This window comes from Globicephala melas, chromosome 2 (genome assembly GCF_963455315.2).
Source record: "Globicephala melas chromosome 2, mGloMel1.2, whole genome shotgun sequence".
Taxonomy (NCBI): Eukaryota; Metazoa; Chordata; class Mammalia; order Artiodactyla; family Delphinidae; genus Globicephala; species Globicephala melas.
Window position 1 is genome coordinate 93,530,136 of NC_083315.2, and position 68,347 is coordinate 93,598,482.

The 68,347-nt window shown below is 49.7% G+C and overlaps 1 protein-coding gene and 1 non-coding gene across 2 annotated transcripts; both read left to right on the forward strand.

Moving 5' to 3' along the window:
- Positions 1–20,770: 20,770 nt before the first annotated feature.
- Positions 20,771–42,021, forward strand: BMF (Bcl2 modifying factor). Its single transcript, XM_030842936.2, has 5 exons — positions 20,771–20,873; positions 21,256–21,383; positions 23,556–23,852; positions 25,386–25,546; positions 38,023–42,021. Exons 3-5 carry the CDS (start codon positions 23,561–23,563, stop codon positions 38,122–38,124), a joined length of 555 nt encoding a protein of 184 aa, XP_030698796.1. The 5' UTR covers positions 20,771–20,873; positions 21,256–21,383; positions 23,556–23,560; the 3' UTR covers positions 38,125–42,021.
- Positions 42,022–64,182: 22,161 nt separating this feature from the next.
- Positions 64,183–64,308, forward strand: LOC115845313 (U6atac minor spliceosomal RNA). Its single transcript, XR_004036402.2, has one exon. It is a non-coding gene; the product is annotated as a U6atac minor spliceosomal RNA (small nuclear RNA).
- Positions 64,309–68,347: the final 4,039 nt, after the last annotated feature.

The following is a 68,347-nucleotide window of genomic DNA, read 5'->3' on the forward strand; positions in this document are numbered from 1 at the left end:
TATTTTTCTTGTGCTTCTAAAAGTGAAAAAGAAATAATTCTAGATTTTCTATGTTTCTTTCCTTATATGTCATTCCACTGGCTCTTGGCTTGCATTATTTCTAAAGAGAAGTTAGTCATCATTCTTATCATTATAATATTCCTTTTTTTCTCTAGCTGGTTTTTATCTTTGGTTTTCAACAATTTGACTATGACGTTCTTATGTGTATTTTATCCTACTTGGGATTTGATGAGATTTTTGAATCTGTAGGTTGCTGCTTTTCATCAAATTTGTAATTTTGGGGCTACTATTTCTTTTTCTTTTTTTAAAAAAATAAAGTTATTTATTTATTTTTTCTGTGTTGGGTCTTTGTTGCTGTGTGGGCTTTCTCTAGTTGCAGCAAGTGGGGGCTACTCTTCGTTGCAGTGCGCAGGCTTCTCATTGTGGTGGCTTCTCTTATTGAGGAACACAGGCTCTAGGCACACGGACTTCAGTAGTTGTGGCACGTAGGCTCAGTAGATGTGGCTTGTGGGCTCTAGAGTGCAGGCTCAGTAGTTGTGGCACACAGGCTTAGTTGCTCTGCGGCATGTGGGATCTTCCTGGACCAGGGCTTGAACCCATGTCCCCTGCATTGGCAGGCGGATTCTTAACCACTGTGCCACCAGGGAAGTCCCTGGCTATTATTTCTTCAGAAATATTGTTGAAACTATTTATCCTCCTCTCTTCTCTGGGATACCAATTACAGATGTTAGACTACTAGATATTATCCTATAGGTCATTGATACTCTGTTCACTAATTTTTTCTCCCTTTGTTTCAATTTAGATTAATTTTGATAATTTAATCTTCAGGTTTGTTGATATTTTGTTCTCTAGTGTCCGATATGCTATTAAGCTAATCCAATGAATGTTTTATAATTAATTAATTTTTATTTTTGGCTGCATGGGGTCTTTGTTGCTGTGTGCGGGCTTTCTCTGGCTGTGGCGAGAGGGGGCTACTCTTTGTTGTGGTGTGCGGGCTTCTCATTGCAGTGGCTTCTCTTGTTGCGGAGCACGGGCTCTAGGCGTGCAGGCTTCAGTAGTTGTGGCACGTGAGCTCTAGAGCTCAGGCTCAGTAGTTGTAGCACACAGAGCTTAGTTGCCCTGCGGCATGTGGGATCTTCCCAGACCAGGGATTGAACTCATGTCCCCTGCATTGTCAGGCAGATTCTTAACCACTGTGCCACCAGGGAAGCCCCCAATCCAATGAATTTTTGATATCATATATCATATTTTTCAGTTCTAGAACTTCCGTTTTTTTTTTTTTGAGTTTACATTTCTCTCTTGAAATAACCCTTCTATCCACCCATTATAGTCATCTTTTCCTGTGAACACTTTCACATATTTATAATAATTGTTTTAAAGCTCTTATCTGCTAACTCCAATAACTGGATCATCTGTGGATCTGCCTTTCTTGATTATGTGTCACATGTTTCTGCTTCTTTAATCACTTCATGTTTTTTTAAAAGATAGTATTCCAGAAATTTTGTATAAAAGAACACTACAGGCTAATATATATGTGTGTGTGTGTGTGTGTGTGTGTGTGTGTGTGTGTGTGTATTTCTCAGAAAGTGCAATACTTTTCTTCTGTCTAGTGTTTGGGCTGAGAAGCAGACCATTCAGATTTCTTCTAGGGTAGAATTGAGCTGGAGTTGAACTGCTTTTTAATTATATTGCATTCTAATTAGTTCTGATTAGCCTAGCCCCCAAACTTCTGCCTCATTTTTATGTGTTAGTAGTTGAGGTGAGAGTGGGTAGGCTACGGTTTCAGATATTTTTTTGTTTGTTTGTTTTGGTTTTTTTTTTTTGCGGTACGCGGGCCTCTCACTGCTGTGGCCTCTCCCGTTGTGGAGCACAGGCTACGGACGCGCACACTCAGCGGCCATGGCTCACAGACCCAGACGCTCTGCGGCATGTGGGATCCTCCCGGACCGGGGCACGAACCCATGTCCCCTGCATCGGCAGGTGGAATCTCAACCACTGCGCCACCAGGGAAACCCCAGTTTCAGATATTTTTGAATCATCTTTGGACTCAACTCTGGCAGGACCCTGGAATCTAAGCACCGTGAAAATGTGCAGGGCTATGCTATTCTCTCCAGTGCCTCATCCGCTGCCACTTTTGTGGCAAAATTCAGGAGGGGTGTGTGTGTGTGGGGGGGTGTTTGTGGAGAATTACTAGGCCAAATGATCTGTTTTTACATTGGGGCTCTTCCAGATTCCAATATGTCATGCCAGCCCACGATACAGCTCAGCTGATTTCCTCTCATCCCTACAGAGTCTCTGTCTATGGTTTGCTCCTCCACGTGATGGTACCCAGCCAAACTGGGTACACCCCCAGGTAAGTAAGCTATTGTGACTTTCTGCACATTTGGGAAAGACTTGTTTCTTCCTGGGGTTCAATTCATCGAGGCTTCCATGCATCCACTGCTCTTTACTAGCTCAGTAGAAAAGTATGATTTTAATTTTGTCTGTTTTTTCTTGTTGGGACCGTGGTGAGCAAAAGCTTTCCATATCTTTCTACATCTTAACTGGAAGTGGAACTCTCCTAGATGTTAGAGGAACAGCAAGAAGATCAACATGACTGAAACAGAATGAATGAGTAGAGGAAGAGGAAAGGAAGTCTGAGAGGCAACCAGGAGTCAGTCTGTGCTCAACTTTGTAGGCCATTGGAAAGACTGGCTTTTACTCTGAGTGAGATGGGAAGCAACTGGATGGTTTTGAGCAGAGCATGACACAATCTGGTATGGGTTTTAACAGGATCCACTCTGGATGCTGGGATGAGAATAGACTATAAGGGGCAAGAGAAGCACTAGGGAGGCTAGTTATTGCAACAGTCCACACAAAGGATAATGGTGGCTTGGAATAGTGGTAAGATGGTGAGAAGCGTTAAAATCTGAATACATTTTGAAGGCAGAGCCAACAGGGTATACTGACAGATTACATGTGAAGTAAAAGGAACTGATGACTCCAAAGTGTTAGCCTGAGTGACCAGAAGGATGAAGTTGCTGGTTGCCATGGGGAAGTTTGAAGAAGAGCAAGTTTGTTGGAAGTACCCTTTAGCCATCTAAGTACAGATGTTGAGGAGGCCCTTGATCTGCAGTTCAGGGAAGAGAAAAGGACTGGGTTTGTACACTTTTTTTTGTTTTCATAAATGAGTGTGTGAATGCAATAAATCCCATCAGTCTGGTTTAACATACTAGTAGCTAACATTTATTGTTTACTCTGCCAGGCATTGTACTGTGTTCTTACAAATGTTAACTTATTCAGTCCTCACAACAACCCTAAGAGTTAGGTTCTATTATTAGTATCCACGAAAGGGAGGTATGTTAGTTTGCTAGGGCTGCCATAACAAAATGCCAGAGACTGAGTGGCTTAAACAACAGAAGTTTATTTTCTCCCAGTTTTGGAGGCTGTAAGTCCACGATTAAGTAAGTAAGTCCAGTTTGGTTTCTACTGAGGTCTCTCTCCTTGGTTTGCACATGGCCTTTCCTCTATAGGCATGCTTCCCCAGGGTCTTCTGTGTATCCTACTCTCCTCTTTTTATAAGGATGCCAGTCAGATTGGATTAGGGTCCACTCATATGACCTTATTTTAACTTAATTACCTTCTTCCAAATACAGTCCCATTCTGAGGCGCTGGGAGTAAGAGCTTCAACATATGAATTTTGGGGTAGAAACAATTCAATCCATAAAGGAGGTATAGAGAGATCACACAAAGTTTACAAGGTCACACAGCTAGTGAATGGTAAAATTAGGATTTGAATTCAGCAGGTCTCAGTCACAGCCTACTTTCTTAACGTAGTCTATATAGTCTCCTAGTAATTATACATCTTGGTATAGTTTCTTCTCCACCTGTAATAGCTTTTCATACATGTTTACAATCCCTTATCTGAACACTTTGGGGCCAGACAATATGCCATGTGTTTTGTTACCACCTCCAGCAGGGTCTGGGCCAGCACTCCATTAGTAAATGCTTTGCTAATTTGGCAGAAAAAATATAGTATTAATCACCCTAAATGGGATAGGAATTATGAATAGTTTCACACCATTTTAATAGGCTTTGATGCCAAATGATTCTTTGTTTGTTTAAGATTTTGGAGCATTGGGCTTTCAGAATTTTGGATGAGGGATTGTGGACATGCACCTGGCATTCTCCTCACTGTGGCTGTAACTATCCTCCTTAGTAAGTTTTATACCCCACTTGCTGATTCTGCTTAATCGCTTATGAGGCACACCGCACTAAAGCAGTTTGTCCCATGATGACCAACTGAACACGTGAGGTGTGAAGCCCCTGTGGGAGAGGGGAGTGGAGGAAGGTAAAAAGGGAGGTTTTGGCCCATGGCTTTGGTCAAAGGAGGAAAAATCCCTTGGTCCTCGGGAGGAGGTTGTGGCTGAATTTTACCCTAGAGAAGCTACAGCACCTCCTATAGGGGAGGCGACGGCTCCTTTTTCTAAGACTTTCTTCTAGCAACTGCTGCATCTTTTTTTTCTTTTTTTAAGGTAGGAAAAGATATTTTTAATACATTAAGCAGAAATATTCCAATGTTTTAAAATAGACTACAAATATTTATGCAAGGAAAAAGACGGAGAAATACATTATAATGTTAACTGCAACTGCATCTTAACAGGACCTTCTGGATACTCCAAAAGAAGGATTCCAATTGTGGTATCTGCAGGCCTCAGAGAAGGCTGTGGGAACCCAGAGTTTTGGGGACACTTCTCACATCATTCCACATTGACAACTTCCATCTTGGTCTAAGTGTGGACAATCCTGTGAAGAGAGAAGGTAACTTTAGCAATGCCATGTGGGTGGCTCTGGCCTAAGGGTCATGCAGGATCTAGAGACCTTACTCATGGTTGGGTTCTGACCTCAGGAGACCAGGTAACTCAGTGGCTTAAGGGCACAGAGCTCCTTGAGAGTGGAATATGAGGCCAGAGGTCAGACTTCCTCCTAACCCTGAGAGGCTCAGGCCCAGCTGTGGACGCTGCCATACATGCTGTCCCCTCCCACTTCCTCCAGGCACTGCCAGACTTCTAGGGCAGAGTTCTGAGTGACAGCTCATTAGATGCAGAGAGCCAGTGGAAATCCAAACTTCAGAACAATTTGTCTGGCTTTGTCTGGGGCCAGGCTGGTCAGCAATGGCCAGAGAACAAAGGGCTCTGCAGAAGAAAACAGCGTGAAACTTTAATGGTGTACTTTAAAGGCAGGTGTAATGGATCAGGGCCAAACTCCACCCCACCCCCCAAACCCCCGGCTCCTAGGTTTGCTCCTCTGCTTGCCTTCCTGGAGATTTCCTTACAAGGCTCCATGTTGCTGGCATGCTCCTACATGTCTGTCCCACGGTAGGTGCTGTGCATATTCTCTTGGGTGTGTGGGCACTGCCAAAGGGATATGTGCCTGGCAGGTCCCCTGTTCCCAGACTGGGGAGCTCCCTGCAGCCTGAGGATCCGGTGGGGCTCAGGCCTGCCTTAATTCAGTGCTGTCAGGGGAGCCTCCCCTGGATCTGGAAGGAGAAGAGGGGAGGGCAGATGGATCTGGATCTGAAGGGGGAAGAAGAGGGAAGTTAAGACGGTAGCGAGGTCAAGGGAGAACACTAGGTCTCTATGGCACTGGGCTTCTGGCCTCACTTCAGGGAGACCCCAGAGCAGTAGCTACTTCTGGGCTGTAGCACTGTCCTGCTCTGCCCTGTGGTCATGCCACCTGCTTCACAGGCCAGCTTGTAATATTAGGGTTGATTGCAATCACCACTGGGCACCCGAATTAATTCACTGTGCACATTTGCTTAAAAGTGTATGCAAATGTATGCAAATAAGCACAACATCTGTGGCTATCCCAAGAGGCTTGGTGTTATTTTGTTCAGGTTCCCTGGCTGGGAATGGGGGGTTCATGTGGGGTTCATGTGGGCTGGGGGAATTTAAAAGACGGGACCATTTCCTTCTTAAAAAAGCCCATTTTCCCTGTACTTCCTTTTCTTCTTTCTTTTAGAAATTCAGCCCTAGACTCTGTGAGAGAATGGAGAAATGTGAACCCAAACCCAAAATTGAAAGCCTAGAAAAAAGCCCCCAGTCCTCATGGGGATAGGTACAGCTTGTAAGGCACTGTCTCCCATGTGAAGAAATAGGGTCACAAGATTGTCATATTATTTTTTACAATAATCATTTTGGAATTAAAATAAAATTTATGTTCTGAAGTTTGAGTTTCTAAATTATGTACTGAGAATGCAGGTTGTCACTGAAAGTGGATTAAACCACAAGTTTGCTGCAGCCCTGGCTGGAGAATTACCAGAGCGGTATTTAGCACGTAAATCTTACCCTGTGTTTTGTTTGTTTGTTTGTTTTGCGGTACGCAGGCCTTTCACTACTGTGGGCTCTCACGTTGCGGAGCACAGGCTCCAGATGCGCAGGCTCAGCGGCCATGGCTCACGGGTCCAGCCGCTCCGCGGCATGTGGGATCTTCCCGGACTGGGGCACGAACCGGTGTCCCCTGCACCGGCAGGCGGACTCTCAACCACTGCGCCACCAGGGAAGCCCCTCTTACCCTGTTTCTAACGAGTAATATCTCTGAAAGACACAGACACTGAGTTGCAGAGACACTGGTGGCTCTGGGAGGTCACAGAGGAGATTCAGGCAGCTGACCTATCATACCCCTCCTGCTCCTTCCCTTTTCTGGGAAAGGGAAGGGAAACTAACATTTCCTGAGCATCCATGTAATCGGCACCAGGCTAAGGACATGCACGTATGTCATCTCATTTTTAATCCCCAGTTCTTATAAACAGATGAAGAAACTAGGACACAAAAAAGTTAAGTAACTTATAAGGGGCACAGCAGGATTTCTTCGTGTCTGAGATTCCACACCCTTTTTCACTACTAGCTACTTCCCTAAAACGGCCTGTGGCAGAGGAAGCTTCTGCTTTACTGGCAGGAGACTGGTGGCTATTCTCGATAATTGCAGGCAAGGCTAAGGGCAAATATCTGCTGCTTCCAGAGGCCATATCTTGCACAACCACTTACATAGGATGACACATGGGCTCTAGGCTACCCTGGCTTCCATTTCACTTCCACACTCGGCTGAGCTCCACACCAGGTTCTCTTTCTGTCTGAGAAGGAGTCTTGGACTTTGAAGGCACCAAAGGTACACCAGGGCAGGCAGGGTGTGGCCAGCATACATGTGGTGAACAGGCTGCATCTTGGGACAATCTGGATCAGGCTCCTCTGGTGCACGATTGGGGCTGATGAAGGATCTTTCTTGTTTCATGAATAAGTTAAGGATTTGGGTGACATGAGACCCTCTGTGTTCAAGGCAGACCTAGTCCTCCAGAGGGAATTTAACACGAGTGATTAAAAACGAACATCAGGGGACTTCCCTCGTGGTGCAGTGGTTAAGAACCTGCCGCCAATGCAGGGGACGCGGGAAGGTCCCACATGCCGTGGAGCAACTAAGCCCGTGCGCCACAACTACTGAGCCCGTGTGCCACAACTACTGAAGCCTGCACGCCTAGAGCCCGTGCTTCGCAACAAGAGAAGCCACCACAATGAGAAGCCCGCTCGCCGCAACTAGAGAAAGCCCGCACATAGCGACAAAGACCCAACGCAGCCAAAAATAAATAAATAAATATATTTTTTTAAAAAATGAACATCAGGCTTGAGCTTTCAGTGTCTGCTCCCCGGGATGGCAGTCCACCTAAGGGGAGGGGAACAGACTGGATGCATTATTCCACACCCCCTAGCTCAAGCTCAGGTTAGGGAAGAGGCTCTGTTTTCTCTTGTTTTTCTCTTCTTGTAAGGCAGATTTGGGAGAAGGGGGCATAAGACGGAAAAGGGGTATTTTAGGGCCTCTTCCACAACCTGCATTAGTAAGTATTAATTTTAAAGGTTGAATCTTCGTCTCTTCTCCTTTTTAATGCAAGGCTCTATTTAGATGTATAGTCCTAAACTCCAGATGTACATTTGAATAATCTGGGGAACTTTACAAAATTCTAAGGCCTGGATCCCATCCCTAGAGATTCTAATTGGTCTTAAGGGCAGCAACGGGCACTGGGATTTTCTTTAAGCTCCACAGGTAATACTAATGTTGAAAACCACTGCATCCAAATCACCTCGAGGGTTTATTAAACCACAGATTGCTGGGTCTCACCCTCTGAGTTTCTGAGTCAGTACGTCTGGGAAGGAGATCAAGAATTATTAGCATTTCTAACAAGTTCCAGGTGCTGCTGTTGCTGCTGGACCAGAGACCACACTTTGAAAACCACTGTTCTAGACAGACTCTTAAGGTGAAGGCAACTGTTAATAATAATAACTACTACCACTGATTGAGTACTTACTATATGTCACTTAAGACTTTGGTGTTAAGCATTTTACATATTATAGCCTCATTTATTCCTATAGTAGTCACACTCTATATAATAATTTTTTAGGTATCTTATATGCTGTTTTTATAATGCTTCAGTTATTCTGTATGTGCTAGGTTTGACTCCCTAACTGGAACATGCACCTTCTGAAAACAGGGTCAAGGGTTTTTCCATTCTTCTTCTGGATTTTCTTTCCCTAGCCTATGGTTGTCACACAGTGCTGAACACATAGTAATAGCTGATTTGTTGAGCATCTATTATGTACCAAAGCACTATGCTAGGTGTTTTGTAAAATTTATTACAATTTCTACTTCCCAACAACCACCTGAGGAGGAGCTATAATTATCTCCATCTGACAGGTGATGTAACTAAGTTCAGAGAGGTTAATTTACTTGTCCCAAATCACCAGTAGGTGCCTTTGCTGGAATTTGAATGCCTATCTGTCTGACTCCAAAGTTTTCTTCTTACCTTTTGGTTTCTTAACTGAGTCACAGCATTATCTCTGGCCACCTAATTAAATCCCCAAGGAGTCCTAGCTCCCTTTTCAGTGGTCCCTGGGCATGACAGGAGTGGAGAAGTGGTAGGGGTGGGGTCTTGATGACTTCTGGGATGCTGGCTAGAATGGCAGGGAGGGAGCTAACCAAAAGCTCCTTGGCCCCTGCACCTTTTTTTTTTTTTTTTTTTTTTTTGCGGTATGCGGGCCTCTCACTGTTGTGGCCTCTCCCGTTGCGGAGCACAGGCTCCGGACGCGCAGGCACAGTGGCCATGGCCCACGGGCCCTGCCGCTCCGCGGCATGTGGGATCCTCCTGGACCGGGGCACGAACCCGTGTCCCCTGCATCGGCAGGCGGACCCCCAACCACTGAGCCACTAGGGAAGCCCCCCTGCACCTTTTATGCCCTCAAACCATGATACCTGGCACATAGTTGGTACACAATAAATATATATTTACTAGAATAGCACTGATGCTCTCTACCTTATATTATAGTACTTAGTTACATACTGTTTTGTGTTAATGTCTTCTATCCCTTCTTTTGTGTAAATTGTATCTCCTCAAAAGAATATAACAGCAAAAGACTAGCAAACTGGGACTTCCCTGGTGGTGCAGTGGTTAAGCATCTGCCTGCCAATGCAGGGGACACGGGTTCGAGCCCTGGTCTGGGAAGATCCCACATGCCGCGGAGCAACTAAGCCCGTGCACCACAACTACCAAGCTTGTGCTCTAGAGCCCGCGAACCACAACTACTGAGCCCATGTGCCACATCTCCTGAAGCCCGCACACCTAGAGCCCATGCTCCGCAACAAGAGAAGCCACCACAATGAGAAGCCTGCACACAGCAACAAAGAGTAGCTCCCGCTCACCGCAACTAGAGAAAGCCCAAGCGCAGCAATGAAGACCCAACACAGCTAAGAATAAATTAAAAATAAATAAATTTATATTAAAAAAAGACTAGCAAACTGTTATTAGCAACATAGAAATGATTATACATGAAGTGGAATCTGTAAGGTTGCAAGGTTGGTTTAATATATAAAATCAATCAATATAGTACTCAATATCAATAAAATAAAGGACAAAATCACATGAGCATCCCAATAGAAACAAAAAAAGCATTTGACAAAAATCCACCATATTTTCATGATAAAGACCCTCAATAAACTAGTAATAAAGGGAACTTACTCAACCTGATAAAGGGTATCTACAAAAACCCCACAGCTAACATCATACGTAATAGTGAGAGACTAAGAGCTTTTGCCCTAAGATCAGGAACAAGATAAGGATGTTTATTCTTGTCACTTCTGTGCAACATTTTACTGGAGGTTCTAGCCAGGGTAGTTAGGCAAGAAAAAGAAATAATAGACATACAGATTGGAAAGGAAAAAGTAAAACTATCTCTATCCACATATGATCTGATCTTGTACATAGAAAAGCTCAAGGAGTCCTCAAAAAAGAAAAAAACAAACAAAAACTATTGTACTAATAAATGAATTCAGTGAGATTGTAGAATACAAGATCAATATACAAAAATTAATTGTATTTCAATGCTCTAGCAATGAACAATATGAAAATAAAATTAAGAAAATAATTGTATTTATAGAAGCACCAAAAATTAAAATATTATACTTAGGAATAAGTTTTTTTAATGTGTAAAATGTATACACTGAAAACTATAAGACATTGTTGAAAGAAATTAAGATCTAAATGAATGGAAAGATACCCCATGTTCATGAATTGGAATAATTAATATTGTTAAAGTGGCAATATTTCCTAATTAATTTACAGATCAATGCAATCCCTAATCAAAATTCCAGATGGCTCTTTTGTAGAAATTGACAAGCGTATCCTGAAATTCACATGGAAATGCAAGGGACCAAGAATATCCAAAAGATCTTGAAAAACAGGAACAAAGTTGGAGGACTCACACTTCCCAATTTCAAAAGTTACTATACAGCAACAGTAATCAAGATAGTGTGGTACTGGAATAAAGGATAGACATGTAGATGAAAGGAATAGGGCTTCCCTGGTGGCACAGTGGTTAAGAATCTGCCTGCCAAGGCAGGGAACACGGGTTCGAGCCCTGGTATGGGAAGATCCCACATGCTGTGGAGCAACTAAGCCCATGTGCCACAACTACTGAGGCTGCGTGCCACAACTACTGAAGCCCGTGTGCCTACAGCCCATGCTCCGCAACAAGAGAAGCCACAGCAATGAGAAGTGCGCTCGCCACAGCAATGAGAAGTGCGCTCACCACAGCAAAGAGTAGCCCCAGCTCACCACAACTAGAGAAAGCCCACGTGCAGGAATGAAGACCCAACGCAACCAAAAATTTAAAAATAAAATAAAATTAAATAAATAAAAGAAAGGAATAGAATTGATAGTCTAGAAATAAACCCTGGACATTGATTTTCAACACAGCTGCCAAGACCATTCAACAGGGGGAAGAATAGTCTTTTCAGCAAATAGTGTTGGGACCCCTGGATATCCACACATAAAAAACTGAACTTTGTAAACCCCCTTTTTAATAGTCTATACAAAAATTAGCTAAAATGAAAAAAAAAAATTAGCTAAAATGGAGCATAGGCCTAAATGTAAGAGCTAAAACTATAAAATTCCTAGAAGAAAACATATGAGTAAATCATTGTGGCCTTGGATTAGGTAATGGTTTCTTAGATATGACACCAAAAGCATAAGTGACATAAGAAAGAACAGATAAATTGAACTACATCAAAATTTAAAATGAAAAAAAAAAAATTTTAAAATGTTTGTTCTGTAAATGACATCATCAAGGCAAGAAGTAAAAAGATAACTAATAGAACAGGAGAAAACACATGCAAATCTTATATCTGATAAGCGACTTGTATCCAAAATATATAAAGAATTCTTACAACTCAGCAAAAAAAAAAAAAAGACACATAACCTAAATTAAAAATGGGCAAAAGATTTGAATAGACATTACTTTAAGGAAGATATACAAATGGCCAATAAACATATGAAAACTTCCTTAACAGCATTAGTCATTACTTAAATGCAAATCAAACGCACAGCGATCCTCCAAAAGATTAAACATAAAGTTACCACTCAACCCAGCAATTGCACTCCAGATGTGTACTCAAAAGAATGGAAAACATGTATTCAAACAAAAACTTGTACATGAATGTTCATAATATCAAAAGGTGGAAACAACTCAAATGTCCATTAACTGATGAACAAATGAACAAAATGTGATATATCCATGCAAGGGAATATTATTCAGCCATCAAAAGGAATGAAGTACTGATACATGCTACAACATGGATGAATCTTGAAAAGATTATGTTAACTGAAAGAAGCCAGTTACAAAAGACAACACGGGGGCTCCCCTGGCGGCGCAGTGGTTGGGAGTCTGCTTGCCGATGCAGGGGACACGGGTTCGTGCTCCAGTCCGGGAAGATCCTACGTGCCGCGGAGCGGCTGGGCCCATGAGCCATGGCCGCTGGGCCTGCGCGTCCGGAGCCTGTGCTCCGCGGTGGGAGAGGCCACAGCAGTGAGAGGCCCGCGTACCGCAAAAAAAAAAAAAAAAAGGCAACACGGTATATGATTCCATTTATATGAAATGTCCAGAATAGGCAAATCTATAGAGACAGAAAGTGGATTAGTGATTACTTGGTTATTTGGACTGGGTAGTGACTGCTAATGCATATGGGATTTCTTTTGGGGGTGAAGAAAATGTTCTAAAATTGTGACTATTTTAAAAACCATTAGATTGTACACTTTAAATGGATGAGTTTTAGGGTAGGTGGATTATAACTCGATTATATCTCAATAAAGACTATAAGGGCAGGCAATGAGAAGGCAGGCAGGAAATGTGTCTTATACCTCATGGCCTCTCTACACTCCTCAGGTAGTCTGAGGCACATAGTACGTGCTCAATAAATACTCAATGTAAAGGAGATAGTTTCTTTGCAGAGAAGAAGCAATAGTGATTCCAGTTAAACCTATTGGGGATGTGTAGAAATAGGAAGAGACCCTCCCCCCGCAGGCCCCATTGCCAAAGAATCAAAAAAAGATCAAATAAAACAAGGTCCCCAAAACATAAGACTAATTTTTTTTAAAAATCACATCTCAAAGATAATGACACAAACTTTGTTTCAAGTACAAAGAAACGGAATACAGAAGCTCTCTGCCTACAGGGAAAATTTGAACAATAAACATTTAAGCAAAAACTTCCTTCCTGCAGACAAGGAAACTGGTAAACTCCAGGAATGCTTTCGTAGGGACTACATTCTAAACCCAAGATTGTTTTGTTCTCCTCCCCTTTGAGAGCTTACCTAGTCCAAAGTCACAGTGAAGGTCATAGTCCGTGACCCTGTCTTGGAGCTGAAGTAAGCTGGGAAGTAGTTTCTCCCCAAAGTCAGTAAGAATTTATGCCAGGGGCTTTATATAGAGGTCAGTTTTGTTTATTTTATTGTGAGAGGGATCAGGATTGAAAAAATGATTCTACTCTTAAGCATCTGGGAATTTTTCTCCAGTTGTGAAAACCAGGATTGATCCCGATACTTAGCTCCTTCATTACGAGTTACATAGTCTCAGATGATGCTTAGGAGTTTATATGAAACCTGGAATAGGCTCCATAACCTGGTCTGATCTGGGGGAAGAGTTGAGAGTCCTTGGGTTCCCCCTTCATTCCATAGAGGTTATCACATCAAGAACAGGTTTAATGACTCTGAATCCTTAGGAGAGAGTCTGAAATGGTGCTATCATTACCCAATTTCATGTTGCAGTTTGACATTTCTTTAAACAAAGTAAACCAGTATTGGTAATTTAAGGCTGGGCTGGTCCTAAAAGAACAACTTGATATTTATTCAAATCACTGATTTTGGTGTCCTAACCCCTGCCAAGGAGTAAGTCAGGTTTGTGGTACAAAGAGCATCTGAGAGCTGGGAGAGATCCATATAGGGTCACTGGTTTAGCATAGCTATCTCTCTGGGTGAAGAGACAGTAATAACCCCACTCGTAGAGCTGTTTAAAATGTCACTCAGACTCAGGCAAACCACTTTCAAATGGGGATGATAACGTTAAAAGAAGCAGCCTCGTGATTTTTCCATTCCCTCTCTGAGAGGCACCAGTATCTTCGAACTGGAGACATCTCAGTGGTCTACATGAGGACTTTGGATGGATACAGCTTAGATATATGGTGAAGAGTATCTTGAAGTGAATAAACAGATTCATTTTCATTAATTTGTATTTCAACATTGCTGTATTTTCTGCTTGTCTTTAATGACCAGTTATGAACGTAATTAAATAATACATGACTAAAAGTAAAACAACGTAAAGTAAAATAAAAATAAAATTTTAAAAAGCAGCACACAACCTCCACACGGGATGATTTCCACTAAAATGTTGAGCATTTTATGAGCCCATGAAGGGCTGACTGCTCTTGCTGTGGCCCAAGGCAAGGCCAGAGAGAGGTGACAAATGCAGGAGGAAAGCAGGGTAGGAAGAGAGATTAAGGAGACAGATGCTGCACGGGGGAGAGGGAGAAGGAAGTTGGCAGAGAGGGAAAGGAAGTCCAGGATGGGCAGAAGAGGAACTGCAGGGGCAAGGATCTATCCTCAGTTCCAGAAGATTCCATGACAATGTAGGGAGGGCAGCATAGCCCAGTGCAGTGTGTCTGCCTGTCTAATGGGCCTGAGACACCACATCAGAGACATCCTGGCTGTGTTGGCGGGCTCTTCAGCCCCTTCCTCTCGCTGGCCCACCTGACAGCCCACGTGGCCCAGACGTGGGCACTCATCCTTGAAAGGCAGATGCGAGGTAATGGTGGCTTCTGGGACTTGTCTCCTGCATCCAAGAGGACTTTTTCTTTGAGCCCACGGGATCTCTGATTGGTCCTTGGCTGGGAAAGCCCCTTCAGCCTGACCTCCCCTCCCCCATCCAGCAGCATTCAGAAAAAGGATGAGAGGCCCCTGTCGGTCCCGTACAAATCCCATCCAAGCAACAAACCACAGTCCTTTGTCCAGACATGCACGTTAGCTTGAACCCACGGAGCAAGCGCAGGAGTAGAAGATAAGGTAGTGTGCTCAACGTATGCAAGGAGAGAAGCAGGAACTGAAAATGTGCCCCAGAGCAGAGGCTGGGCTGCTGGACCGCTTCCTGCGGGTGATGCAATCGCTTCTGCTGCAGGTGGTGGCAGTGGTGGGAGTGTTTGCAATTAAGAGAGGCTGGAATTCACCTCGCTAGGCTGCCTCAGGCTTGGCCTTCCTGTTCTGGGGGCACTGGGGACAGTGTGTTATTGAGGGGGAAGGGGAGTGAATCCTGCCTGTGGGGAGGGGTTGGGTGTGTCTTTAAGGCCGATAAGGGGGTGTGAGCACTGGCTTCCATGCCAGACAGATGTGACCTTAAATCACATCTGAGGGTTCTGTTGCCTGTCTTTGGAGAAGGGACCTTAGCTTCCTTTAATGTAAAATGGCACTGATGGTGATAGATCCCTCTTGGCATTGTTTAGGATTAAATGAACTGTCTTTTGCCATGTGTCTGGCATTCAGTAGCTGCTCAACAGGTGAGAGTTGTTTTGATTATAGCCCAGGGACCTAAGGCAGGATTGGTTTAAGAGGCTGGTGTTGCCCCTCCTGAGCCAGCGTGTTTACCCAAGTTATGCCACCTCTGAATCTGTAGGGGCAAGGATGGAGATGTGAGTGCTGGAGGGTCACTTGTTGATGGCAGAGCTGGGAACTGAACATCTAGTCTAGAGCTCTTTCTACTCAACCTGATGATAGGTGGGCTTTAGGAACAGGGAAGTGGGGCATCAGGCATTTCCAGGATGCTCTGTGCAAAGAAAGGCAAGGCCACTTCCAGGGATGCTCAGCCTCCCCGGGAAGCATGTTTCCCTTAGCTCGTGCGGTTGCAGCTCTTCCTGCCATACCTTCCTCCTGCCCCCGGTTTCTCTTTGAGCTTGTGTGTAGGTGTGTCGATGAAGGTTCATGTGTGGGAAGAAAGGGTGCAGATATGCTCAAGGATCCCCCCCAGGGATTGTATCTGCACCTTTAGCCCTTGGTGTGGCGCCTAGCACATGACAGGTGCTTGGTAAATGTTTGGTGAACTCACATCTGGGTGAGTGAGCCCCTCGCTCATTGTCAGATAGTGGCCCTCTCCCGCTCCAGGACAGCAGGGGCAGAGGGCTTGGCTGGGAAACAGCTGATCCAACTCACTTCTCAGCCCAGAGCCTCTTGAACACCAGATTCAAAACCTGAGAGGCTCTAAGCCCAGAAAGAACGGGTCCCCAGCTCTTCCGGTGGCAGGTTTCCTTGATAGCAATTGATTGTTCTCTGGCCTCAGCTGGAAATTTCTGAGATGTCCTTGCCAGTCCCAAGGAGAAGTATGTACTAACATACTAATGTAACTTTGCCCAGGAAAGAGGCTGCATCCTGGGGGATGTAGAGTAAAAGGAAGAGTATTTTGATTGGATTTCTTCATTCCTTGGCAGGATAAAGCCAACTTCTTTTCCATGGGCTGGGCAGGCTGAGTCCTGGACCGGGCAAGAGTTGAGGACACTTCCCGAGGTCCATGCTTGTAGTTCTTCTGTAAATTTGTCTCCACAGACTTAGTAAATTCCGTCACGTGCCAAGCCTGGAAAAGGGTGGTCCGAGGGTACCAAGATGTTGATGGCATCACCTTTGCCTCCTGAGAGGAGCCTCTGCTGGTGAGAAGAAACTCAGGTAAGGCCAGCCATGCTAGGAGGCCAAGACAATGTAGATAGGACATTTATGGAAAATCTTCCACTGCAGCTTTTTCCCCACTCCCCAAACACAAAATTATTTATATTTTCTAAATGTGGAGATGTACATTCATTCACTCATTCAGCAAATATTTTTTGAGTATTCCCCCAAACAAAACTATGTGCTGCCTGTCATAAGCACGTGATCCCGGACTTCACCTAATCGCTTACGTTCCACTGGGCTTTCGCATGGTAGCCTCAGTCTCTGCATTTCCCTTTACATCCAGGTCTCTGAATTCCCAAATATTTTCTCTTTCGCGCCTGCTTTTTTGATTTGAATCCCACTCTCCAGTGATTGGTAAGGAGTGAGTTCACTGACTAGGAAATCAAGTCTCTCCACTTACTCAATTAGCAGAAGCCAATCTGTCTGTTCTGGTAGGTTCCACCCCACCCCCACCCCCGCTCCCCCCTGCGCCACACATGCGCGCATGCGCGCGCGCGCGCACACACACACACACACACACACACACACACACACACACACACACACACCTCTGCAACTCAGAAGAGAGGGTCTATTCCTTTGCAGACAGATGGAATGATGCACAGAGAGATAAATTCACTCTGTTAGAGCAAGTCCAGCAAGGAGGGACACCAAGCCTTCCAGGTTCCTGGCCTTTCTTACACACATGATCCCTCCCAGAGGGAGTTAAGAGGCAAGAGGGTCGAGCACTCTGGGTTCCTCCACCAAGACGCCCACCTTACCCATAAATCAGTTTCCAATCTAACCCCTCCCTTGGGGTTGAGTTACAAACCTCAGTAACCCCAGGGCGGCCTGCCTGGTAATTCCTATTATTCAGCTGTCAGCTGTTTTTTTAAAAACCTCCCTTCCCAGTGATCCCGTTACCAGAGTTTTAGAGCCCATTCCTTGTCTCAGAGAGAAACCCTATAGCCAGGTGAAACAATGGAGGGGGCTCCTGCCTGCTTTCTACAGGGAGCTGGGTTTTCTCTTCTGCTGAAAGCAGCCTCCCCTTAACTCTTTGCATTCCCTCCCCGATTGTCGGGAGTGGTGTGCCTCCCTCTCAGGCCTCCAGCCGATGCCTTTCGGAGTAACTTTGCTTTTCTCTGGGCAAAGTTTTGCCTCCTAGAGCCAGCATCAGTTAGCAGAGAAGAAAAACAAGCTGGGGCAAGGAGTGGGTAGAGAGAGAGAGAGAGAGAAGATTCTTCAAAACAACTGCTGCTGTGGCTGCAAGGTACATTTGCTCTGAGCCCAGTCACAAGTCCAGGGTTCTTCTGTTCCTAGGGTGCTGCTCTTGGTAGGGGGCTCCGAGCCCAGATCTCCAGCCCAGCAGGTCCTGACATTGCGTAGTCTGCCCTGTGCTGGAAGGGGAGAAAGGGCACAGAGGGAGGGGTCTGCTTTGACAGTGATGAGAAGTGGGGAGTGAGGCTTCTGACCTCCCTGACCCCTTTATCCCTGACAGTGTTTTCTGGTCCCTCCGGCTCAGAAGGCTGGGCTCCTGCTGCTTGACCTTAGAGGCTGAGAGCACAGGAGGCCGAGCCACGGGGTGCCCTTCAGAAGGAACCCGAGGGAGCAGGCTGGGAAGGCCTGGGAGAGAGGACGGAGAAGAAATGTCACTAGAGGGTGTGACCCTTCTATCTTGCAACCTGCCCAGACCCACTAAGATGATCCCCTCTGCTCCCCAGCCTCATTCCCCTACAGTGGTGTATTTAAACCTTTTATAGAGTCACAGACCCCTTTGGGAAACTTTTGTAAGCCACAGAGCCACCCCCCACACAAAAATATCTGTGTGAACCCACAAACACCATTTAGCCAGTTTCAGGGGTTCACAGACCCTAAAGCTGAGGAGACCCTGGTGAGTCCGGCAAATACATGGATCCCAGGTTAAAACGTTTCTCTATCAGCTTCCTTGCCTCGTGAACCCAATTCCACCTTGCAGGGCTATGGTGAAGCAGACAGAGCTTTTGCAGCGCAGGTGGGTCGGGAGAATCAAGATGACCCCTGCCCCCTGGGGCCTGTGCTGCCCCAGAGGACAGACTCAGAGCTGGTTTGTCTTTCAGTTCTATTCCTGACCCTAAGTAATGCCCAGAGGCCCAACTGGCCTACCTGAGATACTGGCCCAGGAGGAGAGCCACTAAGAAGAGTAGGATGCACAGAAGGAGGTGTGTGTGTGGCAAACATGGTGAGGGCTCCCCAGTGCCCTGCATGGAGGCTGGGCTTGGTCTTCTCATCTGCCCACATATGGCATGAGCGCTAGGTCACCCTGACCAGCTCTGACACTCCTTCTTGGCCAAGCCTCCTGGTAAAATAACATACCTCCTTTTGGCTCCGGCACCTTTTTTTTTTTTTTTTTTTTTTGCGGTACTTGGGCCTCTCACTGCTGCGGGCCCTCCCGCTGCGGAGCACAGGCTCCAGACGCACAGGCCCAGCGGCCACAGCCCACCGGCCCAGCCGCTCCGTGGCACGTGGGATCCTCCCGGACCGGGGCATGAACCTGTGTCCCCTGCATTGGCAGGCAGACTCCCAACCACTGCGCCACCAGGGAAGCTGCTCCGGCACCTCTTTCTGGACATCTGTCAACTTCTGTGGGGACTGGGCTGATGGCCAAGCTTGACTTTCCCCCTTTTCCCTTTTCCCTCTTCTCCATCCTTTTGGGGACAGTTTTTCCTATTCTAGCAACCACAGCCCTCATGCCTTGTCCACTCTGTTTCAGGTACCCTTCGAGGGAGCTAGGGAAAGAATTGGTAGGAAAAAGGTACAAGGAGACTTCAGACTCCACTGAGCTAAGAGTTCCAGCTCCACTTAGCTTAAATCTGTCTGAGTTTACAACCCAGAAAGAGCATCTTGGTGGTCAGAGCACTGCCAGTCCCCACTGTCCCCTGGGTCAGGTCCCATCATTGATCACCTAATCTGTTGCAGGGACTGCTCCCTCTCACTGATTTCTGGTCTCTTCGTTTATCATTCCTCAAGTCCAGGCTTGGTCAAGTGAGTCATCTTCTATAAAATCTTTGCTGTCTCCCCTTTGCCTCCGGAATAAAATGCAGACTCCCCAGCCTACCATTCCAGGGACACTTCTGTAATCTGATCTGAACCTCCCTGCCCATGCCCACCCTTCCTCAATCCGGGTGTGTACCCAATGATCCTGTCCTCCAGCCTGCCCTTGCTCCCTGGACAAGTTTTCCAGTTCAGCTCTTTATCCTGCTCAAGCTAGGTCTTGGCTATTTTATCTGGCTTTCCTGATTGAAAATTTGCCCCATCCTTCGAGGTCCAAGTCAAAAGCCACCTCCCTGAAACCTTCCCCAGTCTGCATTCTGAATTTTTCTGCATTCCCAGCAGCCGTTATCCCTGGCATTAACACATTTCATGTTGCTTTCCATTATTTTCCGGTCTACTTCTCTAGGTAGGTTATACGCTCCCTGAGGGCAGGCACCAGGTTTTTGGCACCTAGCTCAGTAGCTGGCACAATGTAGGTGCTCAATAAATGTTTATGAAATAGCCCAGAGACTCCCTTGCCGATAGTTTGCGGTCTGCAGGACACGTTGCTTTCCTTGCAGCCCCAGAACCATCTCTGGGTGCTGCCATGAACAGGACGCGTGTCAACTGCCCAAGCAGCCCCTGCATCTCCTCGGCCAGATGTTAATGTTGACTATCCACGCCCAGTCAAGAAGAGGACATGAGGGTCCCTTTGGATGTGTTTGATCTGAATGTTACTCGATAACAATGTCAGACACACGTGTTCTCAACCTTCCTACAGCTTTGGGGCTGGAGCTTTCTCCTGACCTGCCCAGCAGCCAGGAGGATGCTTTGCCACTCCCCGCTTCCTCCTCTTCCACTCCCTTTCTGGACGCGCCAAAATTATTCGGCCCCTTGAAAGAGAAGACAAAAGTCACTTTGGCGCCCCCTGTCTCCCTCCTAATAGGGAGGACTCAAGGGCTCTCGAGTGCTTCCCGAGCCGGCTTTAGGAACCGAACCTGCGTGGGCGACGGCGCTCCAATTGCGTTTCTGCAGGAGGTCGGAATTTGGCTCGGCCCCTTGCAGTGTTTCCAAGGGAAGGTTCGTACATTCGTGACCGTCCCTGGCAGCCGCCCAGCCCGGGACTTGGGGTTCCACTCGCCATTGGCCAGCCGTCGGTGTGACGCGCCAGAGGCGGGGCCTCATCAGCTGTTTGCGGGATGCCCCGAGCGGGCGTATTTTGGAAACAATACCGCGCGGTGCAGAGTGGCCTCCACCCGCGCCAGCCCGCCTGCCGCCGCCGCCGCCCCTGCCTGCGCCTCCCGCCTCCCGCCTTCCGCCGCAGCCCGGTGAGCGTCCGGGCGGCAGGGGGCCGGGCGGTGTTGGATCGCACCTCCTTGGGGAAGTGGGGAGAGGATCGCGCTGCGCGTGGGGGCCCGGGAAGGGTTGGGCTGCGGGCGTCTAGAGTGACCATGGACTGGGGCGCTGGGGTATGGGAACGGGGTACAAAACCCACATCTAAGTGCGCTGCTCCACGAAGGAACGTGGGGGTAGTAGCATTTGAGACTCCAAGGAGTTGGGTCCAGGTGGGCAGGGGAACCTGCGGTGCACTGCTGAGCAGACCTGGGCGCTCGAGAATGGCCCGGCCTCTGGATCTGACTTTGGGGTAGGGCAGGGAGTTGTGGGACGTCCTGCATCCCTGCGGAGTCTGAAGGCTCCTCTCCTTAACAGCCGGGCTTTTTCCCTCCTTCCCAACTGAGTTTGGGCGCCAAGCCCCCGAGTGCTCATCACGCTGGACCCTGGCGCGGAGCCCTGGCATCACGACTCGGAGGCCGAGATTCTCTCCTGGAGTCACCCAGGTCTGCTGTGTGTTGTGTGAGTGCGTGAGAGAGAGTGTGTGTGTGTGTGTGTGTGTGTGTATATGTGTGCGTTCCCAGATTTTAGCCCTCGTCGAGGTTCAGAATGTCTAGCTACTGCTTCTTCTAGGAGAAGGAGTCTGAGTTCAGCATCCCTGTTAGAGTCCTTAAGGGCTGGGACGGCTCCAGCAGGCTTTAGATCTCCTTGCTAGGAATAAAGACTTCCCTGGTAGTGTACTTAGGAAGTGCCCTTCTCCTGCCGGTTTGCACACCACCTCTTCAGCTCAGGGGAAGGGGAGAAGAAGGTCTCTTTACTGTATCTCAGTTTACACTTGACCTTGTCCAGCACCTGTCCAGAGGCTCCCACCTGCAGAAGAGCCACCTGCAGTTCCTGTGGATAGTGGGAAGGGTCCCCCTCAGGCTTGCAGAGCCACACCCTCTGGCTGCACCTCCCCCACTGTCCAGTCCAGGCAAGGGTGGAATTTGGGGCTTTGCTGGGAGCGGGTGGGGGAGGTGATAGGCTTCAAAGGAAAACCCAAGACAATGACTCCTGACTGTGATTGGCTTTGGAGGGCCCCATCTTAGGTTGGGATTGCCAACTTGCAGAGAGGAGGTGGAAGGGCAGGAGGGGAGCCCCTGCCAGGTGACGGGCAGGACAGCACTTGGCCCTTTCAGCGGGAAACCTTGTTTCCTGGTACTGATAAAGTGTAGTTCTCTCACTCCCCTTTGGGAAACACTGTCCAAAGAATACCATGTGCCTGTTTTGCCATCCAAGCGGGCATCTCCTCGCTGTCCAGGGAAGAGGGCAGGATAGGGACCATAGATAGCTCAAGGACAGGATGGGATGGAGAGAGGGTTGAAGCAAGCACTTCAGAGAGAGCTCGCATTTGAGAAAGCCAAGATTTCTGAATTTAACTGAGCTTCCTTAAATACTTTACCAACCCACAGACCATTTGGCTTGTTCTTCAAAGGCGAGAGACTGGGAGACAGAATTCCCAGGGGACCTCTAATTGACTCTGGCAATGACAAACACTGTCTCTCTGTATCCTTAACCATTCAGGTGGTTGCTTTTCTGGCTGCCTCAGGGACCCTAAGGGGTTCCTGGTGTGTGTATAAGGGGTTGGCTTGGGAGCTCAAGATGCTGCGTGGCTCCACGCTCAGACTTCCAAGAGCCATCGGGTGGAGCAAGTGGAACTTCTTTATCAGCAAGAAACTCATGTCAACAACCTGAGGAGTTTAGGCGGCGAGTGAGGTCACAGACAGAGGGCTAAATTTCACTTCCTTCTGTGAGGCAGGTTGTACGAATCTCAGGTTCAGCGCTGGCAGGAGTGGTAGGCTGTGGGGGAAGATTTGAAGTTGTGGAGACTAGTGAGTAGACTGAGCTGGGGTAGGCTGGCCGCTTTGCTGGATGCTGGACCTCCCCTCTAGGCTAAGCTGTGGTGGGCAGACAGCTGTACTCTGCTGAGAAGGCAGCTGCAATGACTAACCTGGGTTTTTCTCCGCTCTCTCTCCCAGGACACACTCTTACCACATCGTTCAGCCTGTTTGTTGTGTTGAGCAAGCAGTGGGTGGAGACTAGGGTCTTGGGTAGGGCTTAGCAGGTTTGGAGGGAACCTGGCCACCCTAGGACTGCTGGCTTTTGTTTTTTGCTGCTGAGCCCGGAGCTCAGCTCAGAGTGAGATGAGAGTTTGGTGGTTACTCCTCAGGCCGGTGAGTGAGTGTGCGTGTGTGTGTTGTGAGCACTGTGTGTACAGCCAGTCACAGCGCCCTCTGCCCTCCCACAGCTACTCATAGAGGCTAGTCTTGTTGACATTTCTCCAGGTACCTGCGTGCTTGTAGCAGCTGATCATACCCCTCTATGGCTCAGAGTCGATAGCAGTCAAACTGCATGACCGTGACCAGCCTGGGTTAGAAGAAGAGGCCGAGGGGAGGGAAGGTGGTTCTGAGTGGGCCCAGGGAGGAAGCGTGGAGAGTCTCAGAACTGCGAGGCAGCCCACATGAGGGGGCAGTGTCACCCTTGGCAGTGCTTTAGCTCTAGGGTTGCCTGGCGTCAGTACCTGACCCCACTTCTCCACGTAAGAAGGGGGAGCAGGAGAGAAGGAAGGGGAGGGGAGTCCTTCCAGGTATAGCCTGGGTGGGGGCAGCCTCCCGGATGCCTGCATTGCACCCTAACAGGGGAGATGGAGCCACCCCAGTGTGTGGAGGAGCTGGAGGATGATGTGTTCCAGCCAGAGGATGGGGAGCCGGGGACCCAGCCTGGGAGCTTGCTCTCTGCTGACCTGTTTGCCCAGAGCCAGCTGGACTGCCCCCTCAGCCGTCTGCAGCTCTTCCCTCTCACGCACTGCTGTGGCCCTGGGCTTCGACCCACCAGCCAGGAAGACAAGGCTACCCAGACTCTCAGTCCAGCCTCCCCAAGCCAGGGTGTCATGCTGCCTTGTGGGGTGACTGAGGAACCCCAGCGACTCTTTTATGGTGAGTGCTCTTAGCCTCAGGACTCCTCCCTTAGAGACTGGGGGAAAAGAGGGGACTTTCCCTCCCCAAACCTGCGCTTTGCTATTTCCTTCCCCAAATTGAGCAGCAAGGGCTATCGATTCTTCAGCTCTCACCTGCTGCTTCTCTGCTTGTTACTGCTCCTCACCTGTGCTCCTCAGGCCCCAAGCAGGGCAGATTGCCTTGCCATTCTTTCTGCTCTTTTGTCCCTTTCTGGAAGGATCTTTGGGTCCATGGTGTCTCCTTGGGTTGGAAGAAGGGTACCTGGGTCTCGGCCTTTACATCCTGTGGCCTGTTGTGTGGCCCAGCCCTTTGTGTAGTGATAGTGATGTACCTTCTGTAAAGTGGCTAACGCTGCGTGGGGAAGGCTGGGGGATCTGTGACTCGCTGTTAACACTGAAGGGAAAAACCCAGCCTGTTCTGGGAGGGTAGGTTCCTGAAGGCAGAAGGTGGCCCCCAGCTGTCACTTGGGACTTTCTGTGCTTGGAAGGGGAACTGGAGAAAGAGGTTGGGCCTGCCTGGGCTCAGTGCCACCAAAGGGGCTGTTTCCAAGGCTCAATCAGACAAGACCCCTTCATTTGTGGGCTTCAGTGGTTGGTTTTATGAGCAATCTGCCTTCCTCTGGCAAAAGGGCAGGGTTAGACACTCAGTCTGTTTTCTTCATTTAGCACAAAGCTTCTGGAGAGAGGGCCGAGGTTTGGAGGCTATCTTGCTGTGTCTGACGGAGCAGATTGAGGAGACGCTGCAGTTATTCCCAGGGGGAGCTGCCCTATAGGACAATTCTGGCAAAGTAGTCCTGGCAGGAGTCTGAGAAGATAGATAAGGCAGGCGGGGAAGAGGGAAAGACGGGAGCAGGCCGGCGGGCGCCCCTAGTGGCAGCTCTTGGTAAGTGAGGAGCGCAGGTCTAGAGGTCTGGCCGGGGCTGCCTCCAGAAAGGAACTTGGCTAATCTGTGCCTCAGAGGAGTCCTCTCTCCGTATTTTTTTGTGCCACTGCCCAGAGCTTCAAGGCCTGAGACCAGCCTTCCTCTGCTGCACTAAAAAGCGAAGATACTTTTTTGCCTTTCTCGTTCTCTGTCCCCTTGCTTTGCTCAACCCAGGAACTCTGGAGAGCTGCCTCCAGTGCTTTTCCAGAGAAGAGCTTCAGCCTGCTACTACTATATGAGGGTAATAAATAATAAACTGTGGTCAAGCGTAGCTGGGTAAATAAGGACAGAAGGTTGGCAAGCTCACCCACACCTATTACCTTTGCCATGGCACTGCCGGTGAATGGAGGACTGAAGGCAAGGCTGGGACCATTCCCTTCTCTTCTCCAACAGCAGCTTTCACACTCTTGGGCGGCAAACAAGTCAGGCTGTCCACGTCTGGCAGAGTGCCCTGCTAAAGGCAGACTAAGTTCCTCTCCTTTCCCACACTAGGGTCTACCCTTGGCCCCAGGTCTCGGCCAGGAGTGGCAGGCATGGGGAGGATGGGGCAGCTGTGAAGCATGCTGAGATGTGGGCCCTCTGTCTTTGCAGGCAATGCCGGCTACCGGCTCCCCCTCCCTGCCGGTTTCCCTGCAGGCTTGCCCCTTGGTGAGCAGCCCGCTGAAGGGCAGTGGCAACATCGAGCAGAGGTACAGATTGCCCGAAAACTTCAGCGCATTGCAGACCAGTTCCATCGGCTTCATATGCAGCAAGTAGGCATGGGGGACTTTCGGCGGGGGTGGGGGGGTGGGGGGGTGCGTCTGCTGGGGCTGGGGGGCTGGGGCCTGCCTCAGCAGCTCTGTCTCTGCCAGGCCCCAGGGATAAGGTCCCAGAGTTTTGGCCTCATGCTATTGTGATTCTCGTGGACTGGATGGGCCTGACTGGATGAGCACTCTTGCCCTCACCTCTGAGATACAAGTTGTTTATCTGCCCACTCTCAGCTCAGGCTCCAGGGAGATGCTACGATCCCTCCCAGGGGATGGGATAGCTTTCTGCAGCCTTGATTGACAGACTCTCTCTTCTTGAGGCCAGGGGTGGGAGATGGTTCCTTACAGACCTAAGGGGAAGATTTTCAGGGTGCTGAGGAAGACTGGACAGTCGGGGGGTGCCTGGCTGCGGTGCAGTGTAAAGTGGGTAACCAAGGCCGGGGATGGGCCTGAGTTGGGGAAAGTGGTGGAACCGGTTGTAACCTGACACTTTCCAGCTGGGGAGGCCGCTTCTCATTGTCTCTGCCTGGGAACCGGGGCCTGGGACTCTGGAGTGTGTACCTCAGAGTCTCTCCAGACCAGCGGCCGGGCGCTCGGCCGGGCCGGGCGCTTGGCCGGCAGCCTGGCACCAGCCCCGCCAGGGCGGAGCATCGCGTGTCAGTGGAGCATGCGGCAGAGCCCATCAACAAAGGCGGCGGCTGGCGGGCTCGTGCTGGAGGAGCCCTACGTGCCATGGGCTGGAGGCTGCCCTGCTCTGCAGCCGCTGTCTGGGCCGCCCCGGGCACTTAACCCTTCCTCTCTGGGCTGACTTTCTGGATGGCTGCCAAGGTGGGGAGAGGAGCCTGAGGCTGGATCCCTGCTAGTACAACCACTGCTGAAGCGAAGCCACACCACCTGGAAGTGAACACATTCGCTACCTGTGGGACAGTGTCCCTGGCCCAGTCAGCTGTGTGTGCGTGTGTGTGTGCGCGCGCGCATGTGTAAGTCTATATCTGACTGTATATCAGGAAATCAAGAGAATAAATAATCCACCATGATTGGGCAGACCCTGAGGTTAGATGGGGAACCTCAGGTGACCAGAGGACAGCTATTGGTAATAGAAGGTTTGACTTGGCCAGCACCAGGGGGAAGAGAAATTGACTGTGGATTTCCTGAGAACAGGCCATCTGGGGTTAGATATGGTGAGTGCCCCTGCCAAGGGGTTCTTAGGGAAACTTGGGGCTATACCTGGTCCTGGTGGCTCTCCCAGGCCCTCAGGAAGGGAGGGTGGCTCTATGCTTAGATAATAAGGCAGCCTAGCCACCTCCTCTGGCTCCAAGCTCTAGCCCCTATTCGCTCCTTTGATTTTTCTGTGGAAACTTGCCTTAGAGTTTCCCCTTCAGTCCATGTGTGGATGCACTCTTGATTCTTGATTTCTGCCTCTTGGCCTTCTTCCTGTCCATTCACTCTGCCCTGGTTGTGTAGGCCTGTGGTTGGCCTGAGCTCGCAGCTTCCGGTCCCGGGGCTGCAGCTGATAGAGGACACGGTGACTGTGGGTCTCCCAGGCTCATCTGGAGAACTATCTGGGAGGCAGTTTTCTGCGTTCCCAATAGCCCTGATCTCTCTCAACAGTTCTTTTCCAGAATGTTCAGCCATCCACGGGTGAGCCCCTGTGGGCTTGGGAGCAGGCTGGGAGGCCTCCCTTGCCCAGCTGAGCCCTGGCACAGGACCAGAACTCAGCCCAGGGCCCTTTCTTCCTGACTCAGTTCCGCACAGGAGAAACTGGCCCTGATCCCAGGTCTGACCGTGTTCTTTGCTGCTTGCCATCATTGACCCCCATCCAGGGCTGTCTCTTTGAAGGCCTGGTTCAACTCCATACAAGGTGCTGTCCTCTTAGCCAGAGCCTTCCAGCTGGGGAGGAGGAGGGGCAGAGGCAGTGGAGAACTGGAGGAGAGTCTCCCCTGCTCTGCACCTCACCTCCTACTGGTTCCTGACTTCCCTGGGCCCCTCACCATCCTGCCAGCTACCTACTCCTACCGTGCAGTGGCAGGAGGCTGGCCAACGAGGCCTTTCTAGCCAAGAGCTGGTTTCCCCAAACTTTCCATTGCAAAGAGCCAGGCTTTTTGTCCACTGGAGTCTTCTTGCTTTTAGCCCCCTCCTCCCTGCTGTCCCTGCTCACTTCCCTAGAAGCTCATCCTGTGGGAAGGGCTGGGGTAATGGCTATGGGCAGATGGAGAGCTGGCACGTGTAGGACCTTTTAGCAGCTAGTTTTAAGAAATGAGTCATTTCTGAACTTGATTACGATATAAACTAATGTCTAAATATTTCGTATCTACACAATACTGTTGTCACTCTTACATTCTTATCCTTCATCTTCTTTCCCTATTCCTTCCCCTCATCTTTGCAGACAAGGAGACTGAGGCACTGGGATGGAAGTAATTTAGGGTTAAGTCTCTAGGCTTCAGATACAAAGTCAGAAGGCCCAGGTTTGAATGCCAGCTCTGCTACCTACTAGCCACCGGGAAGTCTCTGGCAGAGCCTGTTTCCTCTTCTGTAAATTAGACCTAATGCCAGAGAATCTGATCGTGAAGATTCAGTGAGAAAATACCTACGAGAGTTCCAGGCACACAGTAGGTATTCTTTAATGCTTGTTTTCTTCTTTCTCTCTATAATCCTGATTGTCCCCCACATTTGTTCTTGTCAGTTCACAGTGCATTTCCCACCCCACCTGTCCAGCTGGTCCCTGAGCAGAGCTGCCTTCCGTGAGCTCCCTTCTACCTACCCCGTCCAGAGAAATCAGCGTCAAAGCTGTTCACTTGTGGGTCTTGGCCTTGTACATTTCTCCTAGGAGAATAGTGGTCAATCTCCATCACTGTGGGCTGAGTTTAGATAACCAAGAAAGACAACCCAAAAGGCAGTAAGAAGGTTGTAGGAGCCTGGCCATCTCCTCTCTCCTCACGTCTGGGATTGGTGTCCCAGGGCCAGACCATGGCCGTGGGTTCCCGACTCCTGTAGGGAATGTGAACTCCTGCCTTTTGTCCCTGGTTAGGGACCTTAGTTACTCTTTTTCTGTATGAGAGGAAGCCTTCTCCCTGGGAGATGTGGAGCACAGGGAAGGGTGTGATAATGGTAGTGTGTTGTAGGATGGCTTTATGGCAAAGTGAGTGCATCAGCATGACTCTAGAGGCAACATGGTGCATGTTTTTGTGGGCCATTAGCCCCCCCAGCATGTTTCTCAAGGAGCTTGCTGGATGGAGCTCTAGCCTGGCTACCCAAGTTCAGGTCAGCCACCTGTTTAGGGTGGTTTCTCTGGGCAAGGAATTGGAAGCAGAAAATCAGTGCCGGTGAGGTGCTTGCTGTCAGCGCTTTGGGTCTCCAAAGCAGCAAGAGACTTTGAAGCAGAGTGAATGGAGGTAAAAGCCTTTCCAAACCTGGTCACACACCCCCAACTTCTTCTGCCTGGGTCAGGAGTGAAAGATTCTCCTCCTTGATCTTCTGTGAGCTGCCCAGCCGTAGCAGGTGACCTCTGGTGGTCTGCTGACGGTGGCCTACCTTGACCTTGGCTCTGTGAGAGGGCCCTGGTGTTTCTTGTTTGCCCAGCTTCTACAGGGAAGATGGCAGTACAGGTTTGCTTCCTCCCTGAGCTCAAGGGATGCTCTGGCCAGAAGGTGAGTCCCAGCTTCTCTCCATTCCACCTGCCGTGGTCTCCTCCACAATGAGCCGAAGAGGGGACAGAAGCTGGTGTCCCATCCCCTTAGGAGAGTCTCCTGTCCCAATGGCGCCATCTTGAAAGTTGTGGGATGTTTCCGGGCAATGTTAAGAAGCCAAGAATCCTAAAAAAAAAAGAAAAAAGGAAAAAGTGACTACTGTAGACAGTTGTGTGAGTAAAGCTACAGGATTATTGGAATTCTTCATGTTGGAAGTGGCTTTTTCACTTGGACCAGGAGTGGCTCCATTCAGAACAATCAGATTTGGAAATTCCCTGAATAATAATTAGACTTTCTGGAAAATGACATCTGAGAAAAATTTCAGCCACTCAGTTGAAACCATCTTTAGTTGCAAGATCACAGAAAGGATCCTGGACTTAGAGACAAATTCGTGTTCAAATCCCAGCTCTGTCACTTATGAGTTCTGTGTTCACAGGCAAGTCATTTAACTTCTCCGAGCCTCGATTTCTCATACTCATCTTGTAGAGTTGATGTGAAAGCCCTTTGGAAATTATAATATGTATAACTATTAATGTGTGGACAGTTTAACACTTGAAAATGGGTTAAAAGATGATCTTAGGATTTTGTTCTTTGGGAGTTCTTTTGGAAGTTGTACCCAAGGTGGTGTTTACATGGTTTATTAACTAGTGGCCTCTCCGCCAGCAGCCTGAATCCTTTGTTCAGGGAGCTCCTAACTACTTCCTGACCCTTTGGGATGCTCTCCTTGTTGGTGAGTGGTTTTCTGGAGCTCAGACTATAGCTAATAAAGTTGTTCAGGCTCTAGATGGGACAGCCCTGGGCGGGAGCCCCAGAGATTCTCCCTAGAGTGAGAAGGGTCCCTGTGGAGCCAGCCTCTGTCCCCGGAGTGGAAGGTCCCCCTGGGACATTGCCTGGGGAAGAGTGAGGCTTGGGGAGGGGCTGTGGAGAGCGCTGTGCGTGAGAGCCAGGGCCAGGGCTTGGGGGCCCTGTGTTTGCTCTGTGGCTGGCTCTGTTTATATCGCTCACTATATTTAGCTTCTGAGTCATCAGCGTGGCTGAGTAGAGCTGAGTTCTCCACACAACCCTGCACCTGACTGCTCTCTCTTCCAGGAGAAGGGCCTTGTAGTTCCGGACAGTTCATTCCCTCCCCACCAAGGCAAGCCATGGGGATGGGGTTGGCTTTGTTTTTTTTTTTTTTTTTTTCTTGGAGGGGGTGGTGATGGGAGGGAGGACTTTAGGGGAGGTTCTAGAAAAGAGGGATAAAGAAAAACATCTTGTTTGCCTTTTAATCCAAGTCTGGCAACCAAGAGGGCATGTTCCATGACCAGTACAAGAAGAGCCGGTGTGCGCGGTGAGGAGGAGGGTCCGGCCTTCTGTGCTCAGCTTGCTTGTCCTGTCCAGGGACTGGTCCTGGGTGGATCGAGAACAGCCAGCTGCAAAGGCCCCAAGTTGGGAGTTGGAGCCGTGGGGGGATCCTTCTCCAACGTCCTGTAGACCCACAACAGACCAGCCCCCTCCTCAGTCCCCTCTCCCTCACTTTTTTTTTTTTTTGCGGTACACGGGCCTCTCACTGTTGTGGCCTCTCCCATTGCGGAGCACGGGCTCCGGTCGCGCAGGCCCAGCGGCCATGGCTCACGGGCCCAGCTGCTCCGCGGCATGTGGGATCCTCCCGGACCGGGGCTCGAACCCGTGTCCCCTGCATCGGCAGGCGGACTCTCAACCACTGCGCCACCAGGGAAGCCCTCTTCCTCACTTTTGACCAGAGCACACATACCTCTCTTCCCCCCTGAGTTCTTAAGAAGTTGCCCATTAGTTTGATGGGGCTGTTCTCAGACTGGGGGAGACAGACCCACCTGGGGGAAGCTGGGTAAGGGCCTCAGTCCTTCCCACCTCCAGGCCATGGAGGTGCAGCCCATGGCTCTGGGGATATGGGTGGCAAACACAACTCTATCCCCGCACCTCCAGTGGCTGAAGCCGGTGGCTTCCACCTATGTTAGAGGAAGCCCTCCTGTCTTCGCCTCAGCGAGCCCCAGGCTGCCGTTTCTTCCTGGGAGAAGTGATTGGTGTTTCTGTGGTGGCAGCTGGTGGCTTCAACCTCCTGTTAGCGCTTCTGGCTGGGCTGAGGAAGCTCTTGTCAAGGAGGATTATTTTTCCTTTTCTGTGTTGCCACGTTGCTCATTCCTCAGGTGTCTAGGTCAAAAGCAGTCTGGGACAGTGGGCCAACGGGGCCCAAGGGACTGCCCCGTGGGTCTCAGAATCCCTTGCCCAGCTTGGCAGCCTGGAATTCTGAGCCCGGCTGCCTCTGGCTGCCATGGCCCATCTCACAGTGCAAAGTCAGGGATTTCCTCAGGACTTCATGAGCCTGCCTAGAAGATAGCGCTCCTGGGGCGGGTGCTTTGAGCTGAGGGTGTTGAGGGAACTGCTCAGCAAAGTGCAGTCGGGCCCAGGTTTCCCTTGTCCTCACCAGGGAGTGGGGAGCTGCCTAGGGCAGCCACCGCCTCGATGCTTTACATATACTTTTCTCATTTAATCATCACAGCAACCTTGTACTTCGAGACCCCATTATCCCCATTTTATTGGAAGCCGGGGCTCAGAGAAGTGGGATAATATGCCCATGTTACACGGTAAGTGGCTGAGCTGGGAGCCATGCACATCTGATTGATCCTAAAACAATGGTCTCCCCATTACGCACCCCTGCTCCTCAGCAAACGCAGCCCGCAGCCCGGAAGGTGAGAATCTGATGGAGCTCCCACTGGCTGCCCGACGCTGGCTCTGCCTCCTGTAAAACTGAGATCTGCATTCTTGCTTTTCCCCCCTTCAGACTGTAAAATAATCGAGGACAAGCCTTACAGCTTGCTCGTTTTTGTGCCTCATAACTCTTAGCTCAGTTGGGTACCTGATAAAAGTTTGCTGAATCAAACAAACATCTTCCCAACTTCTTTTATGTGGAGTTTTGCTGAAGTCTTCCTTAGCTCTGTGTTCCTGTTCTCAACAGCAAGGCTTTGTCCTTCAGCCTCGCTGTGGCGGGTTTAGAGTTAATGGGGGAAAGGGAAGAGGTGAGGTAGGAAAACGGCACTTTACAGAGGGTGTAACTCCCTGTAAAGCAGGGTAGATACAACTCTGCATTTTAAGGAAACTGAGCATGGTTTCAGAAAATGATCTGAAGTTATCATTTCAGGCCAGTTGTAGCTTCATTTCTGTTTGATCTTCAGTTAGCTCTGCCTCTGAAAGGTTTATTTTTTTTCTGGTCCACAGTATCCTTACTAAATAATGATCTGGAAACAATTTCTTTCTTTTTTTTTTCTTTTTTTTTGCGGTACGCGGGCCTCTCACTGTTGTGGCCTCTCCCGTTGCGGAGCACGGGCTCCGGACGCGCAGGCACAGTGGCCATGGCTCACGGGCCCAGCCGCTCCGCGGCATGTGGGATCTTCCCGGACCGGGGCACGAACCCGTGTCCCTTGCGTCGGCAGGCGGACTCTCAACCACTGCACCACCAGGGAAGCCCTGGAAACAATTTCTTTAAATATACTAGGGGAGCAGTTAGGTGGGGATTCTCTTTGAACAGTTAATACCATTTTCATAATGTGAATAAACACACTGTAATATTTTAGTGAAAGAACATAGCTCTAGAGTCAGAAGTCAGGGGTTTGAATCACCCTCTCCCAACTAACTTGCTTGGGGTAACTTTTCTGAACCTTTGCTTCCCCATCTGTAAAATGGGATTGAAAATAATACCTGCCTTTCCTATGTCCCAGACCTTTGCGAGGAGCAAAAGAGACAATAGGAAAGCATTTTAAGTATGCGACGATATAAATTGCTATCTGTTTGGTAAATTTGCATTTTGTGTGTTAGTTTCTTTTAAATCAGGGCTACAGTGTACCTTTGCTCCTTCCTCGAATTCTTTGGGGGTGAATTAGCTCTTGCTGGAGCATCTGGTACACTGGTGACACACAGAGTCCCCAGAGGGTGTGAATTGGGTCCGAAGGGGGAGAGACAGAGGGAGATTCTTATCTGGGGAGGGCAGGGAACACTCTTTGTGCTTAGGGCAGAGGCCATGTGGGATGAAACAGAGTTTGATTTGTGTAATCCAACCTTGTCAGACACCACAGCCAGCTCTTTAAAAAAAAAAAAAAAGCCTTTTACTAGTTGGGCCTCTCTAGGCAAGAGGCTGATCCTATCACATCAAGTACATCTTTAGACCTGGCCAGACATCAGTTGTTCCTGGCTTCAGACAAGTGGGTTATCTTGCAAGGCTGACTTTTCTATAGTCAGTCCAGCGTGCTTGTTGAATACCTACTATGTGCCCTACGTGTTCCCTGTTATCCAGGACGAATGATCCGGGTGTTCAGTTACAGTGCCTTGTGCACAGGGGGAGTGACTCAGACACTTGTCAACTGACTGCCTCCATCCCCTGACCACAGAAGGAAAGTGGGACTGAAGGAAGAACCCTAGATCTCTCATGCCTGGTCGTGCTCTCCTAACTGAAGAGAATATTTTTTATCCACCACGTTAGGGCCCCTTCCCTTGGGGCATTCACCTCTATTCTTTCCTTCCACCTCTTGGTCCTACTGTCTCGGCTCTGAATTTGAGAGCTCTGGTGTAAGCTTAAATTCCCATCAGCTTCCTATCTCCTGAACCCCAGTCTCCTACCCCTGAGGTTACCCTGGCTATGCATTGTGGGAACCCCCATTCTTTGCAGGTTCCCAAACTTTGAGGGGTCCCAAGCCAGCCTGGGAGAGCTGAGCCTTGCGCCAGGGGTTTGTACCCACTGATCTCAGTCTATGCACTGGGTACTGTGCCAGGTGCCTGAGAGTCAGAGGCCAAGCGTACCTGTTCCTGGCTCCCCCTTCCTTCTCCCCTGCTCCCCCACACCCTCTCCTGGAAGGATCCATGTGCTCTGGTGTTTCGGTGTCTTCGTGTACCTCGTTCTGTTCGGTGAATGTTGATTTCCTTTCTTCTTAACTGTTTCTCTCCCTGGCCTCCCTTCAAGACCTTTTTCTTTCCTTTCCAGTCAGGCACTTTTGTTTAATTTTTTAAAAAATATTTTATTGTTGATCCTCAAAAATCAAGGCATTCTTTGATTCTCTTGCTATGTGGCAATTTGGTTTCCTTTCAAAAAAGGGCCTTCTGGGGGCTGCCCTGTGGCAGGAGAAGGCTGACTGGGGTATGTGTGGCATTGCTTGTGCTCACAGAAAGGGTCGCTGGGGCAGAGGTGGTTTCCCAGGCCCTGTTCTTGCTGGTCGCACGGCTGCCAAGGCAGCCAGCTTGACCCTGTACTAGGCAGCCTGTTCTCCAGGCCCACCCAGACCCTCCGCCAGGATGACCGGATTCAGTTGTTGGAGCTCTGAGTTACAGTCCTCAAGGTAACTGTGGATGACAAACTCCGAATCACCAAACCTTAGGGATGGAAAGCACCTCAGTGGTTTCCAAATGCCTGTCTGTGGCCTGGCTGCCTCAGAAGCACCTGGGCAGGATTTACCTCCGGGTTGGCCAAGTCATTACTTTGGTGGGAGGGAGGGAAAGAGACTAAAGAAAATACCAAATCATGAAATGTTTTCTTCTAGGCTATAGGATCATGAGTGATTTTATTTTCTCCTCTCTAATTTCTTGTATTTTCCAATTTTTCTACATTACTTTTATGACTAAAATAGACAATACATGCTACTTCTGATTTTTAAAAACTGTCACTCAGGGAGCATGTTCAATACACAAGTTCCTGGGCCCCTTCCCTGAAGATTCTGCCCCAGTTGGTCTGGGTGGGACCTGGGGACTCTGTATTTGCAATAGCACCTCAGTAGATTCTGTGATGCAGTCGGGTGTGGGAACCACTGGTCTAATACCACACCTGCACTTCACCTATAAGGAGAGTCAGGCTGGTGGGAGACCCCAGCCTACCAGGTCCTCTGATTCCTGGCCCGGGGAGCCACCCACTGCCCAGAGTGCCTTCCTGGATGATTCAGGAGCCCAGAGGCCTATCCCAGGCAGAGGCACAGAACCTAGGTCCTTCCTGAGGCTGGGCCTGTGTGCACCTAGGCCTGTCTGTGTCTCCCAGCAAGACCTCAGCCTTCCAGTCTGACAGCACTGTCTGGCCCACAACTGCGTCTAGGTTCCCCAGCGCCCACAATGATTGGAGTAAGGATGCTTCCTTGCCTCATCCCCAGAGACCTCAGGGCCCAGGAAGTTACCCAGGCAGCAGGTGGCCTCCATGAGGGGAATGTGGGGAGAAACTGAAGCATACAGGGATGGGATTGGTCCAGGCCCCAAATGATCGAGTTGTGATCTCCCTTCCTTGGCCCTTGAGCTGTTTTGAGACGATTTAGAGAAGGGGAGGTGGGAGGGTCTGCTTGGGTGTAAAGAAAGGTATATGGTGGCGCTTGGAGCATAGTAGTAATGGGTAAGGACATTGCCCTAGGGCCAGGTGGTCTGGATTTAGCCCAGTCCCTGCCACTTACTAGCTATGTGGCCAAGTTACCTAACTCTTTGAATGATCTCATCTGTAAAATGGGCATGATAATACATACCTGCGTCATAGGGTTGTTGAGAGGACCAAAGGGGTTTAATGTGTATAGACCAGTCCTTCTCATACTCTAATGTGTCTTAAAGTCACCTGGGCATCTTGTTTAAAATGTGCATTCTGATTCAGTAGGTCTACATTTCTAATAAGCTCCCAGCTGATGCTGAAGCTGCTGGTCTGTGGACCACATTTTGAGAAGCAAGGATGTAAAACACAGAACCTGACACGCTCAATTTACAGTTACTGTTAGCATCATGGTTGTTATTGTTACTTGGCCTTTTCAAACAGGCACCCGAGGAGCCTCGGAATTCCAGCAGACCGGCCTCCCCAGAGACCAGTCTTTTCCTGGATTTTCCTCGTATTCCACCCTATGACCTTTGCACCTGTCCTGGGTAGCAGCTGGGGAGGGGAAGCAGAAGGAGGGAGTGCTGTGCCCAGCTGCTGCAGGCAGGCCTGAGTCTTCAGGTTTGCAGCTGAGTCCATTTTCATGCTGCTTTACCCTAACCAGATTTTGTTAAGCCGGGTGTGTGTCCTCCTTTTACTTGTCTTTGTTTACAAAACATGAGGAAGCCATCCGTCTCCCCAGTCGCAGTCTGCCAGGCCTCCGCTGTGGCATACCCCGATTTCCCTTCCCCTCCAAGCAGGAGCCGTGCCTCCCACTTTCTGGGTTGTTTTCCAGTCTCCCCTTCTGCAGGGGAAAGAGGAATGCTATTGCTACAGGTATGGGATGGGGGGAATACCTGACAGGGCCCTGAGGTCACCCTCAGTTGACATCTCTCCTCTCTTTGTGGCCTCAGGCAGGGTGACAGGGAACCTGGCGGCGAGGTTCCTGCACAGTTGCCTGGGGACAGGTCAGGGAGGCCAGGGCGAGATGTCCCTGCAAAGGTCTGGGAATCCAGGAGCCCTGGGCTCAATTTCCAGCTCTGCCACTGACTTGCTCTAGCCTCTTCTTCTCTGACTAGGAGCTGCCTGGTGGGGGCCTGGGCTGTAGTTAAAGGCAGCAGGGGCTCCAGATCCCCTACACACACACACACACACACACACACACACACACACACACACACACACACACACACACACACACACACACACACACACACACACACACACACACACACACACACACACACACACACACACACACACACACACACACACACACACACACACACACACACACACACACACACACACACACACACCCACATAAGCGTGCTTGCTGCCTGGGCCACTGCGGCAATCCAAGTCCAGCCTCTGTGCTGGTTCCTTTTTTGCACACTAGGTTCTTATTCCCCTGTCCACTGAGAACCCTGTGGAGAGGGCCCCAGCCTAGTCCTCCTGCCCTGGCAGATAAAGAGAGAACAAAGACTGCCTCTTCCAGCACCCCTCAGTGCCCTTCGGACCTCTGCTGGCCCCTGGGAAATGGTACCTGTGTGGGCGGGGCACCAGCCACAATCCTGTGAGCCACTGACCGCTGACCTTTGCCCCCAGCTTCTCTGCCTGACAGTAGGACCTGGGATAACCTCCAGAGAGTAGTGTGCATTCTTTGTTTTTGTTTTGTTTTCAAGTATGTTCTTGCTTAACGTTTAATTGGCTCCAGTCAGTAGGAAAGCGCTCCAAGAGGGATTATTTATGGCTTACTGTCAAGAGCAGCTATAAAAAGGGCAGCACGGAGCTGGAGATGCTGGGAAGGGAGAGAGGGCGGGCGCACAAGTGTGTGTGTGTGTCTGTGTGTGTGTCTGTGTGTGTGCGTGTTTGCACTGGATGAAATCAGATTTTTGCTGCCTCAGCAGTGTGGTTTAAATGGAAGATTAACCCTTTGACCTTCACAGTGTCAAATCACTTGCAGATGGAGGCTCGCCCGCTTTTCCCCCTTGTTTTCTGTGTTACTTTGGAGCTGGGGGAGAGAGGGGGGCACTTCTTCTCTTTCTTTCTGAAGAAAGTTTGTTGTTCATGCAGCTGAGGTTTGCGGGGCTCAGGAGCCAATCTGATTAAAAGCAGCACTTGGCTAAACTTTGGAAAATCCTGCAAGCAGGGGAAAAAGTTTAATCCTCTTGTGCACCGTGCATAAAGAGCCTGGTCTTTTCTTTTTAATGTTCACACTGCAATTGTATTTGGAGAACTCAACTATCTCCCCCTCATCGCCACTCTCTCGTCCCTCCCCCAACTCCCCCAGTTTGCTGTCCTGATGGCGTTAAAGTGCCGCCCCAAGACGTGTGGATCTGAACTTTGATTGGAAATGATAAGGAGTCATCTAAGGCTGCGTTTAGGAGTTACGCTGTTTTGTTTTGTTTTCCTTTCAGCACCAGCAGAACCGAAATCGCGTGTGGTGGCAGATCCTCCTCTTTCTGCACAACCTCGCTTTGAATGGAGACGAGAACAGGAATGGGGCGGGTCCCAGGTGAGGCTGGGCTGCCCTCTTCACATGGGGCACCACGGAAGGACATCGGCGAGGACTGACACTGTGTCTTGTGAAGTTGTTGTTGTTTTGTGTTTTTATTTTAAAAATTTCTCTCTGTGTACATAAGACATACCCAAACGGGACCTCTTTCCCAGTTCAGGGCCTCGACCAGGAATGGGGCCCTTTGTCAAACACTGTTGAAGTAGAGGCTGGTGTGTCTGTGATGTGGGACCTCCCAAGGGCTCGGACAAGTAGATCCTTCGGTCGTCAGTGGTTGAAGACAACCAGGTAGTGATGTGCTCCGGCGAGTGGACTGTAGTTTTCCCACAGGAACTTATTTAAGAAATAGGAGACTGGATTAGACTCCTGGTTCCACCAAACCCATCAGCCTTCCACTGTGGATGGGGCCCAGATCCGACGGGTCACACTGCTTTAACCCACCAGGGCCTCAGACGGGGCCTTTCCAGCTGCGTGTGGCAACTTCGCTTGGTCGGTCAGCCAGCTCCGCCTCTGGGTTCTCCTTGGGCCCAGCCACTGCCCACCCCAAGGGCTCAGGGATTCTCGCCCAGCCCCTGTCATCTCCAGCAGACCTCAGGGAGGGTTGGGTTTCTCCATGGACCCCTCAAATGTGCCGCAAAAATGAACCAAACTTCTGGGTAGGCCTCATGTCTGACTTGGTCCTACTCGGAAGCCCCAGGATTGGTCCTGAGGTGCAGAACCACTGCCCCCTCTGGCTGCCTGGGACTGTCTGGGTGTCAACCATGGATGAGCCAAGTAGCCAGTCAGTGTGCTGTAGCCAGCAGCTTGTGCCTTAGTCAGCTCTTGTTTTGAAAGACCCGGCCAACAGACGGCGTCCCACCCCCCATAGCAGCGCTCTAGCACCGGAAGGGACAGGATTGCATTGCGGTGGCTCTGGGAAACGAGGCGGCCATCCCACCTCTAAGAGTCAGCCTTGAGGAACCCAGACCCCTTGGTTTCCTTGGAAACCACATACCTCCTCCCTTTTATCCCCATTCCTTTCTCACACCTAGTGGGATACAGGAAGAAGCCAGCACAGCGGCTTTGTCAGCTGAAATGTGTCTTTTAGAGTAACAGACAGTGATTAGAGTGCAGAACTGTCAAAGCTGGGTACACACTTCCTGTCTTCCTTCAGCTTCCAGCCAGGCCAGAAAGGCCTGCTCTGGAACTCAGCAGGATCACAGATGCCTCTGAACTTCTTCCCTTCTCTCCCTGCTGTGGCACTAATGGAGAGAATTTAAAGCAGCCAGTCTGGCAGCTCTGAGAGCAGACACAGGGAATCTGAAAAGACACAGGGAATCTGTTAACCTAGAAATTAAATTATCATTTTTGCATATGTGAGAAAAGTTAACATTGGTGCTAACGGTGAAGCAAGGCCCAAGGAAAAGATGGCTTCCCTGGGCAGAGAAGACCCCAGGGCTACCAAGGAAATTGGAGGAGTCCTGAGTAGACTCTCAAATCTGAACGAGCCCAAGCTCCTCTAATTCTGCAGCGAGGAGGTCTTTGTTACCGTCGAAGGACACATTGATCTTCCTGATGTACGGTCAGGCAGGTTGTTCACTGCACAAGGCCACCTGCAGAGGAAGGTAATGGAAGCTAGAATCCAGCCCGTGCTCTGCTCACTAAGCTGTATGCCCTAGTGTAGGGCTGTGTCTGCTTACAGGAAGGGGTGCCTTTCCTAATTTGCACAAAGGTGCCCTATGGGCTCACAGTGGCTCGGAGAGGGACTTCAAACTGCATAAACCTTGGTTTTGTTCTGCTTGCATGTTCTGGAGGTATTACCTATTCTTGGACAGAATTATATTCTCAGGGCGTGTACCATGGTTTGTCTGCTAAGAAGATAGGTTCCTGCTCACAAGAAGGAACCCAGGGAACAGGCATGAAGACTGGCGCTGGGACACGCTGACCATCGTGAAATCCAGCCTTCCCTGTGTGCCTCCACACCACTTTTTGACGCGCATAGGACATGTGTTGTTCTTCCCTCTCCTGGACCAAGGCTGTGATGGGCAGGCTGCTGGTGTATCTCTGAGTGGCACACACAAGAAAACCAGGATTATTTCTACCAGCCACTTTCATCTACTCTCCGCAGACTTTCCACGTGAGCTGAGTGAGAGAGCAAATAAATGGTCCAGGCCTTGGTGCCGAGGCAAAGCCATCAGCTTCAGAGACCTTGCCGGGCCTGGGGGGGATGTCCTGTGGCCTGTCCTGAGAACTGAGCCCAGAGTTTGAGAAGCTCAGCTGAACGTCGCGCCTGGGGCCGGGTGGAGGGTCATCTGACTGCACTGTCTCCATCTTCTGTGAAGCCAGGAACTAACTCACTATCCTAAGCAAGCCAGGGCAAGATGTACAACGCCTCTCCTTCCCCTCCCCCCAGAACCCAGGAGGTAGAATAGCCCCAAGAGGAAGAGAGGTTCCTCCTGGCTGGCTGTTTTTAATTGGCCTAGTGGTCTAGACTGGCCCCTTCCCCCTCTGCCTGGTGAGTTGGTCTGAACATTCCTCAAGTCCAACCTCAGGACACATGTCCCTCCCCCTGGGCTCCCTCTCCCCGTCCCCCAGGAGCTTGGCTGTCTCTAGTTAGGGAGTGGAGAATCAGATTCAGAGGGAGGGACAGTCTGACCTGGCTCCTGACCTGTAACCAACAGAAGACTTGTGGAGCTTTTGTGGTTTGCTGAGGGTGGGGGTGGGAGAGGGACTGGAAACCTCCCTCCCCGGTAGGGATGCCCTGGAGGAGGGGAAGCCTGATATTCAGGGTCAAAACAGCCCTTCTGATTCAGAAGCCCAGAGTAGGGGATTCTGGAAGCCGGTAGACAGAACTGGGGAGAGAACCCCCTCAGGCCCCCCGTCTGACTCCCCCAGAGAGTTGGAGGACTCAGCCGGGCCTCTCTGCCCACTTCAAAGTCTGGGCTGCTGGAGAGCTGCCCCCGTGGCCTTTTCTTCCTCAGTCCGAGGCAGAAAAAGACCACCTCCCGGTGCCCTCCACAAACCCCTAGGGGAGGGGGTCTGTGTCGGGAACTATGTGGCAGGCACGTTCCGAGCACTCAGAGGGGCCCAGCTGACTTGTCTCTCTGCCCCCAGTGGCCCAGCCCCATCCAAGGATGGGTCCGGCCTGGGCGTGGCAGGGAGGGGGTGATTTGGGATGATCAAGCCAGGGCCTCCACTAGGGGCTGGGGAGCCACTGTGACTGTCCTGGTCAGCAAGGAGCATGTGGAGAGCTTGCTGGCTTGTCTCGTTTGAGGGACCTGATGCGGTGGGGTTAGGGCGGGTGAGAGCCCGCAGAAGCAGGCCCTTCAGCTCTGCAGGCTTCTGCACATCAGTGCTGCAGCCCAGGCCGGAGGAACCTGCGGGGTCCCTCTGTGTGTAGGTGGGGACTCCTTGGTGACAGACCACCCCGGCCAGACTCCTTAACCCATCAGGCTGTGAAGCCTCCTGGGGACAGTGTGGGCCAGTGGGCTCCTCAAGGCTGGTGGGGACTTCGAGCCTTGAGGGAACTGCAGAGAAAGCCGCGCTCTTTCATAGATGCGCCAGCCTCTTGGGCGGAAGGTGTTCGGAGCCCTGCGGGCTTCCGGTTCGCACTGCCCCTCTCCGTGCGCAGGAGGCCAGTGCCTCTCCCTGCTCTGTGAGCGTTGCCCAGTGGGCTGCCCCATCCCTGGGTCCACAGGGCCTGTCGGGGGAGACCCAGTGAGAATGTAGCATTTTGTCCCTCCCAGGTTAGCTGTCCTGGGTTCTAGGCACTCTGCCTCTGGGAGAGAAACAAGGAGAGAGAGAGGGGTTGGGGACTCATTGTTTTTAAACCTGTACAGAATATTTGGCTTTGTGTTCTTCACATGCATATATGTGTGTGTATCTTTTCCCCCATCAATTGGTACAGTTTTTAATAAAACCATTTAAAGCAAAGCTTGTCTTTTTCAAGGTGTAGTAAAAATACAAGGGGATCTGTTGGTGGATTAGAGACTCCCAACTTGCTTCTCAGCTGCCCTCCTGAGTTACCGTCCGGGACCCCCGGCTTTTGTCAGGACTTCCTTTCCCCTCTTGGGGTTGTAAAGAGCCATTCTGACCACACAGTAAGCGGCACAGCAGAGGCCCCATGAAGTGGAAAAACATGGGCTTTGGAACCAGACCTGGATTTGGATCCGGTTCCAGCCTCCACCAGCTGAATGATCTTAGGCAAGTTGTTTAACCTCTCTGAGCCTTCAGTTCTACCATGTGTAAATTACAGCTGTGCCTGCCTTGCAGGATTAAAGCGAGTGTGTACAAAGGACCTGCCCAGGGCCAGCCCTGAGCAACTGGCAGCCCCTCTGCACAGCCCCCCACCCCTGTCAAGCTGGGCTTCGCTTTCCTTTTGTCGAGGTAGCATCTCATGAGGTAGGCAAGTTGTAGGGGGACTTCCTGGCTTGTCTTTCTTTGCGGACTAGCAATGTTGTCTGATTCAAAGGGGTCATTTAAAGTGCTTGACAGAGTTCTAAAAATCCTTGGGGAAAACCACTCCTGGTCCTATCGGCAGTAAGCTGTGAACTGGAGGGCCAGCTCGCTGTGCCAATGCTGGGCCCCCATACTTAGGAAGCTGTCGGCTCTCTGAGGACCAGCCTTCCACTCTGGTTCCTAGCCTTGTAGAGAGTGGGAGCTTGAAGTGATGTCAGTTGTCTTGTCTGACCTCTTCATTTTATGGATGAGAAAACTGAGGCCCAGGAAAGGGATGCAGTTTTCTCTTTGGGCTTTTTAAATAGCTGAGTCAGTCAGAGGGGGGCTTACCCCATCCATCTTGGTTTCCATTTGGAAATTGCAGTGCTCTTGCCGAGATCTGCGGGGAAGCCAAAACTTGTCTGTTTTTAATGCCAAATAACTGCCTCTTCTCCTGTAAAACATGGCACTTCTAAGCACTCTATATTTGGACAGAGAGGTTTATTTTTACTGGAGTGTGGTAGAAGTGGGGCCTGGTGCCACGTCCGGATGTTATTCTACATTTCACATGCAGGGCTGTAGCTGAGCCTGTGAAGCAGCTCCTCTGAGGTTCGCAGGGAATTAGGTGATTGTGATAGTAACGACTTTCTTTCAAGTCATCTGTGCCTACTTTGGGTGAGGCTGCACTCAGTTGCCCAGCTAGAAACCTGAGACCTCACCCCCTCCCTTCTCTCTCTCTCTCTCTCTCTCTCTCTCTCTCTCTCTCTCATCCCTCCAGAGGAGGTCCAGTGAGGAGTTAAAGGCACAGCTGCCCAAGTTTGAACCCAGGCGCTGCTGTTTGCCAGCTGAGCGGCACAAGGCGGGTCACACAGTCTCTCTGTGCCTCGGTTTCCTCATGTGTAAAATGAGATGATGCTAGTACCCACCTCATAAGGTTGTTGTAAGCATTAAATGTGTGAATATGTGTAAGGGGCTTAGCATAGTGTTTGTTACATGTTAGTATTTAACTAAATGTTAGCTCTTAATGTTATTAATAATATTACTTTTATTATTATTATTTGGAGGTAGCTGATCAATAAGCTCTGGCCATTCTTTCTCTCTTTTTTTTTTTTGGCTGTGCCACGTGGCTTGCAGGATCTTAGTTCCCTGACCAGGGATCGAACCCGTGCCCCTTGCAATGGAAGCGCAGGGTCCTAACCACTGGACTGCCAGGGAAGTCCCAGCTCTGACCATTCTTACCCAGAAATATGCCTTGCACCTATCTTCTGTCTATCTCTGCCACATTGTTTCTTTCCCTGGACAACTGCAGAGCCCCTACCTGGTCTCTTTGCCAGCCTTGTCCTACCCACAGTGCCTTCTCTGCTGCCAGGGGACCTTTCTAAAAGACAGACTCCCTCCCATCCCTTCCCACTGGAAAACTTGCCCTACTGGATCCATTCCACATTCCGTAGCCTGCCTCTCCAGCTACCCCCTTGTCTGAGTATTCTGTATGTGTATCATTATATTGTATTCTGCATAACAAATTATCCCAAAATGTAGCCGCTTAAAACCACCGACATTTATATTATCTCACAGTTTCTGTGGGTCAGGAATTCAGAAGTGGCAGCCCAAGGTGGCAGCATGCTGAGAGGCTAGTATTAAGGTGGAGATTCCTGGAGCACCCAATCAATTTACACTATATAAGCTCAGTGAGACCGGTGCGGGGGGTGGGGGGGGGGGTGGGGGTGGGGGGGTGGGGATGCAGTGGTGGGAGGGGAGAGAGAGAGAGAAATGTACGTATGATGTAGTGCAGCAGACCCGTCTCTGGCCCTGCTCTCAGTGAACATGTGGTACCTGGTGTGAGTGGGACATGGGAATATGCATGACAGCCCTTTCTTGACCTCTTATCGCACCAGCATCTTATCCCTCAAAGATACGTTTTTCTAGTCCAGTCTGGCCCTAAATGTCAGTGGTTTCCTCGGCCGTTCAACTGAGGCAAGAGAACTCTCTTCCAACCTGAAGGAAAGCTGGCTGTCTGGGGTTTCCCTGAGAAGTGATCTTGTACTTCATGGGTGTCTGACAGGACTTTCAAGGGCAATTTTCACTTCCTGTGATTTTGGCCCTACAGGAGGTCTTAGAACAAGCCCCTGCAGAAAATGAGTCTCCACTGGACCCTGAAACCAGCCATTCTGCCCTCAATCCCCTGCTTCCCTAGAGAAGTTTTTGCCCTCCTATGTGGGAAGGCTCCGCGTGGAATGAGAATTGGAATTGCCCTGAAGGGAGGGTGAGAGTAAGTGATGTAAGCGGTATCCTGTCTGGCTGCAGCTTTGCTACCATTTAAAGACTCCGTGGTACTCTGCAGGCAGATCCATCACTAGTGTTTGAACTAATGCCGAACCCTGCCTGTGAGAGAAGACAAACGAGGTCCGCTGAACGAGCTGACGGCCTCGGCTGAGCCCCTCACCAGGACGCCACCGTAAGTCCACGCACAGATTTGGAAGAAACACATGATCCCTGCCCTCAGCATTAGGTCCTAAAAGAAAGCCAGTTGCTGTGAAGCAGTGGGAAGCCCACCTGACTGGGGTTAAGGAGACTGGATTTTTAAGCTGACTCTGTCACTAACTGGCTGATTGACTTGGGGCAGGGAAGTGACTTCACCTCTCTGGTTCTTGATGTCCTCATCTGTACATTGGGATGGGACCAGCCTGCGTATCTGTGACCTGCTCAGCATTTTCTTCCATCATTTCTTTATGGGGTCTTGAACGCTTTTAAAAGAGACTCTGCTGAGACTGTATACGGATCCCCTCCTCAGGAGACGGCACAGAATACACAGACTCAAGAATTTTTCTCTAAGATTTCAGGCAGTTTATTGGGTCTCTTTATCTGTCACTTGGTCTCCAGGTTTAAGGACTCTGAGGAAAAAAGCAAAAGAACGAGGACTGCAAAAACTCAGAAACCAAAGCAAACTCTTTCCTCATTCTGCTCCTGCCTTTGCTCATCCCACCAGAGGTGACTCCCTGCCTGACTCCTCACCCTTATGTCCAGCATGAAGGAGGGCGGCATAGGCCCTGGAAGCACTGCATTTACTCTACTGCGTTCTTGAGTCCAGAGACGCCCATTTCTAAGCAGCACACAGGGGGGCTGAAGGTGTTCCTTTTGGAGGCCCCCGCCTGGGTAGGGGTTGTCTTTGTGGCCCTTCTACCTTATCTAGCTTGAAGGAGGGCAAAGAGCCTGGGTGCCTTCCTGTAAACTCAGGGAGGAAAGGGGCTTCTGATGAAGGTGTCTCGGGATCGTGCTGAAGGAGCTGGTGGAAGCAATTGGATGCTGAAAGTGAAGGAGACCATGGCCCGTGGCCCTGGGAGACCCAGGGGCCGTCAAGGTCAAAGAGCTGGGAACTCTGGGCACCCCTGTTAAAACTTCTTGCTTTTCACCTGAGTGAGCCCAGGGTTCTGCTCAGTGATTCTGTCTTTGAAGTGGAGAGGGTTCAGTGCCCAGTAGCAACCTCATTTCTAACACATCATTACATTTGCCCAGTGCCCTTGAGCACCAGGTACAAATTTTACAGGGACTGTACACACACACAAACACACACTCAAGTGGGCTGAGTACCGTTTTAAACAGTGACCACAGTCCGGTAGATCAGCGCCGAGTCTGGTAGATCAAACCTGGGGTCAGTGAGCCTTTGGCCAGAGCACTAAGGCTCGGTACTGCCTCAATATACTGCTGCTGTTGCCATATACCTAAGTGATCCCCCTCCTGAAATGTAGAGAAGAGCTGGTGACATTTCATCGACTGGGGAAACTGAAATTCACCTGTAAGAATGGACGTCATTCCATCAGGACCACCTCTCACCGCCGGCAGCCACCATTTACCCAGTACGTAGATCAGCATTTTCTTGATTAGCATGTGAATGGCTCTGTGCCAGTCTGGAAAGACTCTTGGTGGCAGGAACTGGTCTGTCTCATTCACCACTATATCCCCACTATCTAGCAAAGAACCTGACACTTGTGCGATGCTCAGAAATCTTTGTGGAAGGAAGGAGTGACGAATAACAATGGGAGGAATGGAATGGGAACTGATATGATGATGTCCAGTGAGATACGCCATCCTCTGCCATATTTATTTCTGAACTCCTCCTGAGTCCCGTGGGTCCAGGCTTTAAGTGGAAAAATGAATCTTGTTTCCTTTTCCTCCCCTGCCAAAGTCTGGAAGTCAGATTTTTGCAGACTTTCAGGAAACTTGACTTGCTCACTTCAGTAAGATTGAATGCAGCGATTTCTGGGCAGAGGTGGGGTCGGGGAAAGGGCACGCTGGCCCTGGGCAGGCGGGCTATGAGCAGTATAGGATGGTGGGCAAGCCTCAGCGTTGGCCGTGAGCAGAGCCCAAGCTCACCAAGTATCCGTGGGTCCCCAGCACCTTGGTGAATGATGCTGCCGTGGGCTGCTGGTGCCTGAGGGTGCAGCCAGGGTGGGCTGAGTCAGCAGCCTGCCAGCCTTCCTTCCGCAGTGCCAACCCTCCTCCTCTGGAGGAGGGGCAATGAGGGGGAGATGTGGTCCAGGCTGTCCTGTTGTCTTCTCTGGTTCATCCCAGCCATCCAGGATGAGAAGGGGGAGGAGTTGGGGGGAGCATTGGCACAGGAACAGCCTGCAGTGTTTAGATGTTGGGACTCCAAGGAAGTTCTATCGTATGATCTATCAAAAACTCTCCCCATGGACATTGCTCTTGCTTCCAGTTGCTTCAGCCTGCCTCTTCTCCACACTGGCTACAAGAGTACTGTGTCCCTCTGCAAGCCAAGGAAGCTCTGTTTATTTTTTTGAAGTTCTTTGCTCTACCGTGAGCCACAAACAGAAACTCTCCCCACGGAAGCCTGGGAGCCTGACACAAAGAGTTAACCTCCCTCCAGTGGCATCCTATTAGACCCTTGAAACCTGTGTCAGCGCTCTCTCTCCCCGCTCCCCCTGTGTTTAGCCTCAGGACTGCCAGTCGCTTGCTCCTTGCACACAAAGGCTTCTCTGTTTCTGGCCAGGCTAGAGTCACATGCTTTCACTCTTAACCCCAGAGCTTTAAAACTAAACACCCACCCTCTTTGGCCCCGGATGACCCTGTTTACGTCTGCTGAGCCAATTCCAAACAGCAACAGTAGTGAAACTTCTGTCCAGAGAGACTTCTCCACTAATGGTGTAAGAGAACAAATCTTCACTTTGTATAACGTGAGGACTTTAAGAAGTTTTGGGAAATGACTTAGAGGGAAACAAAAAAAACACCCCAAAACACAAGCAAGCCGGCAGCCTGCCCCAACTTCTCTATTTTCTAAAGTGTCTCTTACCAGAGACCCCAGGGGCTCGGGATAAAGCTTGCAAGAAACAGAAAATGGTGAGCAGAGTTTTAACAGCTGAGAGAAAGGACATTCTGGATTTTCTTATTGTGATCCTACTTTTTTAAACTCTTAAGGAAAGGGATATTATCTTTCTTTTTTAATTTATAATTTTTTAATGAAAGTTCTCTTTGCTCCATGTCACTGATGATAGGAAAGAAAGATTCCCTTCCTTGGTTGAGGGGAGTGACCTGTGAAGTTTTAGAGGCTTCTGGAGAGGAGGTCTGGACTGATCCATTTCAAAGTTCTGGGTCAGAAGGACTTGCATTTCTGCTTTTCCCTAAAGATTTCTTTTCGTTCAGTCTTTGTGTTAGCCCATGTTAGCTGTGAAGGAAGTCAAGTTTCCTTTGATTGTTCTTACCCTGATCAAAGTGGTAGAAGTTGAAGGGAAAATACCAGAGCCTGAAATTGCTGGTAACACTGGAGGCCCCAGATTAGGTATTTGTAAACAGTATAGATAACAGAAATGATCAAGTGTCTGTTGGTCTCATGTCCATCCCCAAAGAAAGTAATGGAGGTGGAGCCAAGGAAACCAAGTTCTATGTCCTAGGGGTCAGTGAAATTCCATAGACTGGGAGTGGCGGATAAGTTTCATCTCTAGTGATGATACTGAGAAAGTGGCAGCCACCTGTGTTGGGAAGGATTCTGATGCTACATCTGGACGTAGCAGAAAAGAGTGCTACGAGCAATCAGCACTGTCTACTGGGCATGGGCGGAGGAAACGACAGTACATGTTTGCTGTCCCTGTCTTAGTGCAGTCTCAGAAAGTTAGATTATTGTATGTACGTAAAGATGAATAGAAAACAGGCAGTCCCAGAGAGGAAATGGCAGACAGCATGGGAGAAGACATAGTAATTATGGCAAAGACAGTGGTGCTCACTAAAAACTGTATTTAGTCCTGCGTATTAGGGGGGCCATGTGACAATTTCTGAGCAGTGAAATAGAGCAGAAATGCTGTGTCACCTCCAGGCTGGGGTAGAAAATATGCGTGAGCCATTTTTTATCCTCTTCCCTTGTTCTAGTGATTGAGGAGGACTCTTGTTCCAGGTAGTACAGCTGCAGCATGGCGTAACCTCAGGTAGTGCAGCTACAGCATGGTGTAACCTTGGTCACCCTGGATCCCTGAGGGCTATGTGGAGCAGAGCCCCTGGCCAACCTGGAATGAACGCATAGCATAAGAAAGAAAGAAGCCTTTTTGTGTCCACTGTGTTCAGAGTTACTTTATTACTGCAGCATACCCTAGCCTATCCTGACTAACATAGTTACCAAGGGGGAAAGATTTTTCTTTTCTTTTTTTCACTTTCTGCCCATATTTGAGATCCCTATTTCAAAAAAATGAAATGATAGAGCTTTGAAAATCAACTCTGGTGTATATGAGTGTTGCCAGTCTGGAAGATTCTGTTTGAAGTAGGGATTGCAATTCTGCAAAATGTTGAAACTGTAAGTGAAAGTAATTTGAAAACAATATACAAATATAGTATATTTCAGACATAACTTCCAGTACTTACTCTAGAAATACTACCATCACTGCCTGGGGCCAGAGAGGATGGTGAGAAGTATCACTTATGAGCAACAGAAGAAAAGTCTTCAGATTCATGAAAACACTAATGTTGGGATACTTGGGCTGGAGAAATCTAGATATAAAAGGTAAAAGAGACCTTGGTAATTTAATCATATGTCAAAGGCTTTCTTAGGAAAAAATGCTGAGTACCCCTGACTGCAATTAACAAAGTATTTCCGTAGCAGGATCTGTTCACCAACCTCTCTCAAAATGCTTGCACAGAGGGTTCAGTTTACGCACTTGTTAACCACCAGCCTTGTTGATCCGTTTTCTCATTTTCTTCTCAACTGCTGTTCTTCCTTATTCCTATCACAACTATTAGTACTCGTACTACATTGCAATTGCCCAATCTATCTTTTCTCCTCTGCTGCCCACTTCCCATTCCCATAATTTCAGAGCTCGGTGCAGTGTTCACTGAGATTATAACCATTTGAGGTTTTGCTCATTCTTCTTAGGCTCTCTAAATCTTTGCATCTCTGATGATTTCTATAAGTGCAACATCTGGGTCAGACATATCAGGAATGCTAACTGCTCTATTATATAGCACACAACCCCCCCGCCCCCCGGCCCTGGCCAAATCTCAAAGGCTTAACACAAAAAAGTTTATTTCTCACTCACACAGCTGCCTAATGTGGGTGTTTGATGGGTGATCCAGGGATCCAGGCTCCTTCTAGCTTGTCACTCAGCCAACTTCAGCATGTACCTTCAAAAGCCACTACAGATGGGGAAAGAGAGGGTGAAGAAGGCACATCTGCTTCTTAACATCAACTTGGAAATGACACACACCGGCTCCATTCATTTCCCATTAGTGAGCACAAGTCACCCAGTACCTCGCTTATGCAAGGGGAACTCGGGGATAGAGTCCCCGGCTGGGTGGGCACTTCCCAGCATCACCTGCGTGCTATGGAAGGGCACATAATTTGTGCACAGCTAACCATTTCTGGCCACAAAGGGTATTCCACGTCCATTTGCATTAACTCTGTGAGGAAAGTCCCCAGCACTACTGGGTCACACGATTGACTAAGGTGGCTAAAATTTCACCCCGTACTCCATTCCCCTCCTCACCAGGCTCAAAGTGAATCACTTTGATTCTGATGGTGTGATTTTCCTTCCCTGTGTACCTCTTTCCCCTTCCGCTTTTACTCAGCAGCCTGACAGTCTTGCTTAGAGGAAATTTCCACCCTCACTCCTCTTCCCTTTTGGGGGGTGAGAAGTAACTTTTGCTGAGTGCCCTCATGTGCTCCTCTGTCCTTCTCCTGCCCCACGGTGCCTCCCCTCTTTCTCCAGAGCCCCAGTAGCTATTCCTCCGCCATTGGAATCTTCTCCACAAGGCTTATTCTTTGGAGCCTCTCTGGAAACCAGTTCCCTTGACCCTTTCGGGATTTAGATTTTCAGAATGCTTCCGCTGATGCTGGGCCTACTGTGCACCTTGTCTCCCGGCCTGCTCACAGGCCTACTTACATATTCCTGTCCCCAGCTTCGGGGACAGTGCACAGGTTGCATCTAGCTGGCTTCAGTGCTGATCTGGAAGGGTAGACTCGGAGCCCTGGGCTTGTTCTTGGGCCTGGCAGGCTCTCCTGCAGTGAGTGGTGATGGCTGGCATGGGAACGGCAAGCAGGCGTTTCTACCCCCAGGTCCTGTTGACCCATCTTAATAGTTAGAGGAGGAAAGAGGGAGAGAAGTGATGGAGGCGTGACATTAATTGTGCATGCACACTTCCCTGAGCACTATACTAGGTCTTCTGGAGGAGTTAGATTGGTTCAGTGCTGAGCGACACGTATGCCTCCGGAGAACCGGCAAACTCCCAGTGTGCCTGCCACACATTCTGGGCTCAGAGGCCCCTTCCAAGACCCCTGGGATCCAAGGTACTTCCTAGTGAATAGCTTCCCTGGAAAGCTTCACCAGCAGGAAGGCAGGAGGTCGGGCAAACCCCCGTTGGTCACTGGCCCCTAGGAAGTATGTCCAGAAGCAAGTTATGAACAATTATCACCTTCTTTCAGAACTGGTGATGCAGGTGCTCTTATGAGAGGTGCTAATGTTCTTCTAGCCCCAGGAGCTCACTTTCCCTCCTTCTTCCTCTCCAACCCTCCGAGTGTCTAACTCCACAGGAGAGCGTTGGCAAAGAGACCCCCAAGCCAGGGTGTTGGCTGACCTCTGACCTGCCCTGTGCTTCGGATTCTCCCCTCCCCCCCCCATACCTGAACCTTTTTGGGGGAGGGAGGGAGCGGGAAAGACACCAGTTTCCTCGAGAGAGGTGGGGCAGGGGAGACGCCGAGAGAAAGCTGCTCCGTCTGGAAAGGAAGCCAGAAAGGAAGACAGAGTCTCTTTGAACTTCTCCCCCCAAGCTGACAGGAAAACTGCAAAAACACCATCAGACTGCATCAGGATGCGAAGGCAGCAACCAGGAAGGCATGGCTCCTTTGAAGGCTGCCCGCTCTGCGTGAGGCATGCTTCTGGAGGGGAACCCCAGCTGGTGTGGTGAGCAAGCCTGGCTGCTCAAACTGACCCCAGGCTGGAAACAGGCTCTCAGTGCCGTCGGGTTCCTGGCATCACCAGAGCCAGAGGAAAGGGGGGATGTAAGACATAGATGCCGATAAGCTGTCTGGGGACAGCGGAGGATCCAGGGAGGAATGCAGGGGCCGGCATAGAAGGAGAGTTAAGCGAGGGTAAGGCCATCCGGGGTCCTGGGGAGATGCTGTGCTGATGAGGCCCAGCAGTGAGGGACCTGGATGCGGAAGGTCAGCGTTGGCCTCAGGCAGGGGGACTGGTGGGTTGTGAGAAGAACCGGCTACGTAATTTGTGGGACCCAGTGCAAAATGAAAATGCGGGCCCCTTGTTAAAACATGATGAAAAAATTTAAGATGGTGACAACAGACTATTAAACCAAGTGCAGGGCCCTTCTAAACATGTCTCGGGCCCTGTGTGACTGTCTGGGTCACACACCCATGAAGCCAAGCCAGCCCTGGGTGTGAGGTTTTCCAGAGGGAAAGGTCTGCCATCTCCTGTGTAAACAGACGCCAAAAGGATGAGTCCAGGCTGTAGAGGTGAAGGGCAGGGTGAAAAAAATCAAACTTCCTGAGGAGTCTTTTGGTTTTAAAAAATGTTAGGGAAAAGTAAATGCTCTCCGTTAACAACACATTTTTAACTTTTTAACAGGCCTTCTCATTTCTAAAACCATATAACAAAGGTGACAATTTTATGAGCCAAGTTATGTATAGCACATTTTATGTTCCTAAACGACCTAAGTGATTTTTGTAGGTCCTCAAAGGACACTAAAAAAGTAAGTGTAGTGAGGGAAAAAAAGAATTGTATGTGTTTCTATTTCTCCATCAAATGTCCATATTTCTTTTATAGAAAAGTCATCTCTCTCACCATTCCTCTCTTCCTCCCTTGGTCCAAAATGTCTGGACGTTTCTCATCCCGAGTCCAGACTAGTTTGTTTCTTTTTTTTTTTTTTGAATTTTTATTTTATTTTAGTTTTTGGCTGCGCTGGGTCTTCGTTGCTGCGCGAGGGCTTTCTCTAGTTGCCGTGAGCGGGGGCTACTCTTCATTGAGGTGCACGGGCTTCTCATTGCGGTGGCTTCTCTTGTTGCAGAGCATGGGCTCTAGGGCACGAAGTCTTCAGTAGTTGGCGGTGCGTGGGCTTAAGTTGCTCCGCGGCATGTGGGATCTTCCCGGACCAGGGCTCGAACGCGTGTCCCCTGCTCTAGCAGGCGGATTCTTAACCACTGTGCCACGAGGGAAGTCCCAGACCAGTTTGTTTCTTACTTGTCAGTGCATCTGTCTTTCACAGTTCAGAGGCTGCACGTCCCCAGTGTTATGAGAGCTGGCGTCCTTAGGTGGATCACACATCCTCCTCCCATCCTCCCATCCCCCCACCCCATCCCAACCCACCCACTCTCAGCTAGTCAGTCATTACACTGTCAGACTCCGTCTGAGAACAGCTCACGGAAAAGTAGCGGATCTGGTCCCAGAGCTTGAGGAGGGAAACGAGGGAAACTGAGGGTTAGAGGGAGAACTAGAGGTGGCATGAGAGCTCGCTGCTCTTCCTCTGCTCTTGGAGGTCTGTTTCAAATGCCTCTCTCACTCCCCATTTCAACCTCTCTCTCTGGGTAACGGGTGGGGCAGGATTATCATTGCCTCCTGGGCTGGGATGCACCTGTGCACCTGCAGCTCTGAGGATGTGGGGCCATGAGGCCGTTGCAGGACCTGACCTCCTTGCTCTCCACCTGGGGCCTCAGGAAGCAGGGACTGTCACTCTGGGCACATAGCCAGGTGTTTTCTCTCTCTGGGCTTTTTTTCTGGAACCCTCAGGGGAGAGATGGACTAACCATCCCCTAAAATTTGGGGATTCTGTCCAGTGGAATGATCTCCTCCCTGATATCAGGCCAAATCAGCAAGTGAGACCAACAGATCGCCTCGGAATAGGCTCAGGAGCCAACCTGAGATGGAGACACGTACAGGGATGAAGGGTTATACTATACTTCACTGCCCCGGGGGAGAGCATCCAAAGGGAGTCTGGGAGCTAGAAGTCAACTTTAAAAAGCAAAGAATTTCCCTTCCCCCCAGCTAAGCGGGGATTGTAAACTGCAGCACGAACAGCTTCGTAGCAACAAAGCTTGAGACAGAGCCCTCAGGTTGGCTCCCCTGCCACCCCTCCCAACCCACTTCAGGGTGGGGTTTCTGACGTGGAGCAGAGCCAAGTGGCCCCGCAGGGTTTTCGAGGGACAGGAAAAGAAAGCCTCCATCTGGAGAGCAGAAGCAGGGGCTGCTTCACCTGCTCTTCCCGCTGACAGACACCAGCCAAGCTGAGCAGCCTCCTTTAGTCCTCATCCTCGCTGCTGTCCCACCCCCTAGCCCTCACTCCACCTCCACCCCCCACCCACGGTCTCTGGGGCCACAGAGCAGCCTCCGAGGCAGCCTGGGGCTGGAAGAAGAGGCTCTATCAGGGACAGTCCCGTGGGCAGGACCAAAGGTCAGGGCCGAGGGTCTGGAGGCTCAACGGGCGGCCCTTCCCCACTGGCAGTGACGCAGCTTGCTGGAGCCCGGCCAGCTGGTGGCAGCGGCCCCCCGGGGCCCGCCTCATGCCCTCGTGGCCAGGGTGACTGAATCTGCCAGCTGTGGGGCCCGCCCGTGCCAAGTCTGCCTTGGCTCCGTCTAGTCGTAATCGATGCTGGCGCCGGGCCAGGCCCCCTGCCAGCTCCGGTCACACTCGGCTAACGCCAGAGGCCCAGCCCATTAACTCCTCGCCAAGGCCCATTGTCTGGGTCCCTGCCCGGTGGTTTATTTACTCCGGGGCTGGACAGCGGGGGCTGGGAGGAGGTGACCTGGACGGCAGGCAGGGCGGAGGGGGAGGGAGGGGCGGAGGGCTGGCTGAGCCCAGTGGGCCGGGTGGACAGGATGGCGGCATCTAGAGCCCCAGGGCAGGGCATGCTGGGGAGGGGTTTTTGTTTGTTTTCTAAGTTTTTTTTGGTTTGGGGGGGCCACACCAAAGATTCCCTGTAAAGGCAGAGCAGGACAGATGCACTTCCAGAGGCCGACCGGGACCTTAGGGGTGGGAGCAGGCGCTGTAGACACTGGACCCTTAACTCGCAGACACTGGCTTTCAAGTCCTCTAAAGGAATTGTTTACATTACATACCCTCTTGTATTTTTTTTTTTTTTTCTGCTGTACGCGGGCCTCTCACTGTTGTGGCCTCTCCCGTTGCGGAGCACAGGCTCCGGACGCGCAGGCTCAGCGGCCATGGCTGACGGGCCCAGCCGCTCCGCAGCATGTGGGATCTTCCCGGAGCGGGGCACGAACCCGTGTCCCCTGCATCGGCAGGCGGACCCTCAACCACTGCGCCACCAGGGAAGCCCCCTCCTGTATTTTTTAAGTTGGCATTTAAACTTTTTCATTGCGAGTTTAAATAGTTCCAAAGGATATCCTTTCTAGCATTTTATGAGCATTGATTTTTTTTCACTTTCCATGTGCCTTCATTTGATTTTATATTAGAGCCATGAAAATTCAAAGAAAAATGGATATTGACACTTCAAAACAAAAAATTTAAAATCTCTTTTAAATGTCCAGTGGAATCTAAGTATCATAGCAATTTGATATCCTCCATTATCCATTTAAAAAATAGGGAAACAGATTCTAATTTTTCAACAGCTGGAAGTTTACATTGTTTCTTTGCCTCCATGAGCTTGTATTTCCATTCTACTCCTGTTATAGATTTTATCCTAATATAATGTATTTTTTATGATTGAAAATCTTCTATTGAGTAATACATCAATAAAAAATTTTAAGTTAAAACTTCCTTAGCTAACAATTTTTGTTATGGTTTTAGTTGTTGTCACAATGATTAATACTTGATTGATCAGAGCCATGTAAATAATTATAAAGTTTGATAAACAACTTAAACGTAAACAGTAAATTTTATCGGAAATATATCTTTTCATCAGGTGGCAGGGGCATTTTCTTCCCAATTAGTGCATCTATATATGAACGACTTTGACTTACTGCTAGACTGAAGGTTCAGCATCTATTTCATTCCCACGTTTTATTTTTATAGATTTAAACATTGAGAAACATTGTTCACATAAGTAAGTAAATATATGGAAACCAATGAGTTTTGACATAGGAATGTCATTCAATTCTTTGAACTTCTTCCAAGTTATATGCCTAATATCATTATTATCATATTGTTTTTAATGATCTGCTGACAGTTTGATTAGCATCTCCTTCAATTTTGTTGGCAGCAAAGAATTGTAAACCACCTGACTTACAAAAAGACTTGTTACCCCATCCTGAGAGTTCTCATACCTACTCCACAATGCAGTGCCCACGGTGTGGGTCAAAATGGGTGAGCGGTGTAGCTGTCTCTCTCTTTTTTGTTTTTGTGCGGTACGCGGGCCTCTCACTGTTGTGGCCTCTCCCGTTGCGGAGCACAGGCTCTGGATGCGCAGGCTCAGTGGCCATGGCTCACGGGCCCAGCCACTCTGTGGCATGTGGGATCTTCCCGGACCGGGGCACGAACCCGTGTCCCCTGCATCGGCTGGTGGACTCTCAACCACTGTGCCACCAGGGAAGCACTAAAGCCCTCTTTATGAGAAAGGGGATGGCTTGTCTTAGGTGCATTTTTAGGAAGATTGCTTTTAGGAAAGAGAGCATAGAAAACTGAGGATCAGAAATGGATTCTCTTACACTTGATTCACAACTCCTTTTGAGCACTCCTGGGGTACGATGCCCCAACTTCATGACTAAGACTGAAAATTTACTTGGGGGTCAGAATGTAAATTTTGACTCTTCTGCTAGGAGTGAGCTCAAAAATAGATATAATTTAAACACACAGATGCTTGTGGCCAATGCTCCAGTTCATGTTACCGAGTCCAAGCTCCTACTGCTTGCCTCACAACAGGCCAATCAATGGAGAGACGAGGTGTTGGGGTAAGGAATAGGAACTTTATTTGGAAAGCCAGTAGACTGAGAAGATGGTAGACTAATGTCCTAAAGAACCATCTTCCCTGAGTTAGAATTCAGGCTTCTTTTATACTAAAAGGGGAGGAGGTAAAGTGAGGATTCCCCAGATTCTGTAGGGGATGTGTTAATTTCTTCCTTCCTGCAGCCATTCACAGGTGGGTCTGGTTGGGATGTTTCCTGTGAGCTAAACAAAGGTATTTTAGCTTAACACTCATTACCCGGGAGGCAGGGTTCCCAGAGATGTGCCAGTAGGTATAATTTAAGCTTATAGGCAACATCCCTGTAGTGATTAACTAGTAGTAGAATACAAAGGTTCTTCCCTATTACATTCACAGCCCTCAGACTGCCCTTAGCAGAGCTAATCTCCCGTTAGTCCAGCCTTCCTCAGGATCCCACCTGCAACCTGCTATTTATTAATACTACTTATTGAGGGTCCCCTGAACTGAGGGAAGAAAGTAGCTGGAGGCTGAGAGAGACCCTGTTCATCAATTAGAAACATCAGTCTATATCAGGGACCTAGAGAAGCGGTTTCCAGCCAATCGGCAAAAAATTGAGGGGCAGTATCCCCAGATTTTCATATATTTATAAATTATATACATGTACTGCTGTCAATCCCTACATTATGTGGGTTAAATTTTATTTTAAAATTAAAAACAAAGTTTATTTATTCCCTACCCCCAGTGGATTGTCGACTTCTTTGTAACCCAGCGCTCTAGAGCTTTTGCTCCAGGCTATCCTCAAAGCCCCAGGGAATGTGTGGGGCTGGGGTAGGAGGTGGCACTGGAATCTTTGCTCTGGCTTCTCAAAGGCATGACGCTTTTCAGTGCTTCAACCAATGTTTACTAAGAGTACGTGCCAGGTGCTGTGCTGGGGTCTGAGAACGCAAAGTGACACGCTCTTTTGTTGTACAACAGTGTGAGTATAATTAACACTACTGCACTGTACACTTAAAAATGGTTAACGTGGAAAATTTTATGTTATGTGGTTTTTTTCCATACACAAAAAAGACAGTATCTAAAGAGATTATAGAGTAGTGAGGGAAACAGAGAATTTGCTCATTTGTTTATCTGGCAACTTTTCATTAAGGAGGTGCCAATCATGTTCCAGGCCCTGGGTAGGTGCTGGGGAGAAGCCTGTAAGTAAAACCAGGCACAGTTAGTCTCTTATGGAGCTGACGGTCCATGGCCAGGAAGGAATGTACACCTGCACTGCCCGATACAGTAACTACTAGCCACGCATGGCTGTTTAAATTAATTAAAATTAAATAAAATGTAAAATGCAGACTCCAGTATCACTAGCCACATTTCAAGTGCTTGATAGCCAACAGGTGGCTGGGGCCACCGTACTGGAAGCAGAGAGAGAGAACTTTCCCATCACTGCGGACAGCTCGAAAGCACTGAGTGTGGTCACCGCAATGAATGGGAGAAGCCAGATCATCAAGTAGTGTCCTCGTCAGCCTATCCAGTGCCTCGGGGGCAATTTGTAAAAGATTTTCTGTCTAGGCAGGTGTAGCTCCGTGCCACGGATAAGGCCTGTGGAGCAGAATGTGGTTCTGGGCCTAAGAGAAGTCCAAGTCTCAAGAACAAGAAATGTAAACCACCACGTGGTAACCAGGTTCCCACTCGGGAACTCTGAGTTATGGCCTAATCTCATCGCACATTATACTCTCCCGTCAGTGGACCACGTGGCCTCGCTCATGCTGTTTTGTCAGCCTAGGTCCTCTCCCCTCATCTCTGCACCAACTCAATTCCCTTCAAGGCCCAGGTGAAACACCACCTCCTTTCTCCCCACAGCCTTTCCTGAGCCTTGTATGAGGCTAATTAGCATTTACTGAGCACATATTGTATGTGTTATAGGTGGGCATGGACGGTAGAGTCTGGTACTGTGGCCACAAGATGAAGCCACAGACTTTCAGTGTGAGTGGTTTAAGGTCCCAGAACCACGTGGCCAGCCGTGGTATCTTCACCGTCATCGGTGCACATTCATCAGGCAACGGATGCTGTAGGAACCTGCACATCACCCCGTATGGTCAGGCCGCTCAAGATGGCTGTTCCCTTGCTCTCTGTACATCCCCTGGCTGACCAGTCCCTGTTTCACCCATGTGACTACACAATCCTCTTAATTGTAGGGTTTCATTAGTCCCTGGTAACTTTTGGGCCCACCTGATGTGAATTCCCCCCCTTAAATGGTAACCTCTTCTCCTCTAGTAGCGAAGCCTACTGCCATGTCCTGCCCGCTATCTGCTGCACACGATGGGGGGTGTCTCACTCCAGGAAGCTTTGTGTAAGATCCCCCCTATCCAATAATCCACTGATGTCTCTGTCACTGTCTCCGGACTCTTTCTTCGGTCTCAAAGCTGGGCAACTAGCAACTACAAGGCTTACAGTCCTGTGGGGTGCAGCCCAATAATCCCCCACTCCGCTCCTAACTTGCAACTTCTGGAGAGCAGTAGTGGCCTGACACATCTTGTGTCCACCTCCTGCCTCATCTTGTGTCCACCTCCTGCCTCAGGTTACACATAAAAGACACCAGATAAAGCACTCGCTGAAGGAGTCTGCCCTTCCATGCCTCAATTATCCAATCTGAAAAATGGTGAGGTTAACCCTTACCAGCTGACAATGATTTCAAAGTCTCCAGAGAGACTCTAAAGAAGCTGGGAATGTAAATAGCCACTTACCAGCCAGAGTTCTCAGAGCAGATCGAGACGTGGGCTGGTCTGACTCTTCCCATGCATCAGAAAATCTTCCTCTTCCAGGTGAGTGTCTGAGTTCTGGAGTGATGGAGGTGTATCTCAGCGAAACACTTCCTGCCAACGTCTGGCTAGCGGCCTCCTCAACCCTGCAGAAGCTGCCTGGGGGAGACCGCAGCTTCTTTGTTTTCACAGCTGAGGCCTTGGGCAGGGCAGCCTGAAGACCCCCACCCTGTGCTGATGCTGGGGGGGTGCTGTGTGGCCCTGTGAGAAGAGGATGGGTTCTGGAGTCGGGCCTGGGTTCAAATGCTGGTTCTGCTACCGGAGAGCCCAGTGGCCCTGGGCAAATCACTCAGCCCCTCTGAGCTCATTTCCATCTTTGTAAAATGGACCATGATATCTGCTTCACAGGTTGCCGAGGAAACTAAACCCTGTGGTTTAGAGGTTAAGATCTTCACTCTGTCGCTTACTGGCTGCGGGTCTTCAGGTGAGTTACTTAGATGTTCTGAGTCTCTGTCCCCTCATCCCTAAAGGGGGGAATCGTAGTGGAGGCCAGCTTTGAGGATCCTCGTGACGAGTACTTGATGCCTGGCGCATGGTGAGCGCTTCGTGAATGTGGGCATTCATTGCTTGACCTTTCCCACAAGTGAGGTCAGCAAGGTGGTTATTACTGTCCCTGCCCAGCGGGTCAGGCAGGATCCCGCTTGCTGTTGGGGGACCCTGGATGAGAATATGCCTCCCCCACATCCTAGTCCAGGGCTTCAGATCAAGCCCCCAGCCAAAACCTCGTTCTGGTCATTTCCCTGGGCCAAACGCCAGGCTCCCAGAGTTGCTGGATAGTAAAGAGCCCAGCCCTGAGCCAGGGCTGCCGGCTTCGCTCCCTTCCAGAGAGCCTGGGGAGCCTCTGCCTCCCAGCTCTCCTAACAGCAGGAGTGTGGTTAACACAAAGCAGGGCCCCAAGGAGAATATAAAGCCTGGGCTAGGTGGTGGGGAGGCTGAGGAGACAGGAGGTCAGGGAAAGGAGAAGGAGAGAGACCAAGAGTTACAGAGCCGGGAGGCACCTCCTCTCCGCTCCACTTTTATAGGTAAGGAAAATGATGCCCATTTTGCCCAAAGTTACATAACTGCTTGTAGGAAAGGTTGGGACAAACTTCTAGCCTCTTGAGTGCCCACCCAGTTTTCCTTCCCGTACCCAATGCTGCCCGCATTTTCCACTCTGAACAGTTGGTGTCGGGCAAGACTTCCCCTCCCCCAACCCCAACATCACTGCCCCAGCGCCGCATACCACCCGAGGGCCCAGGCTGGAGGGGGAGGCACCCATCTTCCCTTGAAAGACCATCAGGATAATCCCATCATGCCTTGCACCCTGGTGTCCTCAGTCACCACCTGAAGTCTGAGAATCATGGTCATCCTCATCCCTTAGATTTTTACTCCTGTAAAGCTCTGTAATTCCTCTAATCTGATCCATCCCCCAAATCCTTTCACTTTGCTCTCTGGAACTCATGGTTTATCATCAGCAAAATCTCCCCCTGTACTCAACCTTCTCTTCGACCATTCCTTCACCTTCCTGCTCTTGATGGAAAGCCCCTCGATCCCCAAAACCTAACTCCCTTGTAGCCGCCTCCTGTGGTCACTATTTCTTCCACATCCCTCATACCAGTGAGTCTGGAGGTGGGGAGTTGTCCTCCTTGCTCCTGATGGCGATTGCTATGGTTTCTCTCCTTTCTCCTCACCCTAAAACTTCATCTCCTTTGAAGGCATCAGAAGAATCTATCTCATCTAGGTGAGTTTCAGGAGGGCTAGATATTGCCATCAGACCAAATCAGCCACCGCCCTTCCGAGCTGTAGAAATTTACCACACTCTAGGCCATTCCACTCAATCCCAGAATATGCTAGTGCCTGGCTCACTATATCCCTCTCCACCACCACTCCTTGATTATTTTTGAGACCTTAACAATCATTCTTTCATTCAACACATTTTTTTTTTTTTTTTTCAGTACGCGGGCCTCTCACTGTCGTGGCCTCTCCCGTTGCGGAGCACAGGCTCTGGACGCGCAGGCTCAGCGGCCATGGCTCACGGGCCCAGCCGCTCCGCGGCATGTGGGATCTTCCCGGACCGGGGCACGAACCCGTGTCCCCTGCATCGGCAGGCGGACTCTCAACCACTGCGCCACCAGGGAAGCCCCAACAAATATTTTTGAACGTTTATTATGCGCCAGGTACTATTCTTAGAATCAAGGATATAGAAGTAAACTAGAGAGAAAATGTCCCAGTCCTCAAGGTTCTTACATTCTCAAGGGAGCAAGGGTAATTAACATATAAATAAGTACTGCATAAAATATTAGGCAGAGATGCTATGAAAGGGAAAAAGGCAGGTGAAGGATTAGTGGCAGGGGATGAGGAGCTATCTCAGACACAGTGGGCGGGGAAAGACATCTACACAGATGATGTTGTCTACATCTACCCAACACCTACCACTGGTGGTCTTTGACCTCCTCCCTGCACCAGTCTTCTTCCCACCTCTGCCACCCACTCCCATGGCCATAGCCTGAACTCAAGAATTTTTATCCCCCCAGTCTCTGATCACCACTTCCTGTGTTTTTAGCTCATTTACTCTGTCACCTCCATTGTATTCTTTGTCCCCTCTGGGACTTCCATTCCGCTGAACTCACCCTCTTTCACTGTCCATCTGTCCGTTATTCACCCACTTACCTCTTTCTCCAGCTTGAGTCTGTGTTCTGTAACAATAATCGCCCCTTTGAACAAGCCCTCCACTCTCTTGGCCCTTTGCCTTCGGTTGGGCTCTCCTGACGCCCCTCGACACACCTCGACCCTGCTTAACCCCAACGCCCTACCTCCTCTGCACCTGTGCTGAGTAGCTGAACACCGCAGGGAAAATTCACAGCCACGGTGACTAGTCGCACTCTACTTTTCTGACCACAAACCTCAGGTGGGCACTCAGCTTGACCAGTAATCCTACTGTGTTTCTCTACTAGATTCACTGCCCCACTTTCCAGATGAGCATTTCACATCTCTCTTCTCCAACTCTCAACACCTCCTCTTTCTTCCCCGCTGTTAGCTAACGACCTTGCTCCTTATTTTGCTAAGAAAATAGATGCAGTCATGGGAAAAGTACTTGTCTTCTCACCATCAGCTCTCCCAAGGTGCCTGCACCTGTACCCTTGCCGCTGCCTTCCTTTCTGACCTTGGATGGCCTCCTCTCGAATTCCCAGCCAGCCCCTCGACTTGTGCACCAGATTCCAACCCCTTCACTCACTCCAGGACTTTGCCCCAAATCATTCTTCTCCTTCCTGCGCTGTGCAACTGCCCCTCTCCACCAGATCGTTCCCTTCAGAAGCTAAATGTGCTGTCATCTCTCTCATGCTAAAAGCAAACCCTCCCGTGACCCTACGCCCTCTCCAGCTCCTGCCCCTTTCCTCCCACCCCACATCCTTATCCCCATTCCCTCTCAGCCCACTCCAGCCAAGCATCTGTCTCTGCCACTTCGTTGAAACTACACTTGTCTGAGTCACCAATGGCCTCCTTGTTGGTACGTCCAAAGGTCAGTTTCCTGTCATCTTATCCTGCCTCTCAACAGCATTTGCATAGTAGAGAAATTGCTGTCGTTTCCTCCTACCTTGATGGCAGCTCCTTCCCGAGCTCTTTCACTAGCTCCTCCTCTTCTTGGCCTCGAAGTGTTAGCATAGTATAGGGACTTCTTTCCTATTTACAGTCTCTCCCTGCTTAGATCCCATCTTGGCCTATGACTTTCAGTGCCGTCTAGAGGTTGGAATCTTTGAGAAGCAATGGGGAACAGAGTAGAGGATGAAACAGCAGCTCCAGCTCAGGACCCCCTGCCTGGATGTTAATACCTGCTCCACCCTGACAAGCTGTGTGACCTTAATCCTCTGTGCCTCAGTAGATGGTATCTCCCATCTACACGGGGTCTCCCCAGTGCAGGGTCTGAGACAGAGGCTTAAGCGTGAGTAGCTTATTTGGGAACATGACCCAGGGAGCAGGACTGAGGGAGAAGAAGAGTGAAACACAGATAGAGGGCTGCTGACCTAGGTGTGTGAACTAGTTGGCCACCTCTATGGGTGACTGCTGTTCCGTCCTGCAGGACCTTCTGAGAAGCTTTATGAAATGTACTTCAGAACCTTCCAGACAAAAGGGGGATCACTTATACATTGGCTCCTATGGAGTTACCCCGGTGATGTTAACTCCCTGCAGTCCTAGGTGGCTCATGTGTCAATGCCAAGTGGGTCCCATGGTTGTCCCCGACACCAGGGTGTCAGGAGGCTTTAAGAGGCATGCGGAGGGACACTGTTGGCTGCACTTGTGTGACACTGGTTGAGGCCTGTGTAAAACTGGTTACCACAGTGGGGTACCAAACCAGAGGGGAGGCCGAGGGAATCTGAAGTGGTGCACGTGACGTGCCCAGTACAGATGGGGTAATTGTAGAGCTCTCCTCATAGGACTGCTGGCCCTTAGCATGTGGCCATCAGCATGGTGGTGACTCTGATCCTGACATCTCCCCTGCCTAGTGGACACCTCAGAGGCCTGTCATGTCCAAAACAGAGCTGTGGTGCGTGAAAGGAGAGAAGGCTAGCACTCCCGTTGACGAGGATGGAAGAGGCCCTCGGGCCTGACAACACGCATATGGTTAAGGCATTGCCATCTGCTTCGTGGCCTCTAATCACTGTTTTTTAGAACTACCATATGACCCAGCAATCCCACTACTGGGCATATACCCATATATATGGAATCTAGAAAAATGGTATAGATGATCTTATTTGCAAAGTGGAAATAGAGATACAGACGTAGAGGACAAGCGTATGGATATCAAGGGGAAAAGGGGGGTGGTGGGATGAATTGGGAGATTGGGATTGACATATATACACTATGGATACTGTGTATAAAATAGATAACTAATGAGAACCTACTGTGTAGCACAGGGAACTCTACTCAATGCTCTGGCGTGACCTAAACAGGAAGGAAATCCAAAAAAGAGGGAATATATGCATACGTGTAGCTGACTCAGTTTGCTGTACAGTAGAAACTAACACAACATTGTAAAGCAACGGTACTCCAAAAAAAATGAAAACAAACCAAACCAGACCAAAACAAAACAAAACAGAGCTCTGATTCCCTGCCTCTCCCCTAGCCCAACCCTTCCTCCAGTCTTCCCCATTGTAGTTCAATAGCCTGGATCTCTCTCTCTCCACCACCCCTTACATCTAATCCATTATCAAACTCTAGCTTCGAAGTATACCCCAGTCTGACCTCCTCAGTAACTTCTGTCACAAAGCAACCAGCCCAGGCCAAGGCACCTTTGCCCACACACACCCGTCCCCTCCACGTTCCCCACCTCCGCCCCAGCCCACGACAGTGGCCTCCCAGCTGTCTCCAGCCTCTGCTCTTGCTTCCTGACAGTTTATTCTCCCACAGCAGACAGTGAAAATGTTACTCCCTGATTAAAGCAGCCCTCCAATAACTTCCCATTATCATTTTTCTAATAACAGCTTTATTGAGATATAATTCACATACCATATAATTCACCCATTTAAAGTACACAATTCAATAGGTTTTTTTAGTATATTCACAGGCCTGTGTGACCATTACTGTAATCAATGTTAGAACATTTTCATCACTGCGCCCCCACACACCCCCCTCCTCCCGCCCCTTGTATCCCTTAGCAGTCACTGACCCATTTCCTCCCAACTCTCCCAGCCTGGGGGAATCTACTTTAGAGACTCATCTACTTTTTAGTCTCTATGGATTTGCCTATTTTAGACATTTCACATAAATCGTGGAATATGTGTCTTTGTGACCAATTGCCGTTTCCTGTAATTCTTAAAATTAGACCCAAACTTCGTGGTCCAGTGCCCGCTGCAGGCTCCCCAGCTTGCTGCCTGCCTGTCGGGCCACGCCTCCAGCCTCACTCGCTCCCTCTGTGCTCCTTCACCCTCAGGATCCCGACCTTTGCTTTTCCCTGAGTGCGTCCTGGATTCTTTCTTAGATCTGTGACGGAGCCAGTCCTTCTCCTGATTCAAGTGTCTGCCCGAATGTCACCTCCTCAGAGAGGATTTCCCTCTTTTCCGTCCCACCTCCAATCTCTGCCCCTTCCCCTGACTATCTGAAATTTATTTACTTGTTTACATACTTGTCTACTGGCTCTCAGCCCCTTTAGACCCCTGTAGGGTGGAGATTTTTGTCCTGTTCACGTTTGTATCCTTAGCACCTTGGGCGGTGCAGGGGTTTGGGCGAAGTTGGGGTTTGACATTTACTGCACAAAAGATTGGATGATGCTTCTGGAAGTCCCGCTGAGGAGTTTCCACAATTCCTTCCACCACCTAAAGCAGGATGAGACACCTTGAAAGTTACAAGTTCTTCCCTAGATCTAATGAAAATCCACTGTGTTATAGTTTGCATTCATTTTCTTTTTCTGCTGGGTATCGTGGTCCTTACTCATAGACCACCCACCCCGTTGACCAGCTGAGCTCTCTTGCCTCAGGCTCTCCTCATAGATTCTCTTCCTGGAGTCCCTTGCTCCCCTAGGGAAGGGTACCCCAATTGTCAGCTGTGACGGTTACGGCTCGAACACAAATGAAACAACATGGCCTGGACCACACAATCCTCAGCTATCCGTGTACCCTCACTGGCCAAGCTAAGTGCTCTGGGCTTCCACTCTGGACTTGGCCTTCTCCATCCCTTGCTTCTTTGGAGCCCTGACATTGCCTCCTTGCCTTCTCTTTAAAAATCTCAGCCTGGTGGGAAAACAGGCTTTTTCATACATTGCTGGTTGGAATGAATACGGCACAACCTCTACGTAAGACAGTTTGCAAGGTGTCTCTAAATTACAAATGTCCCAACCCTTGGACCCTGTGTACCTGTGCGCATCTGGAAGGACAGATCCCGCACTGACAGCAAAAGATTAGAGACTGACCACCTAGTCCCATCAACAGAGGACTGGTTTAGAACAAGGAACACTTTGCAGCTCTAAGAGAAAATGGACAGCCCCCTATGTGTGGATAAGGAACAATCCCCAGCACATAGTGTCAAGAAAAACCATGTTTATAGTAAACTATCTATAGAATAATAATGAGGAAAACCAAGAAAATATACTTACATAAAGAAATACTGGAAGGATATAAATTTTTTTTTTTTTTTACGTCGGGGATGAGAACTGTTAGGAAAAAATTAGGAGGAAGAGTTCTCACTGAGATTTTTATGTCGGTTTTTTATTTGAACCACGTGACTGTAATTACATATTTCAAATAAAATAACAAAATATATTGAAAGATCACAGTCCCATTTGGGGGGTTCTTGCCTTCTAAGGACTCTAAGATTTTTCTTTCAGGAAATTGAAAGTGCTCAGTAGTCGTGGCTGGGTACAGATAGTAACCCCCTGTGATGCTGGCTGTGGCGCCTGGGGTGCGGCCTGTCAGCTCAGCAAGGACGGGCCTTGTTTTATTCATCAGGGTGTTCCCAACACCAGCACAATGGATCACACAGAGCAGGCACTCACTAAATATTCGTTGACCGAAATACAGATAAAAGCACGAATAGAAAGATTCCTAACTCAATAATGGAGCATTTCAATCATGGTGAAGGGTCCATATACTGATACAAAATTGTCCAAATGGGTGAATCTGAGCAAGGAGGAAGAGGACAATGCTGTTTAAGTCAGAAATGAGAAGGTGGCATTCCGGACATGGGCTGTAGCTCTCCCAGCCACAGATTTACTGGAATTTTCTTGACACATGGGGTCTGGACAACCACAATGAGTAAATGCCCGCGATAGTGTAAGAACAACAATAAAGCAAAAATACACAAGTCAGTAGCCCCGTGTAGACAGGATCACCTCATCACGGGCCTCCTCACCTAGGCCCGTCTTCTCAGGAGCTCAGAGTTCTTTCACGGGGCTTTGCCTCCGTACACCTGAGGGCAAACGGAATCAGCGGTGACTCCCAGCCAGAGCTCTATGCTTGCAGCCACGTGGCACCGCTGCAAACCAGCCAAGCACAAGTCTGGAGTTCACAGTGGACTCCTGGCACTGGCCAGGGTGGCTGGCGTCGGCCCTACCCCTCTAGGGGTGTCAGGTTATACAGGAGCGAGGACCGAAGCTTGCCCGGTGCTCACCCAGCATGCCTCGGGCACCCGATGGCTGCCACCCTGCGGTTGTCCTCGTCCTGAGGCAGGGGAGTGAGGACCGAATCTGTGGCTTTTGCTGGGTCCTCTCTCTCCCTCCTCCCCACATCTGACGCAGGGGTTTCTGCAGATGGGTAGCTCTGTTTCCTTTCAAGCCTCCTTCGCCAGATCACCCTCCCTCTTCTTATCCTGGGTGGGGGAGTTGTCTCTGAGAGGGAGCTGGGCTTTTTCTGTAGACTGGAAGCCACCGAAGCCCTGAGCCTGAGGTCATAAGGCCTCACGGGGAAAGTGTCGAATTGAAGCAATTTGCCTGGGGCTGGACGTGAGATAAGCCAGAGCCCTGGGCCCTGTCACCGCCTGTACCTGTCAGACCGGGACCTACCCATCCGTCCATCTACCAAGCCTCTGGACCCAACTGAACCTCCCTCGGTTGGGACTTGGGCGGAGCACCTCGTGTGGCACCAGCCAGATGTCCCCCTGGGATTTGGGTGCAAGCCCAGTGGCCGGGGGCGGTGCAGTGGGCAGGCTGCCAGCCATAGGCTGATCCTCTGGACCTCGCTCACTGGTCCTGGGGAAACGTCTCAGCAGGAAAGCCC

What these genes read in the sequence shown, in the direction of transcription:
- BMF (XM_030842936.2), top strand. Translation starts at nt 23,561, where the DNA reads ATGGAGCCACCCCAGTGTGTGGAGGAGCTGGAGGATGATGTGTTCCAG. An exon ending in ACCCCAGCGACTCTTTTATG is followed by an intron (nt 23,853 to 25,385) that starts GTGAGTGCTCTT and finishes CTGTCTTTGCAG; the next exon opens with GCAATGCCGGCTACCGGCTC. An exon ending in ATCGGCTTCATATGCAGCAA is followed by an intron (nt 25,547 to 38,022) that starts GTAGGCATGGGG and finishes TTTTCCTTTCAG; the next exon opens with CACCAGCAGAACCGAAATCG.